The sequence below is a fragment of the Stomoxys calcitrans genome, chromosome 5, assembly GCF_963082655.1.
Source record: "Stomoxys calcitrans chromosome 5, idStoCalc2.1, whole genome shotgun sequence".
Classification (NCBI taxonomy): domain Eukaryota; kingdom Metazoa; phylum Arthropoda; class Insecta; order Diptera; family Muscidae; genus Stomoxys; species Stomoxys calcitrans.
In genome coordinates, this window is record NC_081556.1 from 34,244,036 (window position 1) to 34,316,124 (window position 72,089).

A 72,089-nucleotide genomic window follows, 5' to 3' on the forward strand; every position below is an offset into this window, starting at 1 on the left:
GTGTCATTCCTACGTGCTAGGGTTTGACAATGGCGGGGAAGAGGATACCGCAGAACCAATTCACCTGATGATGGTATAGAATGTATGCCTCCCCGTCAAAATGAGATGCAAGTAGCAGTGACTAAAGAACAACAAGGCGGTAGGAGTCGATGGGTTGCCCGCTGAACTATTTAAGACCGTGAGGGGCTGATAAGGCGTATGCATTAGCTAGTCTGCGCGATCTGGCTAGAAGAAAGCGTACCTAATGATTGGCGCCTCAGCTTACTATTTCCCAAATCAAGAAAGGGGAAAAGACGTTTTGTTCCAACTACAGAGGCATAAATCTATTCCATCGCGTCCAAATAATTTCGACCGTACTGTGTGAAAGATTAAAACCTAAAGTCAATTTGATAATTGGGTCCTATTAATGCGGCTTTAGATCCGACAAACCTTCCAGCAATATTAAAAAGACTCTCCAGGATGACACTTGCTGACACATGTTCCTTAGTAAGAATAGGAACGAATCTCTGCGAACCATTCAATACAAAACGAGGTTTCAGACATTGAGACAGCTTATCGTGTGATCTCTTTAATATCCTGTTGGAGAATATTATACGAGATGTATAAGTGAATAGATATGGCAAACTACTTACAGGAGAACACATGCTACTCCTCCATACTGACTACATCGATATCATGGGTCGATGACCGGAAGTAGTAACTGCAGCCTTAGAAAGAATCGCAAAATGAATCAGTAAAAATGGGTCTGACAGTGAATGGAGACAAAGCAAAATGGATAGTATCAACTCCCCAAACATCTTGCACAACCGAGCAGACAAAGAAAATGGAGAAAGTTGGGAACCACAACTTTGAGACAGTCAGTAACTTTTTCTACCTCGGCACCGCCGTAATCGAAACTAATGACACCAGTTTTGAGATTAAGCGAAAAATAATACTGGCAAACAGATGCTACTTTGGGCTAAGTAAGCAGTTTAGAAGCAAGGCCACCTCTCGACAGATGAAGCTTACACTCTACAAGACACTGATACTACCCGTGCTGTTATATGGTTCTGAAGCATGGGTATTTGTGAAAACAGATGAGGCAGTGCTTGGAGTATTTGATAGAAAGATTCTTCGCAAAATTTATGGACCAGTTTGCGTTTATGGAGAATATAGGCGACGTATGAATCACGAGCTGTATGAGCTGCATGACGACGATAGCATTGTTACACGCATCAAAATACAACGGCTGCGTTGACTAGGTCATGTTGTCAGAATGGATTAAGAAGCTCCAGCAATGAAGTCTTTTAAAGGCAAACACGGTGGTACACGCAAACCGGGAAGACAAAAAAATGGAATGGAAAGATCAAGTGGTGGGAGACACCTCGAAACTTGGTGTTCTACGTTTGGCTAGTGGAACAAATATTCTGTCATAGCCAATTAAAGAAAGAAAGAAAGTATTGGGTTGCCCAAAAAGTAATTGCGGATTTTTCATATAGTCGGCGTTGACAAATTTTTTCACCCTCTAGAGGCTCAAGAAGTCTAATCGGGAGATCTGTTTATATGGCGGCTATATCAGGGTATGGACTGATTTAGGTTATACTTGGCACAGTTGTTGGGAGTCACACTTGAACACTTCGTGCAAGATTTCAGCCACATCGGATACAAATTGCATCCTCATCATTCAGTGGTAGGTATAGGAATGGTAAAAAGCTATCCCATAATCAGAACTGGTGTCGATCAATACGAGAGGCATCATCGTGGATATAAGTACAATTGTGTTAGTAGCGATGGACCAAAACCTTTGGTATGATTCGAACTATCTTAACCACCAGGGAGCTTTAAAAAGGGAATTACCAATGCTGAAAAAGTTTCTTCTGATGTCCTGCCTTCACAAGCTTGGACTAGATTCGGCTTATCTTAGGCGAGTTTGATGTAGGATTTCATAGAGCTCTATATCTAAAACTGAGAGTTCGGTTTATCTGGACTTATATGGATAGTGGGTGATGGGTTTTCCAAATCAATGCCATTATTGATGTTAATTGCATGCACTTGCGAAATTTGAATAAATTCCAAATGTACACGTACTACAATCCGCTATCAATTTCTTCGATTTGATAAGGTGACAATAGTTACCTCACAAATATTTCTACCTGCGTTTTTTTTACAATTTCACCATAATGGATTGCAGGTACAAATAAAACTATAATATGACCAATGAGAATACCGGGGTTACTAACTAGGGAGGATTATTTTGTTGTCTCCTGGCATTTTCCTGTTAAACAATTTGAAATCACTGTAACAAGATTCAATTTCATAAGTCATATTTTTTATGTTTATATAAAGTTCTGTAGTGCTTATGAAATTGCCTTAACTTTTGCATTGATTATACTTATCACTCACGAAGAATACAAGTACAAATAAATGTGTCATTGTTGAAAATATGGAATACACATGATCCTCAGCTTTCGGGCAAATGGTTTCTGACTAACCAACAAATAGATAACAAAATGCAGATCATATTTAGCATGGCCGAAATAAAAGCCTATGAGTCTAATACAGCGCACTGTTCCACAACACTTGGTCTAAATCGGGCAAAAAGTAGTCCTTCATTAGCACAAGGCAATAAACTGGTGGATTTGTATAGACTGTGCAAAATTTTAGCAAAATATCCTTATTTTAAAAGTCTGTACCTTGACAGAGGTATAGACACAGGCGCCGGCACAAAAATATATGGCTACCAAGAATTTGTGGATGTCTAACAAAACGAATATAACTCCATTTTTTCGTTGAACCCCACATACATTGAAAGAACCAAATTTATGGGCAATGCTTATCTCTTTATGATAGGCTAGTGAAGTGCAGGAAATTTGCTACCGTATAGCGAGGTTTTGGTGTAAATATTTCACTAATCTGTTATCGACAAGTTCACATATGGTAGCAGCTTAAAATTATATATGTGACACCCTACAACATGCATGGACCCCAAAACGGCTTAGATCTAGTCTTGGTAATTACAGAACCAAAATAGTATCAATACAAGTGATCTTTCTCTACTTGAATATTCCATTACAGTTTTGGGCTTTCGATCAAGTTCATTGCTATCAGGTTGATTGCCATAAGATTCGTCTTCAAATGATTTTTGAACTCGATCTTCTTGGTACTTTAATAAGTTTCATAAGATATCGATATTCCCAATCAACACGAGTAAAATCAATGTCTCCACAATATCATTATTGCCGGTTGTAGGTATCGGATTGACCCGATGAGGTCCTTCATTGGGAAAGGGCTGCCGCCTCAGTGTACTACACACTGCTATAACAACAACGACACAAGTGTCTCCTACAGTGCCACTTTGGTCTGCCGAGATATGAATTTATTCCTAAACTGCCTACCAAATCGGCGATTTAGAGTTCTAAGCCCATAGCAGCTGCATTTATATCCCCATTTTGCTGTAACTTGGAACAGAGTGTTGCAAATGAGTCCCTCACGAGCAAACCAAATATGATGAAGATTGGATCATAAATAGATGTAGCTGCCTTATATTTAGAACAATCTACGGACTTAGGGTTGTCTTAAGCCCATAAGAAAAATCTTTAATTATGAAATTTCGCTGAGAATTGCAAGGAAGCCATTGGCAAAAGTTGGAGGTTTAGAACGCGTTTCATGTATTGGGTATATACAGCAGTTGTCAGACCTATAATGATATATGGTGTTGTGGTGTGGTGGACGGCACTTCAAAAGTCCAACTACTGCTAGATACTTAACCAGATTTGATCATCACAGCCGCACTGAGGACGACACCATCTGATGCACTGAATTTAATACTACATCTTATGCCTCTGGACATTGTGGCCAGCCAAACTGCAGCGACCATTGCCGTGAGGTTAAGGGAGCTTTCTCATTGGTCATGTGGCGGCTACGGACGCTGTGTTATCCTTGATACAATATCCGATATTCCAGGCAGTGTGGATTATACCCTACCTAAGCGGCTTTTTGATAAAAACTACTGTACCTCTATTCCTGGTTGAACCGATTGGACAAACGATATCCTTGGTAACAAAAGTTACATAGAGTTCTATACAGATGGTTCCAAGCTAAACGACCAGGTGGGTTTTGGGGTGTACTCTAAAGGTGTAGAACTGGTGATATCGAAAAGGTTATCCGCAATTAGGGAAGTGGTGGAATGGCTTAAATATAATGCCATTACGGCGATGGCATAAATATCTTCTCAGACAGCCATTAAATCACTGGAGAACGTATTTCTAAAACCGCCATTTGGTCGGATGATTGGAGGCTTCATCACCATGTCAAATTCTAGACAATTCGGATATATAGTCCGATCTTAACCATATTTGGATCAGATGGAGGGAGGCTTTAAATAACTCACTGAGTCAAATTTTAGCGAAATCGAATAATAAATCCATGCTTTATGGACTTCATACCCTAAATAGGCAGATCGGTCTATATGATAGCTATATCTAAATATAGTCCGATCTGAACCATATTTAGGTCGGGAATCAGGAGGCTAAAATTAACTCACTGTATGAAACTTTTGCGAAATCGGTTAAAAAATAAAGCTTTTATGCGCTTCAGACCCTATATCGGCAGATCGGTCTATATGATAGCTGTGTCTAAATATAGTTCGATCTGTACCTTATTTAGGTCGGATGTTGGGAGGCTTAAAACTGCGAACTATTCCAAATTTCAGCGAAATCGGGTAACAAATAAAGCATTTATGGGCTTTAGACACCCTTATCGAGAGATCGGTCTATATGGAAGCTATATCTAAATATAGTCGGATTTGAACCATTTTTACATTACACGGGAGGGGCGGGAGGCTTACAATAACCCACTGTTGCAAATTTCAGCGAGATCGGGTAATAAATAAAGCTTTTATGGGCTTCAGAGCCTTTATCGGGTGATCGGTCTATATGGAAGCTATATCTAAATATAGTTCGATCTGAACCATATTTACGTCACATGTCGGGAGGCTTAAAATAACCCACTGTTGCAAATCGGGAAATAAATAATTTTTTTATGGGATTCAGACCCTTTATCGGGAGATCGGTCTATATGGCAGCTATATATAAATATGGACTATATATAAAATATGGATCTAATTCATATTTAGGTCAGGCTTGAAATAAACCACTGTTGCAAATATCACCGAAATCGGGTAATAAATAAAGCTTTAATGGTCTTCAGACCCTTTATCGGGAGATCGGTCGACATGGAAACTATATCGAAATTTAGTCCGGTCTGAACCATATATGGGTCAGTTTTCGGGAAACCTTAAATTACTCACTGTTTCAAATTTCAGCAAAATCGGATGAAAAATAATGTTTTTATGGGCATTAGACCCTATATCGGAAAATCGGTATATATAGCAACTATATTCAAATATGGTCCGATTTGGCCCGTTCAAGAACTTAACCAGCGTACATCAAGAAGACGTATCTGTGCCAAATTTCAGCTAAATGTCTTAATTTTTGAAGACTCTAGAGTAATTACAACAGACGGACGGACAGAACGGATAGACGGACAGACACACGGACATCGTTAAATCGTCTTAAAATTTTACGACGATCCGAAATCTTATATATAACAAGTAAAAGCGTGCTAAGTTCGGCGGGGCCGAATCTTATATACCCTCCACCATGGATCGAATTTGTCGAGTTCTTTTCCCGGCATCTCTTCTTAGGCAAAAAAAAATAAAAGAAAAGATTTGCTCTGCTATTAGAGCGATATCAAGATATGGTCCGGTTTGGACCAAAATTAAATTATATGTTGGAGACCTGTGTAAAATGGGATCTTGACTCAAGAAGTCAAGATCCCAGATCGGTTTATATGGCAGCTATATCAGGTTATGAACCGACTTGTACTTTATTTGACATAGTTGTTGAAAGAAACAATAAAAAACACCTTGCAAAATTTCAGCCAAATTGGATAAGAATTGCGCCCTCTAGAGGCTCAAGAAGTCAAGATCCCAGATCGGTTTATATGACAGCTATATCAGGTTATGGACAGATTTGTACCATACTTGGCACAGTTGTTGGATATAATAACGAAACACGTTGTGCAAAATTTCATTCCAATCGGATAAGAATTGCGCACTCTAGAGGCTCAAGAAGTCAAGACCCAAGATCGGTTTATATGGCAGCTATAACAAAACATGGACCGATATGGCCCATTTACAATACCAACCGACCTACACTGATAAGAAGTATTAGTGCAAAATTTCAAGGGGCTAGCTTTACTCCTTCGGAAGTTAGCGTGCTTTCGACAGACAGAAGGACGGACGGACGGACAGACGGACGGACATGGCCAGATCGACATAAAATTTCACGACGATCAAGAATATATATACTTTATGGGGTCTCAGACGAATATTTCGAGTAGTTACAATCAGAATGACGAAATTAGTATACCCCCCATCTTATGGTGGAGGGTATACAAATCAATTTGTGTTTGTTTGTAGATTTGTTTGTTTGTATGTTTGTGTGTTCCTTATAGACTCAGAAACGGCTGAACCGATTTTCTTGAAATTTTCACAGATGGTACATATTGACCCCGTGGTGAAAATAGGGTACTACATTTTCTGATATCTGAAGGGGGGTCGGACCCTCCCCCTTACCATAATATTCAGAAACGACAGATCTCGGAGATGGGTGGTGCGAATTAAGCGAAATTTTGTGTGCTCTCATATAGTACCCTAAAAATAAAAATTTTGTATTCAAATTTCGGATGGGGTACCTAGGGGGACTGCCCCACCCTAAAACCTACCAAACGTATATTTACACCAATCACGACAATATAGTACTCAAATGAAAGGTATTTAGGATAAGAAAACGTATCTGATATCCAGTTGTCGGACCAAGTGCTAGGGGGACCACCCCAAGCTCCAAAACACCCCTAAATCGGACATATTTACCGACCATGGCAATATGGGACTCAAATGAAAGGTATTTGCGAGTAGAATACGAATCTGATATCCAAATGTGGGACCACGTTTCTGGGGGTCCACCCCTTTCCGAAAACACCCTCCAAACAGGACTTATTTACTGACCATGGCAATATGGGGCATAAATAAAAGGTATTTGAGTGTAGAATACGAATCTGATATCTAGATGTGGAACCAAGTGTTTTGGGGGCCGCCTCTCACCAAAAATATCTCCCAAAGGGGACAAATTTACGACCATAGCAATATGGGGCTCAAATGAAAGGTCTTTGGGGGTTAAGCACGAATTTGATAACAGTATTCGGGAAAAGTGTCTATGGGGCCACCCCACCCCCACAACACCACCCAACCCCCAAAACACCCCTAAATCGGACATATACCGATCATGGCAATATAGAACTCAAATGAAAGGTATTTGCGTGTACAATACGAATATGATATCCAAATGTGGGATCATGTTTCTGGGGGGTGGAACCCTTCCCCAAAACACCCCCCAAACAGGACTTATTTACTGACCATGGGAATATGGGTCTTAAATAAAAAGTATTTGAGTGTAGAATTAGAATATGATATCCAAATATGGGACCAAGTGTTTTGGGGGCCGCTTCTCACCAAAAACCTCCACCAAAGGGGACAAATTTACGACCATAGCAATATAGGGCTCAAATGAAAGGTCTTTGGGAGTAAAGCACGAATTTGATATCAATAATCCGGAATAGTGTCTATGGGGCCACCCCACCCCCACAACACCACCCAAATAGGTAGTATTTTCTGACTATTGCAATATGAGGCTCAAATAAGAGGGTTTATAAAGTGGAACACAAATCCGATATATATTTTCAAGGCCAACTCACTGAGTCCACCCATCCCTCAAAACACCCCCCAAGCTGGTCATGGGGCTCAAATTAAAGGTATGTGGGAGTAGACCACGTACCTGATATCAATATTAGGGGCCAACTGCCTAGCGGACGTCCCACCAACATAACAACCGCCAAATAGGACGTATTTGCTCACCAAGACAATTTGGGTCTTAAAGAGAGTGGAACTAAATATTCATAGTTTTTATGGCCAATACCCCTAAACCGGACATATTTGCTGACTTTTGCAATAAGGAGTTTAAATGAGATTAGAAAACGAATTTGCTATCCCATTTTGAGGCCAAATGGCAATATGGGGTTCAAATAAATGATATATACATATATGAGAATAAAGCACGTTGCTGATAAATTTTCAGGACTTAGAATTTGGGGGACCACCCTACACCCCAAAACACCCCTAAATCGGGCATAATTTCCGACCATGACAATGTGGGGCTTAAATGAAAGGTATTGGGGCGTAGAGCAAGAATTTATACCCATTTTCGGGACCAATTTTCTGCGGGGTCTACCCCTTTCCCAAAAAACCCCACAAACAGCAATTGTTTACTGACCATCGCAATATGGGGCTGAAATGAAGGTATTTGGGAGTAGAATACGAATTTGATATCCAAATGTAGGACCATGTATTTAGCGCATCAACCCTTTCCCAAAAGACCCCCAAAGGGAAAACATTTTTCGACCATGCCAATATGTGGCTCAACTGAAAGATATTTGAGATTAGAAAACAAATTTGATAACCTATTTTGGGGCTATGTGTTTGGGGGGACACCTCATCCTGTAAACTCCTCTGCAGCCAATGGCAATATGGGATTTAAATAAAGGGTATTTGAGACAAGAGCACGATGCTGATATTTTTTCAGGGCCAAGTATCTGGGCGACCACCTCTCCCCCGAAAACATCACTAAATCAGACATCATGAGAATATCGGTCTGAAATGAAGTATTTTAAGAATGGAGTACACCTTACATCCAAAATAAATTTTCCTAGGACACTTTTGTTCCATATAAAGTAAAAGAAGGCGCAGCGAAGCGGGCCCGGGTCAGCTAGTATATATATACTTTGTAGGGTCGGAAATGGATATTTCAATGTGTTGCAAACGGAAGGACTAAATGAATATACCCCTTATCCTACGGTGGTGGGTATAAAAGAGTGTACTCTTTTACTTCTCCTTCTTGATGTTGCAAAGAAATGCTCTAAATTATTTTATCCTTTGTCATATTAGCTTGGGTACATTTCTGCCTCCAATGGCAAGTAGGTTATTCGACTATTCGACCATGCTGAACAAATTTTGTACTTGTTTGTTGTTTAAAGACTATTAAAAGATTAGAGCCCTCAACGCTAATACTCCTGTAGATAACAACACCCCTATGTAGATATTGTAATGCATCCATGACATTGAATAAAAGCGTCCATTCTTATCAAACAAATTTTAGTATAGTCCAACCTGCCGCCCAGTAAGCTACATAATCTTCGGGAAAATAAAGAAAAGACCCTAAACAACACAATAAACAAAATGTGGGCACTTTGTGTGATAACCCTAACTTTGGGGATTTTGTATATCCTTAATAAGATACGTGTCCACTACAGGTATTGGCAAAATCTTGGCATACCTTGTGAGGATCCCGACTGGATATTCGGCAGCTTTGGAGGTGTTACCACGAAGCGCACCTTCTTTGATATGTGGCAAGACTACTATAGAAAATTCAAAGGCTCTGGTCCATTTGCTGGCTTATATTGGTTCTACAAACCAGCGGTGTTTGTTATGGATACGGCACTAATCAAACAGGTGCTGATTAAAGATTTTGACAAATTCTCCGATCGAGGCTTGTTCATCAATGAGGTCGATGATCCTTTATCGGCGCATTTGTTTTCAATGCAAGGCCAGAAATGGAAGAATCTTCGCAATAAACTTTCCGCCACCTTTACTTCGGGCAAAATGAAATTCATGTTCTCCACTGTGGTGAATGTGGCCCACGAGCTGTTGGCCGTCCTGGGCGATGACATTGAGAAGTCGCCGAAAATCGAGATGCGCAGTCTTTTGGGCCGCTACACTGCCGATGTCATTGGAAGCTGTGCCTTTGGCATTGAGTGCAATTGTCTGCGTGATCCCAAGCAGAAATTCTACATTATGAGCAAAAGGGCTTTGCTGGAGAACACCTTGGGCTCGTTGGGAGTCGCCTTCCGTTTCAGTTTTCCCGAGTTAGCTCGCCGCCTGCATATGCGAGACACCGTCAAGGATATCGAGCAATTCTTTATGGGCATAGTGCGTGAGACCATGCGATATCGCGAGGAGAACAATGTTAAGCGTAATGATTTCATGAATTTATTGTTGGAAATGAAAAATAATAAAATTGTCAAAAACGAAACGGGTGACGATTTCACCAATTTGACCTTTAATGAAATTGCGGCGCAGGCCTTTATATTTTTGGTTGCCGGCTCGGAGACCTCATCGAATACCATGGTATTTGCTTTGTATGAAATGGCCCTAAATCAAAGCATTCAAGATAAGGCTCGCGAAGAGGTGCTGCGTGTCTTGGGCCAATACAATCAGGAGACCACCTATGAGAGTATCAAAGAAATGAAGTACTTGAAGCAGGTTATCGATGGTAAGTATGAAAATAAAAAAAATAATAACTTAAGGCGCGTTACGTTGCAATACTGGTTACCCTCTACCATGGATTGTAAAGGGTGATTTTTTTGAGGTTAGGATTTTCATGCATTAGTATTTGACAGATCACGTGGGATTTCAGACATGGTGTCAAAGAGAAAGATGCTCAGTATGCTTTGACATTTCATCATGAATATACTTACTAACGAGCAACGCTTGCAAATCATTGAATTTTATTACCAAAATCAGTGTTCGGTTCGAAATGTGTTCAAATTTTGACAAATTTTGTTCAGCGATGAGGCTCATTTCTGGTTGAATGGCTACGTAAATAAGCAAAATTGCCGCATTTGGAGTGAAGAGCAACCAGAAGCCGTTCAAGAACTGCCCATGCATCCCGAAAAATGCACTGTTTGGTGTGGTTTGTACGCTGGTGGAATCATTGGACCGTATTTTTTCAAAGATGCTGTTGGACGCAACGTTACGGTGAATGAACACATTTCGAACCGAACACTGATTTTGGTAATAAAATTCAATGATTTGCAAGCGTTGCTCGTTAGTAAGTCTATTCATGATGAAATGTCAAAGCATACTGAGCATCTTTCTCTTTGACACCATGTCTGAAATCCCACGTGATCTGTCAAATACTAATGCATGAAAATCCTAACCTTTAGCATGACGTTTTTAAATATATAGGAGCTTAAGTTGATATTAGGTTGTGTTATATTATACACTGAGGCCTTTGCCGATGAAGGACTCCATCGGATAAATCCGGTGTATACAACCGTATGCTATGGGATTGAACTTGATGTTGTGGATTAATATGTTTAATAAGCCATACATACCACAGCTGTAAGAAGTCCTAAGAAAATATAAAAATTTTTGCAAATTTTGCTCGTGAACGTCCCACTTAGAAACAAGGGCAAACTTCTCACATAGCAATAAGTGCAGTCCGATTCAATTTTAAGCTCAATGATAAGGGGCCTCCTTTTTATAGCCGAGTTCAAACGGCGTGCCGCAGTGTGACACCTCTTTGGAGAGAAGTTTTATATGGCATAGTACCTCACAAATGGTGCCAGCATTAGAAGGAGAAAACCACCGCTGAAGGTTTTTTTTTTCTGATGGTCTCGCCAGGATTCGAACCCAAGCGTTTAGCGTCATAGGTGGACATGCTAACCTCTGAGCTACGGTGGCCTCCGTTCAAAATTTCTGTCAAATTGACAAATAATTGTTCGACTTTTATTTGGTTATGAACTTATTTGGACCACACTGGGCACAGAAGTTGAAACTCGTACCAAAACATTTCGTTCAAAATATCTGTCAAAATGGGTGTTAATGGCGTTTTCTAGATGCTCATGAAGTGAAATTGGGAGATCGGTTTATATGGGAGATTTGTCGGGTTTGACTGATTTGAACAGTACTTAGCAGATTTTTCGTCGCACAAAAATAACGGCTTCCAAGGGCTCAAGATATCAAAATCGGGAGATTGGTTTATATGTTAGCTATATCAGGTTAAAGACCGATTTGCACTATACTTCGCATAAATATTGGAATTCGAAACAGAACCATGCAAAATTTCAGCCAAATTGGTTACCAATTGCATGAGTTCTAAGGGCCATTTCATATGGGAGCTATATCGAAATCTGAACCGATATGGCCCATTTGCAATCTCCAACGACCTACATCAGTGAAGAGTATCTGTTGATAGTTTCCAACACATCCTATGGTGGGGGGTATAAAAAAAGTAGTGTGTCCTTAGATTAGACCCAAAGCCAAGATGGTAATGTTAGGTTTAAGTGGCAATCTGCCATCAGACTCACTTAGTTGTTTTCGTACATTGTGATGCCACAGGAACAGATGAAGGAAGATGCCTTCTAGTTCCTAACATTGAACCATCCTGATTGCTTTAAAAAGCCCAACAAGAATACAGACTCTATGTCTCCCATTTCCCGTTCCCTTGAGTAGTTTAAATCCTGGAATTCTTAGTCCACAAACCATTCCTACACACACCCATGGTTCCTGGAGATGAACCACGTCAAATCCCCCAGCCATCGGGAGGACCTTTAGTGCCGTCGAAGCGGCCTTATAATGGTAGAGATTTATTTGTGGAAACCGGACCATAGTGAGGATTCAGAACTTTCACCACTGTTGCTTTAGCCTCGTCTTTTGTTTCCGCCAGGAGTTCGTTCCCAAAAGATTCGTTAGATCTAGTCATGATGAGCTTCCAGGGGCAGGTGAGGAAGCAGTGGAACCACTGATCCTCAGGACACAAGACACTTGCAGTGTGGACGATTCCTCCTTAGATGTCTCACTCACTACGAGGGAGTTCGTGAAGGTTTAGCCTGCGTTGGGGTCACAGGAGCACTGAGATCCGTACCACAGGCAGGCCTGGAAGCGATGATGGATATGCAGCCCTTTGAGGCCTATATTCAAAACTGCGTCGTCAAGGTTGCGCCTAGGCTGAGGGAGATCGGTATGTTGAGAAGGACGGTTGCGGCCACAGTTCGATTCTGGGTGTTATGGATGCGGAGGGTAGACTGAGGAGGATATCCGACTACCTGGCACCAGTGCCGACTGTAGTAATGGCATTCGCGATTCGTTTTACCTATGAGGGATGAATGGAGAGCAAAAGCTGTAGTTGAGGAGGATGAGACCTCGATTTACCCCGATTGTTCCAAGATAGAGTCAGGGACTGGATGTGGTGTCTACTCTGATGCACTCAATATCGGTATTTCTCTGAGATTGCAGGACCAGTGTACGGTGTTTCAGGCAGAGGTTGTGTCATTACAGTAGCCGCAAGAAAAATTCTGGTAAGAGATTACAGTCCTCAAAACTTAGGATTTATGTGGAAAGTATGGAGGCGCTCAAGGACTTGGGGTCCAAAATGGCAAGGTCGAGATGCGTGGCAGATTGTCTGGAATCCCTGGATAGGCTTCGGATCCACGATGTGACGCTGACATGGGTTCGTGGACATGAGGGGATTTCAGAAAATAAAAGGGTGGACGAGTGCGCCGGGAGGGATTCGTCTGCATTAGGCGGTCTTGCCTAGGTGCCATTTGTCGATCTACTGAACACAGTTGAGGGGACGGCCAGAGCGGCATCGGTGGAAATATGGGACTCTGTGGATGGTTGCCGGACTGCAAAAGCGCTCTGGCCTGTCATCGAACGGAGGAGGACGAAGTATTTGCTGGCGTTCGATAAGCGGTTGATGAGTTCCTTTACAGGGGTCATAACCAGAAACTGTGCCACAGGGCGCATGGCGGCGCGTATGGGAATACCACATAATGACTACTGCAGGAGTTGCAGAGAGCAATTGCTGTGTTCATGACCGGATCTACAGGGACGTAGGTTCTTCTTTCTGGGGAGCTATTTCTTCTGTGATCTGGGTGAACTTGCGAACGTACCTCTGGTAGGTCTCCTGAGATTTGTCGACGGAACAGGATGGTGCCGACGGGGGTGCCATTAGCTTCGCCGTAGGTACATCCGTACCTGCGTGGGGATGGACGTTCTTCATCCCCTGGTCAGGTTCTCCATTTATCCTTATATTCTTTCTATTCGTGAATAACCTCTAGACCGAGGTCTTCTTTCTAGGGTACCACAATGGGCCAAACTGGCCTCCGAGTGAACTCACCTAAGGTGGGCAACCCTCTCAACCTAACCTCAACTTTTTATACCCACCACCGAAGGATGGGGGTATATTCATTTTGTCATTCCGTTTGCAACACATCGAAATATCCGTTTCCGACCCTATAAAGAATGCATATTCTTGATCAGCGTAAAAATCTAAGACGTCCTAGCCATGTCCGTCCGTCTGTCCATCTGTCTGTTGAAATCACGCTACTGTCTTTAAAAATAGAGATATTAAGCTGAAACTTTGCACAGATTCTTTTTTTTGTTCATAACAGGTTAAGTTCGAAGATGGGCTATATCGGACTATATCTTGTTATAGCCCCCATATAGACCGATCCGCCGATTTGGGGTCTTAGACCCATAAAAGCCACATTTATTATCCGATTTTGCTGAAATTTGGGACAGTGAGTTGCGTTAGGCCCTCTGACATCCTTCGCCAATTTGGCCCAGATTGGTCCAGATTTGGAAATAGCTGCCCTATAGACCGATCCTCCGATTTAGGGTCATAGGTCAATAAAAGCCACATTTATTATGCGTTTTTGCTGAAATTTGGGAGAGTGAGTTTTTTTGGGCCCTTCGACATCCTTCCCTAATTTGGCCCGGATCGGTCCAGATTTGGTTATAGCTGCCATATAGACCGATCCTCCGATTTAGGATCTTAGTCCCATAAAAGCCACATTTATTTACCGATTTTTCTGAAATTTGGGACAGTGAGTTGTGTTAGGCCTTACGTTATTCTTCGTTAATTTGGCCCGGATCGGTCAAGATTTGGTTATAGCTGCCATATAGACCGATCCTCCGATTAAGGATCTTAGGCCCATAAAAGCCACATTTATTATACAATTTTGCTGAAATTTGGGACAGTGAGTTATCTTAGGCCCTTCGACATCTTTCTTTAATTTGGCTTTAGTCGGATCAGATTTGGATATAGCTGTCATATAGACCGATCCCTTGATTTAAGGTTTTGGGCCCATAAAATGCGCATTTATTGTCCGATGTCGCCGAGATTTGGGACAGTGAGTTAAGTTAAGCCCCTTGACATACTTCTGCAATATGGCACAGATCGGTCCTGATTTGGATATAGCTGCCATATAGACCGATCTCTCGATTTAAGGTTTTAAGCCCACAAAAGGCGCATTTATTGTCCGATGTCGCCGAAATTTGGGACAGTAGATTGTGTTAGGCTCTTTGAAATTTTTCTGCAACTTGGCTTAAATCGGTCCAGATTTGGATATAGCTGCCATATAGACCGATCTCTCGGTTTTAGGTTTTGGGGCCATAAAAAGCGCATTTATTGTTTGATTTCGCCGAAATTTAAGACAGTGAGTTGTGTTAGCCCTTTCGAAATCCTTTGTCAATTTGACTCAGATCGGTTCAGATTTGGATATAGCTGCCATATAGACCGATTTCTCGATTTAAATTTTGGGCCCATAAAAGGAGCATTTATTGTCCGATGTTGCCGAAATTTAGGACATATTTGTGCAATTTGGTCTAAATCGATCAAGATTTGCATATAGCTGGGATATAGACCGATATCTCGATTTATGGTCTTGGCCCCAAAAAGGGGCATTTACAATCCGATTTCACTGAAATTTGACACAGTGACTTATGTTAGGCTTTTCGACATCCATGTTGTATATGGTTCAGATCGGTTTATTTTTAGATATAGCTGAACAATGACTTGTACTTATTAGTATTTGGTCCAAATCGGAACATATTTCAATATAGCTGCTATGGGGCATAAGGTATGCAATTTTCACCGGATTTTGATCCACCCCGAGGTGGTGGGTATCCAAAGTTCGGCCCGGCCGAACTTAACGCCTTTGTACTTGTTTTAACATAAAGTAAACATTTTAGTAAAATTTTTTTTCGAGTAAAATTTTCTCTAAAGACAAAATTGCAGCGAAATTTTCTCTAAAGACAAAATTTCATCGAAAGTTTCTCTAAGTGAAGTGAGATTTTCTAATTTTCTCTTAGAGACAAAATTTCGTCAAATTTTGTATAAGAACCAACTTCAGTATAATTTTCGCGGAAATTTTAGTTTTTCTAAGCAAACAGCTAATAATAATTTTTCATTTTTAATTACTCTCTTTCAGAAACCATGCGCCTGCATACACCCCTACCCGTGCTTAATCGTGTAGCCTTGGAAGACTACAGTGTTCCCGGACATCCACGTTATAACATTAAGAAAAATATGCCAGTTATTATTCCCTGCCTGTGTCTACATCGTGATGAAGAGTTTTATCCAAATCCAGATGTTTTTAATCCTGAAAATTTCGCCGCTGAGAAAGTTGCCTTAAGAGATTCCACATTGCATATGCCATTTGGTGATGGACCTCGCAATTGTATTGGTTTACGTTTTGCCAAAATGCAGATTATGGTTGGCTTAAGTCTTCTCTTGTCGCGTTACAAATTTTCACCATGTGCGGAAACTATGGTGCCAATGGTCTACGATAAAGAGAACTTTATGTTGACACCAGAGAAGGAGTTGTACTTGAAAGTTACGAAAATTTAGTTGTAAGAAATTTACCATGTATAAACAGAGAAATATATAAAAAAAAAATATTCAATGAAAAAAAAATGTTAATTATATTTTTTATGAAAAAAAAATTTCTATGAAATTTTTAATTCACGCAAAATGTTGACTTAATGAAACATGAAAAACAAAAAATATCAAGAAAATTTTTTAGAAACATAAGATTTTAAAAATATTGTAAAAAAATAAAATGTTGAAGAAATTTTGTATAAAAAATTAAATTTCGGCTCTTTGCCTATGTGCGTCAAATATCATTTGTTTAGGTGGCCAGTCACCGAAGGGAAACTTAACCCTTAAATAGATCCTAGTACCTGGTTGGGCCTTTTACATCTTACCGCGCACACATTTTCCTAGGTTATTGTTGCTTATTGAAGTCATCAAATGAAATGTTTTCCATCAAAAAGAGTTCAAATAATTCCATTTTTAGTTAAGAGAAGAGAAATTTGCTTCATATACAAATTTGACCCCAAGGCCTGACTAGGCCCCAATAATACGATTATATATGACAACTATAAAAAAATATTGTCCGATCTTGACCATACTTGGTAGGGATACCGCAGAGTCTAAAATAAGTCGCTAATTTAAACTTCAGTGTAATCAGATATGGGTGTCATGGGTTGTTGCGCTACTCGCTGTGTCAAATCTCATCGAAATCAGGTAATAAATGCAACGTTTATGTGCCATAGACCATAAATCGGAAGATCGGTATATATGGAAGATATATTCAAATAAAGTTCATTCCAGACCATACTCAATAAGGAGTCAAGGGGACTAATACAACTCTCTGTGTCAAATATCAACGAAATCAGGCAACCGGCTTGAACAAAAATTCGAATGATATTGTGATGCCCCCAATTGGAGGCCACCGTAGCGCAGAGGTTAGCATGTCCGTCTATGACGCTGAACGCCTGGGTTAAAATCCTGGCGAGACTATCAGAGAAAACATTTCAGTGTTGGTTTTCCCCTCCTAATGCTGCAACATTTGTGAGGTAATATGCAATGTAAAACTTCTCTCCAAAGAGGTGTCGCACTGCGGCACGCCGTTCGGACTCGGCTATAAAAAGGAGGTCCACTATGACCACTATGACGCAATGAGGTAGGCTTGAGATTTAGAAATTCGGCACGGACATTGAGTGGTCTAATAAATAAAAGTCACTGTTGAATTTTGTATTTGAAATTTCAACAAAATCGGGTAATAAATAAAGCTTTTATGGGCTTCAAACTCTCTAACAGGAGATCGGTCTGTATGGCAGCTATATCTAAAAATATTGTCAGATCAGCCATATTTGGGACGGATATCAGGAGGCCTAAAACTACCCACCGTTTCAAATTTCAGCGAAATCGGATAAAAGCTTTTATGCGCTTCAGACCCTTTATCGTCAGATCGGTCTATATGGCAGCTATATCTAAATATAGTCCGACCTCAACCATATTACAATAGGATATCAGGTGGCCGAAACCAACTCACTGTTTCAAATTTTAACGAAATCGAATAATTAATGAAGATTTTATAGGCTTCAGACCCTTTATCGCAGATCGGTCTATATGGCAGCTATATCTAAATATAGTCCGATCTGAAACATATTTGGGTCCTATGTTGAGAGGCCTTAAGCTACTCACTGTTCCAAATTTCAGCGAAATCGGTTAAAAAATAAATTTTTTATGAGCTTCAGACCCTTAATCGGAGGATCGGTCTATATGGTAGCTATATCTAGATATAGTGCGATCTGAAACATATTTGGGTCCTATGTTGAGAGGCCTAAAGCTACTCACTGTTCCAAATTTCAGTGATTTTGGGTAAAAAACTAATGCTTTTATGGGCTTCAGAATTTCTATTTTGAGATCGGTCTATATGGCAGCTATATCTAAATATAGCCCGATTTAATCCATATTTAGGTCAGATGTCGGGAGGTCTAAAACTACTTACTGTTCCAAGTTTCAGCGAAATCGGTTAAAAATTAAAGCTTTTATGAGCTTCAGACCCTTAATCGGAAGATCTGTCTATATGGTAGCTATATCTAGATATAGTCCTATCTGATCCATATTTCGATCAGATATCCGGAGGCTTTAATTAACCCTTTGCCTAAAATTTCAGCGAAATCGGGTAATAAATAAAGCTTTTATGCGCTTCAGACCCTTAATCGCCATATCGGTCTATATGACAGCTATATTCAAATCTGGACCGGTCTGAGCCAAATTTAAGAAAGATGTCGAAGGGCCTAACACAACTCACTGTCCAAAATTTCAACGAAATCGGATAATAAATGTGGCTTTATGGGCCTAAGACCGTAAATCGGAGGATCGGTCTATATAGCAGCTATATCTGAATCTGGACCGATCTGGGCCAAATTAAAGAAGGATGTCGAAGGGCGTAACGGAACTCATTGTCCCAAATGTCAGCAAAATCAGATAACAAATGTGGCTTTTATGGGCCTAAGACCCTCAATCGGCCGATCGGTCTATATGGGTGCTATATCAAGATATAGTCCGATATAGCTCATCTTCGAACTTATCCTGCTTATGGTCAAAAAAAAAAAAAATAGTCTGTGTAAAGGCTTAGCTCAATATCTCTATTTTTATACCCTCCACCATAGGATGGAGGTATACTAATTTCGTCATTCTGTTTGTAACTACTCGAAATATTCGTCTGAGACCCCATTAAGTATATATATTCTTGATCCGTCCGTCTGTCTGTCGAAAGCACGCTAATTTCCGAAGGAGTAAAGCTTCCCACTTGAAATTTTGCACAAATACTTTTTATTAGTGTAGATCGATTGGTATTGTAAATGGGCCTTATCGATCCATGTTTTGATATAGATGCCATATAAACCGATCTTGGGTCTTGACTTCTTGAGCCTCTAGAGGGCGCAATTCTAATCCGATGTGGCTGATATTTTGCACGACGTGTTTTAGTATCACTTCTAACAACTGTGCTAAGTATGGTTTAAATCGTATATAACCTGGTACAGCTGTCATATAAACCGATCTTGGGTCTTGACTTCTTGAGCCTCTAGAGGGTGCACTTCCTATCCGATTGGAATGAAATTTTGCACGACGTGTTTTGTTATGATATCCAACAACTGTGCCAAGTATGGTCTAAATCGGTCAATAACGTGATATAGCTGCCATCTAAACCGATTTTGGGTCTTGACTTCTTGTGCCCCTAGAGGGCACAATTCTTATCCGATTGCAATGAAATTTTGCATGACGTGTTTTGTTATGACATTCAACCACAGTGCCAAGTATGAATGAAATCGCTTCACAACCTAATATAGCTGCCATAGAAACCGATCTGGGGTCTTGATTTCTTGAGCCTCTAGAGGGCGCAATTCTTATCCGATTTGAGTGAAATTTTGCACGAGGTATTTTGTTATGATATCCAACAATTGTGCCAAGTTTGGATCACATCGGTCCATAGCCCAATATAGCTGTCATATAAACCGATCTGGGGACTTGATTCTTGAGCTTCTAGAGGGAGTAATTCATATCCGATTTGGCTGAAATTTTACATGACTTATTTTATTATGAATTTCAACAACTGTGCCAAATATGCTTCAATTCGGTCCATAACCTGATATAGCTGTCATATAAACCGTTCTGCTATCTTGACTTCTTGAGCCTCTAGAGGTCGCAATTATTATCCGACTTGCGTGAAATTTTGTACGACGGATCCTCTCATGACAATCAACATACGTGTTTATTATGGTCTGAATCGGTCTATAGCCTGCTACAGCTTCCATATAAATCGATCTCTCTATTTTACTTCTTGAGCCCCCAAAGGGCGCACTTCTTATTCGAATTGGCCGACATTTTAGACAGGTCTCCAACATATAATTTAATTGTGGTCCGAACTGGACCATATCTTGATATCGCTCTAATAGCATAGCAAATATTTTCTATTATCCTTTTTTTTTTTTTTGCCTAAGAAGAGATGCCGGGAAAAGAACTCGACAAATGCGATCCATGTTGGAGGGTATATAAGATTCGTCCCGACTGAACTTAGCACGCTCTTACTTGTTTTGAACCCTATATTGCCATGATTGGTAAACAAGTCCTTTGTGATAGTGATTTGGGGTTTGCACGACCATTCAGACGTTTCGCCTTTAAAGTGGATATTCAAATCATGCTCTACTCCAAAATACATTTCATTTGAGATCCTTATTGCCATGGTAGGAAAATATGTCCGGTTTGGAGATGTTTTGGGGTTGGATGGCAACCATGACATATGGTCGTGCAAATATTGGGTTGCCCAAAAAGTAATTGCGGATTTTTTAAAAGAAAGTAAATGCATTTTTAATAAAACTTAGAATGAACTTTAATCAAATATACTTTTTTTACACTTTTTTTCTAAAGCATGCTAAAAGTAACAGCTGGTAACTAACAGAAGAAAGATTGCAATTACAGAGTCACAAGCTGTGAAAAATTTGTCAACGCCGACTATATGAAAAATCCGCAATTACTTTTTGGGCAACCCAATATATAACAGATTAGTTTTCTACTACAAAATTTTCCCTGTACATTCCATTGAGGAACAGCGGATACTTCTTTCATGTCAATGAGTGCAGTCTGATTAAAGTTTCCGCCGAGTCTGAACGAAGACACCACTTGGCAGATTTTAACATGGCAGGATTTTTCTGATGAACCCAGACGTTCGTCGTCATAGGCGGATATGACAACTTCTGTACCACGAAGGCTTCCAAGATTCGTTTTCTACATTCAAAAAACTTCCATTTGAGATCCATATTGTCATGGTTGGCCCATATATCCCTTTTACAGGATTTGGGGTGCGGTGGTCCCCCAGATATCCCACCCCAAATTTGGATACCATATAAAATTTTTAAAACATTTATTTAACCATACTCATTATTCTATTCTTCTTTGTGTCGCAGCCTCTTAACGCTTAAATGTACACCATTTTTCACGATTGACATGAACCTTTTTTTCGGATCAAATATTAGCTTAGAAGGGGTCTTATCACAAATGGAAAACTGGAACTCGGACAAAAGCAATGCCAATGCCAGAGATAACTCCAGTCTGGCAAAGGGTTCACCAATGCAAACTTTCGGACCAATACCAAAAGCCATAAAGGAACAAGGGTCTATTTTGTTTGCTTTTTCCTCGCCTTCTAAGAAACGCTCAGGTAAAAATGTGTCGGGTTCGGCATACAAATCAGGATTATGAAGCACACCATGTATGGGTATCAGCACAGAGGTACCCTTTTGTATGGTTAACGGGGAATTGCATGAAGTGCGTACAGTGCAAGAACGGCGACAAACGCGAGGCATAAATCCCACAATGGTATTTTTGCGCAAAGTTTCTGTAATGAAGTAAAGAGTTCATATAAAAAAATTACTTTTTCATATCATTTTAAAATTGTGTATACCTTGTATAACAGCTTTTAAAAATTTCATATCCTTTAAGCTTTCGTAGGTCAAGTTTCGTTTATTCTTTGCCATTATCTGCAGAATTTCTCCACGGACTTTTTCTTGTATTGGCGGATTTGTGGCCAATTCATAGAGCGCATAAGTCATCACACAAGATGTGGTCTCAAAACCAGCTATAAAGAAAACAAAGAGTTGTCCCACCATCAAGTCAAAGGTTAGTTTAAAATCCTCTCCATTCGCTGGCTCTTTCTGCAATTCCAGTAGTAGGTCCATAAAGTCATTACGTCTTATATTGTTTTTCTGCCTATGCTCCATGGTGTCCCGGAAGACTTTTTTGAAAAATTCGTTGGCTTCCCTGCTAAACACATGAACATTGAAGAATGCCATCAACTTGGGGAATTTAGCTCCAATCATATCCCATAGGGGATTTAGAGTCTGATAGAAAGCACGATTGCCTTGAATACGAAATTCCGTGTTTGGCTCACGCAAGCTATTGCATTCAATGCCAAAGGCCACATTACCTATAATGTCGGTGGTAAATCGTGCACACAAATCAAACATTTGAACTGCACCTCCATGACCTTTGTCACATTGCTCGCCCAGCACCGCCACCAATTGCTTGGCTACCCCTAAAAGATTGGGAAACATATGCCGCAACTTGGCCGGCGAAAATGTGGGTGACATTTTCATTCGCAAAGGTTTCCACATGTCATAATCGAGACGCGACACATTGGCACTGAGGGCCTCACGATGGTTCACATATAACCCTCGATCGGGAAAACTTTCGAAATTAGTTATCATTATATCTTTGATGGCCTCCAGATCCTGCACCAGCAGTAGGGATTCAAACAAAAGTTCTATGACCTTAAATGGTTTCTTTTCGGCATACATTTGCTGATAGAATTTATTCAAGTTGATACCCCAGGGCTTCTTCTTCGATCGTTTGTATAGTTCCAAAAGGCTAATGCTTTCCACTCCATGACGTTTCCAAAATCGAATTTTTTGCGTATATTTTGCATAGAGTAAAATTAGCAAAATGACAACCAACAGCAGGAATGTTACAAACGAATTCATTTTATAAAACCACAATGCGAATAGAATGTTTCAGGCATTGGTTTTTATGTGTCATTGTTTTAATTTTTGATGGTCACAGACCTTCTGAAATTTAATTCATGTAAATCGCCAGATAAGAGTTGATTTGCTAGACATTTTATATATAATAATAATTATTATTTTCTTAATTGCTTTTGCATTTTTTTCAATATTCATAAATTTTTAAACCAGACTTGTCGGGAATCTGAATCTGCAAAAACCCACTTGGTCACCTACTTGGTTGGCTGTAACAATGGTAGAAACCTTTGCTAATTTAGCAGAGCAAAGAAAGTAGCTCCAAGCATGTATTTGAAAAGTCCTTCTCTTGCTTATCCTAAAGGGTCTTTGTAGTCGGTTGTGTAGCAGACCGGATTTGGTAAAGAGTTTTGCCTTCGGGACATGGTTAAGTTAGGATTAAGGTGCAGTTCATCAGACTCAAAAAATTGCAAGTTTTCCCCATGAACATTACACTAAGGAACAGCGGCAAACTTCTCACATATCAATGAGTGCAGTCCGATTCAAGTTTTTTAAGCTCAATGATAAGGGACCTCCTTTTTATAGCCGAGTCCGAACGGCGTGCCGAAGTGCGACATCTCTTTGGAGAGAAGTTTTACATGGCATAGTTGCTCACAAATTTTGCCAGCATTAAGAGGGGAAAACCACCGCTAAAAATTGTTTTCTGATGGTCTCGCCAGGATTCGAACCCAGGCATTCAGCGTCATAGGCGGACATGCTAACCTCAAAGCTACGGTGGCCTCCCCCTCATCACTTAGACGTTTTCGTCCATTGTGATACCACAGGAACAGAAGAAGGAAGATGTCTTCTAGTTCCTATCGTTGAACAGATCGCTTTAACGAGAACTTGCGAATGTTCACATCCGCTAAATCAGACAGGTTTTCAAAGAAATGAGAACCTAAAGTGGAACTCCTTCTGACTGCTGGTGCGGGACAGCACACACAGAAGATGTTCTATAGTCTATTCTTCTTCCTTGTCCTCACAGCTTCTGCAAAAGTCGTTGCTGATGGAGACAATGACTGAGACGTCTGTTCTAGCCAATGACAGCAAAGCGGTAGACCTCTTCATGTCTAAATTAGGCCACATAGTTTTGGGATGATCACAGCCCCCCTTCTTTTGAACCATCCAGATCGCGTTAACAAGCCCAACAACTTGCGAATGTTCACATCCGCTAAATCAGACAGGTTCTCAAAGAAATAAGAACTTAAAGTGGATCACCTTCTGACTGCTGGTGCGGGACACACACACACAGAAGGTGTTCTATAGTCTATTCTTTTTCGATGTCCTCACAGCTTCTGCAAAAGTCGTTGCTTGCAAACTTCAGTCTGTCTGTATGTTTTCCGATTAGACAGTGACCTGTCATGACTGTTCTAACCAATGACAGCAAAGCGGTCGACCTCTTCAAGTCTAAATTAGGCCTCATAGTTTTGGAATGCTCACAGCCCCCCTGGAATGGGTAGGGTAGTTCTTAGTCCCGCAAGCTCGTCCACTTTACAATTCCCTGGGATATCTCTGTGGCCCGACACCTAGAACAGGTGACATATTGGGTTGCCCAAAAAGTAATTGCGGATTTTTCATATAGTCGGCGTTGACAAATTTTTTCACAGCTTGTGACTCTGTAATTGCATTCTTTCTTCTGTCAGTTATTAGCTGTTAGTTTTAGCTTGCTTTAGAAAAAAATTTATATTTGATTAAAGTTCATTCTAAGTTTTATTAAAAATGCATTTATTTTCTTTTAAAAAATCCGCAATTACTTTTTGGGCAACTCAATATAATGAGGGCAAAGTGATCATCCTTTTTCAGAGTACCCAATGCAAGTTACACTGGGTGAACTATAGAACCTTGAATTTTATGTTAATTGGGTTTGATATAGCAAACATTGGCCTCTGCTGCCATCTCAAGCGTGAACGTTGATCTTCTCCCAGACATTACTTTGTATTAATCAAATTTTGTCAAAATCTGAGGAAAAAATTACCATATATGAACCCATGGCAGCTATGTTCATCGGAGTAGATTCCGTACCATACTCGACATGGTAGCCGAGAGCCCACCACAACTTAGTATTCTAAATTTAAGCGAAATGGGCTAAAACATAGGCCTCATATGTGTTCAAGACTTTAAATCAGGTGATATGTCTATATGCAAGCTAAATATATCCCAATATCATCCGATCTGCACTATATTTGGATATGTAAGGGTCTAATACCAAAAATTTTTTTCGAAATTTCATCAAAATCGGTTTAGGTTAGGCTAGTGTGGGGTTGAAAAAAGGGTGCAGATATTTAACCGCCCCATTCCACTATAGACATACACATAAGCCAATAATCGGCTTGTTTTGCGCTCAAAATACTAAAAAGTTACGTCGAAAAAGTTAAGAATTCCGTGCTACTTACAAAATCCTTAATTCTTTATATACCACTCTCCTAAGTTGGTTCAAGTCTGGTATCGTGTCCCCACCTTAGTACCGTTGTCTGTTAGCCTCGAAATCCGGGCAATGAATAGGAAATGCTCCAGTGTCTCATCATCTTTTCCACATGCCCTACACATGATATCACTTGCCGCATCGATTTCGCATAAATCAGCTCGTAGTCCTATGTGTCCCGTTATGACACCAAAAGTTAAACTGACCTCCTTCTTACTTCCTGTCAGTAATAACCTCGTCCTCTCACGATCCGGATCACCCCAGGACGGCGAAAATCCACGTCCTACCGACTTTTTCGCTGTTCCACAGTGTTATATGAGCGTTTTTCGCATACGCCCTTAAATCGGACAGCGTCGACCCCAAAAAGATTCGGGGTTATAAAATCGATAACCCGAAACCGATTTAAGGGCGTAGGCGACAAAGAGTTCTCTGGCCTCCACTGCCAAATCGTCAGCCCTTTCCTTCCCCTTTACTCCGTTATGGCCCGGCACTCAAACGATGCGGATTGTGCCAACTTCAGAGATGGGGTTAATCTCCTTCTTACAGTGCAAGACTGTTTGTGACCTTACTGTCCTATTTGTTATTGCCCTTATGGCCATTGTATTGTCGGTAAAGATGTTTACACTCAACGTCCCCGCGTTAGCACCACACCACCTCACGCATTCCGTGCTCGCCTGGATCTGGATATGGTCAGACAGTCGAAAATAGATGTCAGTCTTTGGGTTCTCAATGTAAACCCCCAGGCCCAATCTTTCCTCTAGTTTTGATCCATCCGTGTAATATTATCTTCTAAATGGCCATCCAAGGGTTTAGTATAAGACAGTGCCGCTGGCTGCAGTGGCTCGCACTCTATCTCAACTGTCGTCTCAGGCATCCAGTCGGAAACCTCTTCCCTTCCTTCCAGATTTCCTATCGTCGTTTCGATTGTACCGCTATGGTATGAGCTGCTCCCATCGCCTTAAGTCTCGTAGCCACAGTGGTTGCCTCACACTTAACTTGTATGTCAATGGGTCGGATATCTAGAATATTTCATTCAATATGTCATCATCGCTCCGTCTACCCTAAGACAACCTGTTGTATGGTCCTTACGTTGCACTTTTTCTCCATCAAACTACTGAGGTGTAAGAGTTGTCTATTCGCGCTCCTGTAGAGCCTGTGGACTATCCTAGGATTCAGGCCCCATTTCGATCCCAGTTCGCTCAGTCTACCCTAAGACAACCTGTTGTATGGTCCTTACGTTGCACTTTTTCTCCATCAGACCACTGAGGTGTAAGAATGTATTGGTCTAGTCACGCTCCTGTAGAGCCTGTGGACTATCCTCGGATTCAGGCCCCATTTCGAGCCTACGGCCCATCTACATAGTGCCCAACATCTGTGAGCCTTCTCAGTACGCTCCTGAATTTGACACTTCTAGTTCAGTTTCCTATCCAAGATCACTCCTAAGCATTTTACCTTGTCAGATATCGAAATCGTTTTATTGAGGAAACGTGGTGCATTAAATTGGCCAACCTTCGTCTTCTTCGTATACAGGCATATTTCCGTCTTCCCTGTGTTAACATGAAGACATATACCATATGGAAGACCCTTTCGGACCTGCTGCATAGTTGGTTCGGAACCTTACCCCTTAGAAGAATTGTAACATCGTCTACGTAGCCGACGGTTTCAAATCCCTCCTCAGTCAGTATCCGCAATATGTCATTATGGTCACCCATAGGAGTGGCGATAAAATGCCCCCCTGTGGCATGCCTTGTGCCACTTTCTCTCTTATATTTATGCCATGGGACACACAATTTATCCACCTGGATCATAGCATATATTTGTTTGCCCAAAAAGTAATTGCGGTTTTTATAAAAGAAAGTAAATGCATTTTTAATAAAACTTAGAATGAACTTTAATCAAATATACTTTTTTTACATTTTTTTTCTAAAGCAAGCTAAAAGTAACAGCTGATAACTGACAGAAGAAAGAATGCAATTACAGAGTCACAAGCTGTGAAAAAATTTGTCAACGCCGACTATATGAAAAATCCGCAATTACTTTTTGGGCAACCCAATAGTTTATCCAGTCTCTAAGGACCGGGTCCACAAGATACTGGTCTAACCATTGGATCAGTGTGTTGGTCCACACATTGTTAAAAGCCCTATCGATGTCAATGCGTACCGTTACGTTTCGACAACGAAGGATTCTTGTATTTTATGCACAACCTCGTGCAGGGCAGTCCCCTTCGACCTTCCCTTGACATACTCATGCTGTTTGTATTTGAACAGTTCGCTGAATGTCCTACTCTTTATCATGGTGTCCACAATACGTTCCTTGGTTTTAAGTAGAAAGGACGTAAGGCTTATTGGTCTGTAGGCCTTTGGTGTCGCATAACTTGCCTTGCCGGGCTTGGGTATAAATATCACCCTTTCCTCCTGCCAGGCTTTTGGAAAATATTGGCTAGATAAGGCGCCAGATATTCGGCCTCCTTTTGTAGTAACGCCCGAAATATTCCATCAGCTCCGGCTGACTTAAATGGTTTAAAGATCCTTAAGGCTTCCTTGAATATAAATTCCATTATGATAAGCCTTCCATCAACCTCATTATTCCAAGAATCCGATGTCTCCCATAAGTCCCGTCGTATCCTGTGGAGAATTCGTTTTCATCAAAAGCCTCAATGTGTCCTCCGTTTGCACTGCTCTCAATACCATGTCGTCTGCGTACGTTTCAGTTTGGACATGGATTTTTGAGAGAGACTTTTTCCATCTTGCCGGCGTCATTAATGCTATCGATCTGGTCGCAGAAAAGCTTACTGGAGGCAGGTTTTGCCGCTCTGAGCCATGCGTAATACTCTCCCCGGTCATCCCAAGAAAAACCCTGGATTCGCAACATTGGGAAAGAGCACGGGGTAGAAAGCGGCAAAACCTGCCTCCAGGAAGCTTTTCTGCGACCAGGTCGATAGCATTTATGACGCCGCCATGATGGAAAAAGTCTCTCTCAAAAATCCATGTCCAAACTGAAACGTGCGTAGACGACATGGTAGTGAGAGCAGAGAAAAGGGGGACACATTGAGGCTTTTGATGAAAACGCATTTTCCACAGGATACGAAGGGACCATGAAACGTGCTTAGACGACATGGGAGCGAGAGCAGAGAAAACGGAGGACATATTGAGGCTTTTGTAAAAATGTGGAATTGGGATGTGTATTACACGCATACACTCCTTTTAAGTCTTCGAAAACTCCTAGCCACATTGATGACAAAACCATTTCCTTCTGATTTTTCAACTCTTCTTTAATATCTCCACTTTCAAATGAATGCCGTCTTTAACATACAATATGAACATATTTTCCGGATCAAATGCTAACTCCTGAGGAGTTCTCTCACACATGGAAAATCGAAATTCAGAAAGCAACATTGCCAAGCCCAATGTTATTAGCATTCTTGCAAGCAGCTCACCAATGCAGATTTTAGGACCACCTCCAAAGGCCAAAAATGTGCAAGGATCACGGTTTGCATTTTCTTCTTCCGCAAAACGTTCAGGCAAAAATCTGTCAGGGTGGGGATAAAAATCAGGATTATGTTGAACTCCATAAATGGGTATGAGTACTGGAGTATCAGGTTTAATGGTTACGGCAGATTTGATAGTACATTTACGACGACATATGCGAGGCATCGTAGGTACAATGGGATATAGGCTCAGTGATTCTGAAAAATGAAGGGAAAAAATGATTCATTTTCAAATCTTAGACCAGAAAACTTACTTTGTATAATGGCTTTGAGGTATGTTAAATCCTTTAAAGACTCATAGTTAAATTGTTGTTGATTTTTTAGTAATACATGGAGGATCTCCTCACGAGCTTTGTCTTGTATTTGATGATTTTTAGCCAACTCATACAGAGCATAACTCATGGTACAAGAGGTTGTCTCAAATCCCCCTATAAAGAAAGCAAATACCTGACCAGCCAGCATTTCCAAAGAAAGAGGCATTTCCTCATCGTTTTCATGTTGCTTTTTCAAATCTATCAGGAGATCCATAAAGTCATTGCGTCTCAGATTGTTCTTTTCCCTATGCTCCAGGCTCTGCCTGAAGACGCGTATGAAGAATTCATTGCTCCGCTTGTCGAATACTCGAATATTAAACAAGTAAAAAGGCGTTAAGTTCGGCCGGGCCGAACTTTGGATACCCACCACCTCGGGTATATATGTAAACCACCTTTCATCAAAATTCGGTGAAAATTTCATACCTTATACTCATATACCTCATACCTATCAGAACTATATACGACACGGACGTCGAAAAGCCGAACATAAGTCACTGTGTCAAATTTCAGTGAAATCGGATTATAAATGCGCCTTTTATGGGGCCAAGATTTTAAATCGAAATATCGGTCTGCACAGCAGCTATATCCAAATCTGGACCGATTTGGGCCAAGTTGCACAAAAATGGCGAAGAGGCTAACACAAAGCACTGTCCCAAATTTCGGCGAAATCGGACAATAAATGCCTCTTTTATGGGCCCTAAACCTTAAATCCAGAGATCGGTCTATATAGCAGCTATATTCAAATCTGGACCGATCTGGAAAAAATTGAAGAAGGACGTCGAAGAGCCTAACTAAACTCACTGTCTCAAATTTCAGCGAGATCGGACAATAAATGCGTTTTTATGGCCCCAAAACCTAAAACCTAGATATCGGTCTATATGGCAGCTATATCCAAATCTGGACCGATCTGCGCGATATTGCAGAAGTATGTCAAGGGGCTTAACTTAACTCACTGTTCCAAATTTCGGCGACATCGGGCAATAAATGAGCATTTTATGGGCCCAAAACCATAAATCAAGAAATCGGTCTATATGGCAGCTATATCCAAATTTGAACCGATATGGACCAAATTGAAGAAATATGTCGAAGGGTCTAACACAACTCACTGTCCCAAATTTCAGCAAAATCGGATAATGAATGTGGCTATTATGGGCCTTACACCATAAATCGGAGGATCGATCTATATGACAGCTATATCCAAATCTGGATCGATCTGAGCTAAATTAACGAGGGATGTCGATGGGCCTTACACAATTCACTGTCCCGAATTTCATCAAAATCAGATAATAAATGTGGCTTTTGTGGTCCTAAGACCTTAAACCGGAGGATCGGTCTATATGGCAGCTATATCCAAATCTGAACCGATCTGGACCAAATTGACGGAGGATATTGAAGGGCCTAATACAACTCACTGTGCCAAATTTCAGCAAAATCTGTTAGTAAATGTGGCTTTTATGGGCCTTAGACCCTAAATCGGAGGATCGGTCTATATGGCAGCTATATCCAAATCTAGACCGATAGGAGCCACATTGATAAAAGATGTCGAAGGGCCTAACACAACTCACTGTCCCAAATTTCAACAAAATCGGATAATAAATGTGGCTTTTATGGGCCTAAAACCCTAAATCGGCGGATCGGTCTATATGGGGGCTATATCAAGATATAGTCCGATATAGCCCATCTTCGAACTTAACCTGCTTATGGACAAAAAAAGAATCTGTGCAAAATTTCAGCTCAATATCTCTATTTTTAAAGACTGTAGCGTGATTTCAACAGACAGACGGACGGACATGGCTAGATCTTCTTAGATTTTTACCCTGATCAAGAATATATATACTTTATAGGGTCGGAAATGGATATTTCGATGTGTTGCAAACGGAATGACAAAATGAATATACCCCCATCCTTCGGTGGTGGGTATAAAAACTGCATTATTCTCGAAAACTTTACCGCAAAAAAGTCTAAATGAGGTTTGCGCAGCTGATAAAAGGCCTTATCGCCTTCAATACGAAATTCTGATTTGGGCTCACTCAAACTGTTGCATTGAATGCCAAAAATAACATTGCCAATAAAATCGGTGGTAAAACGGGCACATAAGTCATAAATTTCCACTATATTGGCCTGTTGGTGGCATTCATCCCTAAAGACTGTCACAAACTCAGCGGCCACTTGTAAGAGTGTGGGAAACATATACCTTACCTTAGCAGGCGAAAAGCTGGGCGACATTCTCTGACGCAATGGCTTCCATAGCTTGTAATCCAAATGCGTTATATTAGCACTTAAGGCCTCTCGATGATTAACATAAAAGCCACGATCGGGAAAATTTTCAAACTGTGTTATTAGTATGTCTCTAATGGCATGCAGATCTTGAACGACCAACATTGAAGTAAACAATCCTGGAATCACCTTAAAAGCCTTTTGTTGGGCATACATTTGAGGATAGTATTCATTGATTGCTAATCCACATGGCATATGCTTCGATCCTTTGAAGATGTCTCTTAGGCTAATTGAGTCCACGCCCTGACGTTGCCAATAATGCAAATTTTGGGCATGTATTACATAGAGCAACACAATAACCACAATTAAAAAAATTAAAAAAACTAAAAATGTTCCCAAGAAATCCATATTCCTGCTCTTGCTTTAGCTACTGATTAGCTACTGATTAATGCCTTCTTTTCACAGCTGGTAGGGATTGTGGAATAATATTCACTTAAAAACAAGTAAAAGCGTGCTAAGTTCGGCCGGCCCGAATCTTATATACCCTCCACCATGGAGCGCATTTGTCGAGTTCTTTTCCCGACATCTCTTCTTAGGCAAAAAAAGGATATAAGAAAAGATTTGCTCTGCTATTAGAGCGATATCAAGATATGATCCGGTTTAGACCATAATTTAATTAAATGTTGGAGACCTGTGTAAAATGTCAGCCAATTCGAATAAGAATTACGCCCTTTGGGGGCTCAAGAAGTAAAATAGAAAGATAGATTTATATGGGAGCTGTATCGGGCTATAGACCGATTCAGATCATAATAAACACGTATGTTGATGGTCATGAGAGGATCCGTCGTACAAAATTTCACGCAAATCGGATAATAATTGCGACCTCTAGAGGCTCAAGAAGTCAAGATCCCAGATCTGTTTATATGGCAGCTATATCAGGTTATGATCCGATTTGAACCATACTTGGCACAGTTGTTGGATATCATAACAAAATATGTCGTGCAAAATTTCAGTCAAATCGGATAAGAATTGCGCACTCTAGAGGCTCAAGAAGTCAAGACCCAAGATCGGTTTACATGACAGCTATATCGGGTTATGAACCGATTTGAACCATACTTGACACCGTTGTTGGATATCATAATAAAATACTTCGTGCAAATTTTCATTTAAATCGGATAAGAATTTCGCCCTCTAGAGGCTCAAGAAGTCAAGACCCCAGATCGGTTTATATGACAGCTATATCGGGTTATGAACCGATTTCAACCATACTTGACACAGTTTTTGGATATCATAACAAAACACGTCGTGCAAAATTTCATTCCAATCGGATAAGAATTGCTCTCTCTAGAGGCCAAGAAGTCATGATCCAAGATCGGTTTATATGACAGCTATATAAGGCTATGGACCGATTTCAACCATACTCAGCACAGCTGTTGGATATCATAACAAAACACGTCGTGCAAAATTTCATTCCAATCGGATAAGAATTGCTCTTTCTAGAGGCCAAGAAGTCATGATCCAAGATCGGTTTATATGACAGCTATATCAGGTTATTGATCGACTTAAACTATACTTCGCACAGCTGTAAGATATCATAACAACATATGTCGTACAAAATGTCATTCTAATCGGATAAGAATTGCGCCCTCTAGTGGCTCAAGAAGTCAAGATTCAAGATCATCATTATCAAGGACGGACAGACGGACGGACATGACTAGATCGACATAATATGTCTCGACGATCAAGAATATAAATACTTTATGGGGTCTCAGACGAATATTTCGAGTAGTTACAAACAGAATGATGAAATTAGTATACCCCCCATCCTATGGTGGAGGGTATAATAAGCAAAATGAAAACCCAATTTAGATAAGGAACCCTGATACATAGCAAACCATTTTTATACCCACCATCATACACGGATTTGAGCTTATCATTGAAACTCAACTTGAAACAGATGGCAACCATTTATGTGTGAGAAGAACAGAGGGTTCCTAAATGCAATGTTCGTGGGAAATGTGTATTTGCAATGTCTGCATTGGGTACGGTACGGATCGACTCAGAATCGCTTGCTGTTTCAATTTATTGTAGCTATGCTAGTCGACTGGCTGCGACTGGCTATGCTAGTCGACTGGCTGTACAAAGTTTAGATAACATTTATCATCCTGTCTTGACCTCTTGAGCTTTCAGAGCTTTTAGAGTGCGCTGTTCTTATCCGATTTGGTTGAAATTTAGCATTTGGTTGAAATTTAGCATGCCATATAAACCGATCATGGGTCTTGACTTCTTCAGCCTCTAGAGGGCGCAATTCTTATCCGATTTGACTGAAATTTTGCACGACGTGTTTTGTTATGCTATCTAACAGATGTGCCAAGTATGGTCCAAATCGGTCAATAACCTGATATAGCTGTCATATAAACCGATCTTGGGTCTTGACTTCTTGAGCCTCTAGAGTGCGCAATTCTTATCCGATTGAAATGAAACTTTGCACGACGTGCTTTGTTATGATATCCAACGATAGTGTCAAGTAAGGTTCAAATCGGTCCATAGCCTGATATAGGTGCCATATAAACCGATCTGGGGTATTGACTTCTTGAGCCTATAGAGGACGCGATTGTTATCTGATTTGGCTGAAATGTTGCATGATAAGTTTTGTTATGAATTCCAACAACTGTATTAGGAATAGCTCAAATTGGTCCATATCCTGATATAGCTGCCATATAAACCGATCTGGGGTCTTGACTTCTTGAGCCTCTAGAGGACGCTGTTGTCATATGATTTGGCTGAAATTTTGTATGAGGTGTTTTATTATGACTTCCAACAACTGTGCTGAGTATGGTACACATCGGTTTATAAACTGATATAGCTGCCATATAAACCGATCTGGGGTCTTGACTTCTTGAGCTTCTAGAGGGCGCAATTCCTATCCGATTTGGCTGAAATTTTGCATGACGTATTTTATTCTTACTTATAACAACTGTGTCAAATAAGGTTCAAATCGGTTCATAACCTGCTATAGCTGCCATATAAACCGTTCTGGGATCTTGACTTCTTGAGCCTCTAGAGGTCGCAATTATTATTCGATTTGCCTGAAATTTTGTACGACGGATCCTCTCATGACCATCAACATACGTGTTTATTATGGTCTGAATCGGTCTATAGCCCGATACAGCTCCCATATAAATCGATCTCTCTATTTTACTTCTTGATCCCCCAAAGGGCGCAATTCTTATTCGAATTGGCTGACATTGTATACAGGTCTCCAACATATAATTTAGTTGTGGTCTAAACTGGACCATTTATATCGCTCTTATAGCAGAGTAAATGTTTTCTTATATCCTTTTTATGCCTAAAAAGAGATGCCGGGAAAGTAACTCTACGGTGGAGGGTATATAAGATTCGGCGCGGCCGAACTTAGCACGCTTTTACATGTTTATTTTGCAAACGCCGTGGTATTTTTGTTATAAGATTTAATTTTGTTAAAATAAAATGATTCCGAACATCGATTTGGCATGTTAGTTAATGGCATACCATCCCCTGGTCGCCTCGGTAGCTGAGTTGGTAGCGTGCTCGGATTACCCGTGGGGGGTTGTGGGTTCGATTCCCATCAGGGCCTGGTCTGTCGCTATTGTGGACTAAAATCGTCTAAGTGAGTCTGTTTGGAACTAGACTGCCTCTCTTACCTAACCTAACCTAATGGCATGCCACCTAACCCATATCATTGCTCTCACTCTATATTTGGTTTGCTCAATCTCTGCGATAGCATGAGAGCATCATGGTTAGGTTAGGTAATAGTGGCAGTCCTTTACAGACTCACTCAGACAACTTTAAGTCCATTGTGATACCAAAGTAGCGATAGACCAAGGCTTCTGGAGGGAATCGAACCAACGACCTTCACTGGTAATCCAAGCACGCTACCAACTCGGATACCGGGGCGCCATATACATATATACTATTGGGTTGCCCAAAAAGTAATTGCGGATTTTTTAAAAGAAAGTAAATTCATTTTTAATAAAACTTAGAATGAACTTTAATCAAATATACTTTTTTTACACTTTTTTTCTAAAGCAAGCTAAAAGTAACAGCTGATAACTGACAGAAGAAAGAATGCAATTACAGAGTTACAAGCTGCGAAAAAATTTGTCAACCCGACTATATGAAAAATCCGCAATTACTTTTTGGGCAACCCAATATTTACCGCCGCATTTGTCAAGTAATGGAGGGCAAAATTTCGACTTTGCATACAAATCCAGACTTTATTTATTACACATGCAGTTTATGTTACAAGCATTTAAGTCCAGAATTTCAATTCTATTCTCACTAATTCTTCTGTGACCTTTTCCACTTCACAAATTTTCTACCCTTAAATAAATTCCATTTTCCACACTGGCTAAATAACGAACATTCTTTTTAAATTCCACTTGTCGAGGTGTTTTGGGTGACACTGAAAATCGGAACTTGGATAGTAATGTAGCCAAACCAAACAATAATTCCATTTTTCCAAAACCCGAAGCAATGCAATTGCGAGGACCATCGCCAAAGGTAAGGAAAGTGTGTGGTGGACGTCCAGCTTCTTCGGCTTCATCAAAACGCTCGGGACAAAATTCTTGGGGATTTGGATAAAAGTCGGGATTATTGTGAATGCTGTAAACGGGAATCATCACAGTGGTATCCTTTGGCAATGTAATAGGGCCAGTGGAAGTATTTAGGATGGCGGTATGGCGGCAATAACGCATCAAGGCGGGCGCAATGGGATATTTGCGTAAAGTTTCTGCAATCAAGCCAAGAGAATTTTTGAATTGAATAGCAAAATATCGTTAACAGCAGAAAATTAAGAAATTTCGACTAACTACTTACCCAGCACAATTTGTTTGATATATTTTAAACTTTTCAAACTTTCATAGGTTATTTTATTGCCATGCTCGGATTTTACTTGCATAACTTCCTGCCGGGCCTTCTCTTGTATTTCTGTATTTCGTGACAACTCAAAAAGGGCTTGACTCAAAGCTGCTGCATTGGACTCATAGCCTCCTACGAAGAATATAAACACCTGACCCACCAACATTTCCAGGCTCATGAGGTGATTTTCATTTTTATTTTCTGCTTCGACATTTCTGCACTCTATTAGCAAATCCATAAAATCATTGCGTTTGATATTCTCTCTCTCACGATAGGCCAAAGTCTCTTGGACTATATGGGTAAAGAAACGAATGGAGTCTTGGGAGTGATATTTGAAATTAATGAAATGCATTAGCCAGCTATACTTTTCGGCAAATTGATCCACAAATGTGCGAAAATGTTGCAGCAAAGCCTTTTCACCTTGCAATTTAAACTCTGCCTGGGGATTTTTCAAGCTGTTGCATTCAATGCCAAAGGCCACTGTGCCTATGACGTCCATGGAGAAACGCTTGCATATGTCATGCATGTCCACTATGTCCTCTCCGCGAAATATTTGCTGCTGCAGCACCTGCACAAAGTGATCGCCCACCTCGGCCATGGTGGGGAAGATGTATTTCATTTTGGCTGGCGAGAAGGCAGGTGTCAATTTCAACCGCATGGCCTTCCAAATGTCATAGTGAAATCTAGATAGATTCACCAACAAGGGATCCCTATGATTCATATAGAAACCGCGATCGGGAAAATTTTCAAATTGTGAAGTCAAAACTTCCTTTATGGCATTGTGATCCCGAAGTATTACAGTTGTATTTAGCAAGGATTCGACCACTTTGCAGGGAATGTCCTCAGCGCGAAGTTCCTGGTATATCTTATCCACCACCAGAAACAAATGATCATTTTTGACTTTTTGTATAAATTCCAAAAGGCCTACGGTTTCCACATTTTGTCTGTTCCAAAACTTTTGCCTTTGGCTATACCTCAAATATATCCCAGCCAAAGTGCTTACCAATAGCAGAACAAAAGTTAAAATCCATACCATTATGGAAGGAATTAATGAAAATTGAACTCGCAGACTGATGTCGACGTATTGAATTAAAGACCACTACTAAAGATTCATTTGGAATTGATAAGACCATTTTAATTTTTACCCGCTTACAAAGTGTGCAAAATTAATAGCTTAAATAGCAAATATTAATCAGTATACAAGGTCGCAAAGTGTTTCAACAAGTTTGAATTATTGGCAATTGTTAGGTAAGGTTAGGTTTGAGCGGCAGTCTGCCATTAGATTCGCTTAGACGTTTATTTCCATTGTGATGCCACAGGATCAAGAGGAGGAATATGCCTTCTTTTTCCTACCGTTCAACCATCCAGATCGTCGTAAAAAGCCCAACAACATGCGAATGTTCACAACCGCTAAATCAAGTAAGTTCTCAAAGAAATGAGAACCTAAAGTGGAACTCCTTCTGACTGCCAGTGCGGAACCCACCCAGTAGCCGTTCTATAGTCTCCTCTTCCTCAAAGTCCTCATAGCTTTTGCAGAAGTCGTTACTGGTAACCTTCAGTCTGTCAACATGTTTTCCGATTTCATAGAGACCTGTCATGACGGACACAATGACTGAGAGGCCCATTCAAGCCTGCGACAGCAAAGCGATAGACCTTTTCAAATCTAGATTGGACTACATATTTTAGAAGATTCACAACTCCACACATTGTTACCATTTTCGTTGCCCTTCGGACCTGATCCCTAGGACTTAGGTAACATGTCGCTAGAAGCATACCCACAGATTCCAGTGCCCATGGAATCTGCAAGGTAGTTGCTAGTCTCGCAAGCTCGAGAACTGTTCAGCTTATTCGTTGAGAGATCTGCGACAGTCGAGAGCGAATTTTGAATTCAGAAATATGTTCCTTTCAGATTTAATAGGTGAATGGCTGTCTGAGAATATATGTATGCCAATCGTCGTTATGGCATTATATCTTACCCATTCCACTACCTCTTTAATTGCAAGGATCTCCTCGTGATAAACACTGCAGTGGTCGGGTAACCTTTTCAATATGACAAGTCCTACCTAGTTCTTCAGAGTAAACACCAAAGCCCGCATATGCGTTTAATTTGGAACCATCCGTATAGAAGGCTACGTAATTTCTAATATCAAGGATATTGTAGTTTCAATGGGTGCTATCAGGAATATTGGTACAGCACCTTTTATCAATGGTATGTAATCAGATAATGTGTAATCCCCACTACCTGGGATATCGGGTATTGTATCAACGATAACACAGTGTCTGTATGCGCCGCATGACCAAAGCAAAATCTCCCTTAACCTCACAGCAATGGTCGGAGTATTTTGTCTAGTTACAGTGTCCAGAGGCTTTAGGTTTGGCATCGGATCGTGTCGTCCTCAGTGCGGCTGTAATGCATAAACAAAACATCCTTTGCATTCGATTTAGTATTGAACAGTAGGTGGACTTTTGAAGCGCTGTCCACCAGACCACAGCACCATATAGCATTATAGGTCTGACAACTGCAGGCTATACCCTGTGCTTGAAACGCTCTTGTAGATGTATAGGACAAGAGTTGGCTTTCTGGCCCTTTCCAAAATGTTGGATTTCAAGTTCAATTTCTAATCCAGAGCTTCCTGAAGTATATCTCCAACAGTGCAGGGAAACTTTCTCCTAACTGCAATTGCCACGTCTTCAGAATAAGTGACCACTTTTACACCCTTTTCTTCCAGGGACAATAATATATTATTAATGATCATTTTCCAAAGTAGAGGAGACAGTCCACCTCCTTGAGGTGTTCTTCTGCTTATGCATATTTTTAGATCTACAAATCCCAAGCCTGCTGTAATGCATCTTTTTGAAAGTAAAGTATTAATAATGCTTTCCCTAAGATCTGTTTCTACCAACTTCTCTAGAATCTTTGGAATAAAGGATGACCGACTAATAGGACGAAAATCTTTCGCCTTCGTGTGGTAAGGTTTTCCTTCGTTTGAAAATGACCCTAGTGTCCCTCCATCCGACAGGTATATAAGACATGGTAGTAAGAGCAGAGTATAGCTCCCTAAGCCTAGGAGCCAGTCTATTGGACACAGCTTGTAATACAACCTCTGCTACATCTTCAGTGCCTAGCGATTTAGAGGAGTCAAAACTGATTGTCGCCTAAAGGCGATACTACACCACCACTGTGGTACAGGGTATTATAACTTAGTGCATTTGTTTGTAAGCACAGAAGGAAGAGAGATCGAACCAATGGTAAGTATAGCGATTGACTCAGAATAACTTTGTGATTGGATTTAGCTACGTCAGTCTGTCTGTCTGTCTGTCCATGTTAACTGATATACAAAGTACAGATAGCAATCTTCGTCCGGTCGTCTTAAAATTTGGTACAAGCATATTTTTTGACCTAGAGACGAATCTTATTGAAATTGGAAAGAGTCGGCTCAGAATTGGATATAGCTCCCATATATATGTTTGACCGATTTGGACTAATATTGCAATAAATTGCTCATTTGTGAACCGATTCTCTCGAAATTTGGCAAGAAGGGTTTTCTTATTACCCTTGATATACTAGTGAATTTCATAGAAATCGGTTTAAATATAGATAAAGCTGTCATATATATATATACTAGCCGAACGAAGCCCGCTCCGCTGCGCCTTCTTTAACTCTCTAATATCTTTTTAGGATGGGGACTCTTCGCCCTGAATGCGGATATCGATTTTGTGCCATTGTAGCCAATGACGCTGAACGCATTCGAATCCTGGCGAGAAAATCGGACAAAGTGGTGTTTATGCCCTTTTAATGTCGGCGAAATTTTGCGAGGTACAATGTCATACATGGACATTTAAAAAATTTTTCCCAAAGAGCCGAGTCCGACGACGTTCGGACCCTGGACCTGGGTACTTGGTCCCAGCCAAGTTCAGGTTCAGCCAAGTATCATATAGTCATAATGGATCTAATGGCGTTTTTGAGAGGTTGCGTGACCCCCTATACTTCGATCTGATCTTGAATACCAGATTCGAGATCTACTCCCGAATACCTTTCATTGGAGCCCCATATTGAAAGGAACGTCCACTATGTCAATTTAGGGGAGTTTTGGCGTTGGGGCGGGTACCGATGGGTACTTGACTCAAATTTTAATACCATATTCGTATTCTGCTCTCCAATACCTTTCATTTGATACCTATATTGTCCCGATCGGTCCACTTTCGATTTTGGGTTGTGTTTTTGGCATAAGGGGAAGGGTCCGTCCCCCTTCTATGCCGAAAAATTATATAGCCTATGTTTCCTTCCAGACCAACACAATATGCGAAAATTTCAAGAAAATCGGTTATGTCGTTTTACAATCTATACGGAAAAACAAACCGAGGCCCATATATTCTCATTTTGCCCGTTTTTGTGAGTGTGGGGTGTCCCCCTATACTTCGACATGAATTTGTATGCCCGATTCGTTATCTACTCCCGCATACTTTTCATTTGATACCCATATTGGCTTTATCGGTCCACTTTTGATTTTGGGTGGTGCTTTTGGGGTAACGGTGGAGGGTCCGCTACGCCTCCGTTATCAATGAATTATGAATCCTATTCCTACTTATTGACCATATTTGTAATCTACTCCCGAATGCCTTTGATTTGAGTCCTACCATATAGACCGATCTCTCGATTTAAAGTTTTGGGCCATACAGGACGCATTTATTGTCCGACGTCACCAAAATTTGGGACAGTGAGTTGTATTAGGCCCCTCGACATACTTCTGCCATATAGACCGATTCCTCGATTTAAGGGTTTGGGCCCATAGACAGCGCATTTATTGTCCGTTGTCGCCGAAATTTTGGACTGTGATTTAGATAAAGCCCTTCGATATATTTCTGTAATTTGGACTAGATCGATCAAGGTTTGCATATAGCTGCCATATAGACCGATCTCTCGATTTTAGGTTTTGGGCCCATAGAAGGCGCATTTATTGTCCGAAGTCGCAAAAATTTTGGACAGTGAGATGTGTTAGGCCCTTCGACAATCTTTTACAATTTGTCTCAGATCGGTCCAGATTTGGATATAGCTGCCATATAGACCGGTCATTTCGCCCCGACCGAACTTAACGCCTTTTTATTTCTTTTAATCATATTTGCTCGAAATGTGATGCGATTTGCTTAATAAACCATCTGAAAATATCCGGCAAGGTTCATCCAATTTGGGTCTGAATAAGATATTGCTCCCACTATGTACTTATAGGGTATTATACAGTCAGCACCGCCCGACTTTTGCCTTTCCTTGCTGTTTTTATACCCTCCACCATAGGATGGGGGGTATACTAATTTCGTCATTCTGTTTCTAACTACTCGAAATATTCGTCTGAGACCCCATAAAGTATATATATTCTTGATCGTCGCGAAATTTTATGTCGATCTAGCCATGTCCGTCCGTCTGTCCGTCCGTCGGTCCGTCCGTCCGTCTGTCTGTCGAAAGCACGCTAACTTCCGAAGGAGTAGAGCTAGCCGCTTGCAATTTTGCACAAATACTTCTTATTAGTGTAGGTCAGTTGGTATTGTAAATGGGCCATATCGGTCCATGTTTTGATATAGCTGCCATATAAACTGATCTTGGGTCTTGACTTCTTAAGCCTCTAGAGTGCGCAATTCTTATCCGATTTGAATGAAATTTTGCACGACGTATTTTGTTATGATATCCAACAATTGTGCCAAGTATGGTTTAAATCGGTCCATAACCTGATATAGCTGCCATATAAACCGATCTTGGGTCTTGACTTCTTGAGCCTCTAGAGAGCGCAATTCTTATCCGATTGGAATGAAATTTTGCACGACGTATTTTGTTATAATATCCAACAATTGTGCAAAGTATGGTTCTAATCGGTCCATAACCTGATATAGCTGCCATATAAACCGATCTTGGGTCTTGACTTCTTGAACCTCTAGAAGGCGCAAATCTTATTCAAATGGGATGAAATTTTGCACGACGTATTTTGTTATGATATCCAACAATTTTGCCAAGTATGGTTTAAATCGGTTCATAAACTGGTATAGCTGTCATATAAACCGATCTTGGGTCTTGACTTCTTGAGCCTCTGGAGGGCGCAATTATCGTCCGATTTAACTAAAATTTTGCACGTAGTGTTTTGGTATTACTTTCAACAACTATGCTAAGTATGATTCAAATCGGTTCATAATCTGGTATAGTTGTCATGTAAACCGATCTTGGATCTTGACTTCTTGAGCCAAGTGATGGCGCAATTCTCATCCGATTTGGCTTAAATTTTGCATGAGGTCTTTTGTTATGACTTCCAATAACTGTGCTAAGTATGGCCTAAATCGATATAGAACCTGATATAGCTGCCATATAAACCGATCTGGGATCTTGACTTCTCGAACCTCTAGAGGGCGCAATTCTCATCCGATTTGGCTGAAATTTTGTACTAGGCCTTCTCTCATGACCTTCAATATACGTGTCTAGTATGGTCTGAATCGATCAATAGCTTGATACAGCTCCCATATAAACCTATCTCCCGATTTTGCTTCCTGAGCCCTTACAAGGCGCAATTTTTATCCGAATGAACTGAAATATTACACAATGACTTCTACAATGTCAATCAGCATTCAATTATGGTCCAAATCGGACTATAACTTGATATAGCTCCAACAGGATAACAGTTCTTATTCTATTATTATTATTTGTGTAAAAAGAGATACCGCGCATAGAACTCGACAAATGCGATCAATGGTGGAGGGTATATAAGATTCGGCCCGGCCGAATTTAGCACGCTCTTACTTGTTTTTATCTAATACTTATTTTTATTGAAATAGATCTCAATGAATTCATGTTTATACCCACCTGCATGTGATGGGGGTATACTATCCTAGTCATTCCGTTTGTAACACGTGGAAAATTGTTGATCGTTTGGACATTTTGAGTCGATTTAGCCATGTCCGTCTGTCCGTTCATTTGTCCGTTCGTCCGTCTGTCGAAATCACGATAGTGGTCGAACGCATAAAGCTAGACCCGTGGAAGACTGCACAGATACATTTCATTTATATATGTCGTTGGAGATTGCAAATGGGCCATATCGGTTCAGATTTGGATAATGGTCCCATTTAAACCGATCTCCCGATTTGATATATTTAGCCCATAGAGGCCGCTATTGTTATCCTATTGGGTTGAAAGTGTAATATATTGATGTAGTGTCCAGTTGCAACTATTGTATGTAGTGTTTACAACTTGCAACAACTGGCCAAGTACGTTTAAAATCCGTCTATAACCTGACACAGCTCCTTTATACCCGAACTTTTGATTTGACATCTTAAGCCCCTGCAGTTCAATATTTTTATCCGATTTGGCTAAAATTTAGCACATAGTGTTTTTTGTACGACTTCCAACAACTGTGCCACGGTTGAAATCGGTCTATAACCTGTCCGATGTCGCCGAAATTCGGGACAGTGAGTTGTGTTAGGCTCTTCGACATTTTTCTGAAACTTGGCCCAAATTGGTCCAGATTTTGATATAGCTTTGATATAAGCCGATCTCTCGATTTCAAGTCTGGATCTCCTGGAAGCCACAATTTTTATCCGACGTGACTAAAATCGTGCATTTGGTGTTCTGTTACGACTTCCAACAACTGTGCCATGTACGATCCAAATCTGTCTTTTAAACTGCTGTAGCTCCCATATAAACCGATCTCTCGATTATCCTTGTTCGGTTTCTAGAAGCTCTTTTTATACCCTCCACCATAAGATGGGGGGTATACTAATTTCGTCATTCTGATTGTAACTACTCGAAATATTCGTCTGAGACCCCATAAAGTATATATATTCTTGATCGTCGTGAAATTTTATGTCGATCTAGCCATGTCCGTCCGTCTGTCCGTCCGTCCGTCCGTCTGTCTGTCGAAAGCACGCTAACTTCCGAAGGAGTAAAGCTAGCCGCTTGAAATTTTGCACAAATACTTCTTATTAGTGTAGGTCGGTTGGTATTGTAAATGGGCCATATCGGTCCATGTTTTGATATAGCTGCCATATAAACCGATCTTGGGTCTTGACTTCTTGAGCCTCTAGAGTGCGCAATTCTTATCCGATTTGAATAAATTTTGCACGACGTATTTTGTTATGATATCCAACAACTGTGCCAAGTATGGTTCAAATCGGTCCATAACCTGATATAGCTGCCATATAAACCGATCTGGGGTCTTGACTTCTTGAGTCTCTAGAGTGCGCAATTCTTATCCGATTGGAATGAAATTTTGCACGACGTGTTTTGTTATGATATCCAACAACTGTGCCAAGTATGGTTCAAATAGATTCATAACCTGATACAGCTGCCATATAAACCGATCTTGGGTCTTGACTTCTTGAGCCTCTAGAGTGCGCAATTCTTATCCGATTGGAATGAAATTTTGCACGACGTGTTTCGTTATTAAATCCAACAACTGCGCTAAGTATGGTTCAAATCGGTCCATAACCTGATATAGCTGCCATATAAACAGATCTTGGGTCTTGACTTCTTGAGCCTCTAGAGGGCGCAATTCCTATCCGATTTGAATGAATTTTGACACGTAGTATTTTGTTATGATATCCAACAACTGTGCCAAATATGGTTCAAATCGGTCTATAACCTGATATAGCTGCCATATAAACAGATCTTGGGTCTTGACTTCTTGAGCCTCTAGAGGGCGCAATTCCTATCCGATTGGAATGAAATTTTGCACGACGTGTTTTGTTACGATATCCAACAACTGTGCCAAGTATGGTTCAAATCGGTTCATAACCTTATATAGCTGTCATATAAACAGATCTTGGGTCTTGACTTCTTGGGCCTCTAGAGGGCGCAATTCCTATCCGATTTGAATGAAATTTTGCACGACGTGTTTTGTTACGATATCCAACAACTGTGCCAAGTATGGTTCAAATCGGTCCATAACCTTATATAGCTGTCATATAAACAGATGTGGGGACTTGACTTCTTGAGCCTCTAGAGGGCGCAATTCCTATCCGATTTGAATGAATTTTGACACGTAGTATTTTGTTATGATATCCAACAACTGTGCCAAATATGGTTCAAATCGGTCCATAACCTGATATAGCTGCCATATAAACAGATCTTGGGTCTTGACTTCTTGAGCCTCTAGAGGGCGCAATTCCTATCCGATTTGAATGAATTTTAACACGTAGTATTTTGTTATGATATCCAACAACTGTGCCAAATATGGTTCAAATCGGTCCATAACCTGATATAGCTGCCATATAAACAGATCTTGGGTCTTGACTTCTTGAGCCTCTAGAGGGCGCAATTCCTATCCGATTGGAATGAAATTTTGCACGACGTCTTTTGTTACGATATCCAACAACTGTGCCAAGTATGGTTCAAATCGGTTCATAACCTGATATAGCTGTCATATAAACAGATGTGGGGACTTGACTTCTTGAGCTTCTAGAGGGCGCAATTCCTATCCGATTTGGCTGAAATTTCGCAAGACATTTTTTATTGTTACTTTCAACAACTATGTCAAATAAAATACAAGTCGGTTCATAACCTGATATAGCTGCCATGTAAATCGATCTGGGATCTTGACTTCTTGAGCCTCTAGAGGTCGCAATTATTATCCGATTTGCCTGAAATGTTGTACGACGGATTCTTTCATGACTGTCAACATACGTGTTTATTATGGTCTGAATCGGTCCATAGCCCGATACAGCTCCCATATAAATCGATCTCTCTATTTTACTTCTTGAGCCCACAAAGAGCGCAATTCTTATTCGAATTGGCTGACATTTTACACAGGTCTCCAACATATAATTTAATTGTGGTCCAAACCGGACCATATCTTGATATCGCTCTAATAGCATAGCAAATCTTTTCTAATATCCTGTTTTGCCTAAGAAGAGATGCCGGGAAAAGAACTCGACAAATGCGATCCATGGTGGAGGGTATATAAGATTCGGCCCGGCCGAACTTAGCAAGCTTTTACTTGTTTTGCCTGATTTGGTAGAAATTTGGCGCATAGAGTAAAATAATGCCTTTCAACTAATTTTATTTTGTATCAATCCCATGCAAAATCCATGGTGGTGGGTTTCAAAGATACGGCCCGGTTTCCAGTGTTTCCTCACTAGACATTGATATGGATATTTGGGGTTTACATATGGGTCAGCTCCGCCTGACTTCATTATACCCTCCACCATAGGATGGGGGTATACTTATTTCGCCATTCCGTTTGCAAATCGTCGAAATATTCATCTAAGACCCAACAATATATATATATTCTTGATCGTCTTGACGATTTAAGTCGATTTAGCTATGTCCGTCCGTCTGTCCGTCCGTCTGTCGAAAGCACGCTAACTTTCGAAGGAGTAAAGCTAGGCGCTTGAAATTCTGCACAAATACTCCTTATTATTACAGTTACGTTGGTATTGTAAAGAGGCCAAATCGGTCCATGTTTTAGTATAGCAGCCATAAAAACTGATCTCGGGTCTTGACTTCTTGAGCCTTTACAGTGCACAATTCTCATCCGATGTGGATGAAGTTTTGCCCGAGGTGTTTTGTTATGACTTCCGACAACTGTCCCAACTTTGGTTCAATTTCGGATCATAATCTGATATAGCTGCCATATAAGCCGATCTGGGATATGACTTCTTGAACCACTAGAGTCCGCAAGTACTATCCGATTTAGATGAAATTTTGCAATGTTTTGTTTTGTCTTCCAACAACTATGCCAAGTACGGTCTAAATCGGTTAATAACCTGATATAACTCCCATATAAACCGATCTCCCACTTCTTATCCGATTTTGCTGAAATTTTGCTCAGTGTCTTCCACTTTGGTCTTCAACATCCAAACCAAGTATGGCCTTAATATATAGCATTAATAGCATGGTAATTTTTTCCGTTACCATTCGATTGTTAACAAAAGAGATATCGGGCAAAGAACTCGACAAATGCGATCCATAGTGGTGGGTATATAAGATTCGCCCCGGCCGAACTTAGCACGCTTTACTTGTTCCTCCTTTATTTTGTTTTATATAAAATACCGTTTTGTAATAGTGTTTTGACGTTTTTTTTTGCAGCCTAAGCAATATATCAAGCGATATAACGTCAGTGACGCGCTTTTAATATAATAGACCTTCAGTGTAATGATTAAAAATTATATTGACAGAGAAAATCAAAAATAATCTTTGTTACGTATTGTTAAATTATAAAAAAATATTTCGTAAAGAACAATATTTACAAAGATTTAGCAGCATTGAACTATTTATAAATACTTAGTTGCGTGTTACAGGCGATTTGGCTGAAAGTGTATTCAGTGCCCCGATCTTCTGTACTGCAAATGCAATTTTTCCCATGAAGATTCCATTAAGAAATTGAGGCGAACTTCTCACACATCAATGACTGCTGTCCGATCCAAATTAAACTTCAATGATAAGGGGGCTACTTTTTGGGCCGAACGGCGTGCAGCAGTGCGACTCCTCTTTTGGAAGATGTTTCTTTTGATGTTCTCAACAGGATTCGAAACAAGGCTTTCAGCGTCATAGGCGGATATGCTTAGCTCTGGGCTACGATGGCCTCCAATCTTCTGTACTTCTTCAATTGTTTCTGGATTACGAGCTCACTCGGTGCGACAAGTGGTATCATATGTAGGGCATGCTTGAAAGATGATCAGACGTTGGAGAATTTCCTATGTCATTGTTCGACCTTCGTATCTAACAGATATCGGCACTTAGGTGGGGCCACACTACCAGACATGGTCCAACTTAGGGACATGGCATGGAGAACAATTAAGGATTTTGTAAGTAGCACGGAATTCCTAACTTGGATTTTCATTTTCGAGGTTACTTTTTATACCCTCCACCATAAGATGGTGGGTATACTAATTTCGTCATTCTGTTTGTAACTACTCGAAATATTCGTCTGAGACCCCATAAAGTATATATATTCTTGATCGTCGTGACATTTTATGTCAATCTAGCCATGTCCGTCCGTCCGTCCGTCCGTCCGTCCGTCCGTCCGTCTGTCTGTCGAAAGCACGCTAACTTCCGAAGGAGTAAAGCTAGCCGCTTGAAATTTTGCACAAATACTTCTTATTAGTGTAGGTCGGTTGGTATTGTAAATGGGCCATATCGGTCCATATTTTGATATAGCTGCCATATAAACCGATCTAGGGTCTTGACTTCTTGAGCCTCTAGAGTGCGCAATTCTTATCCGATTGGAATGAAATTTTGCACGACTTGTTTTCTTATGATATCCAATAATTGTTCCAAGTATGGTTGAAATCGGTCCATAACCTGATATGCCTGCCATGTAAACCGATCAGAATGAAATTTTGCACGACGTGTTTTGTTACGATATCCAACAACTGTGCCAAGTATGGTTCAAATCGGTTCATAACCTGATATAGCTGCCATATAAACCGATCTTGGGTCTTGAATTCTTGAGCCTCTAGAGTGCGCAATTCTTATCCGATTGAAATGAAATTTTGCACGACGTGTTTTCTTATTATATCCAACAACTGTGCCAAGTATGGTTCAAATCGGTCCATAACCTGATATAGCTGCCATATAAACCGATCTTGGGTCTTGAATTCTTGAGCCTCTAGAGTGCGCAATTCTTATCCGATTGAAATGAAATTTTGCACGACGTGTTTTCTTATTATATCCAACAACAGTGCCAAGTATGGTTCAAATCGGTCCATAACCTGATATAGCTACCATATAAACCGATCTTGGGTCTTGACTTCCTGACCCTCTAGAGGGCACAATTCTTATCCGATTTGAATTAGTTTTTGCACGAATTATTTCGTTATGATATCCAACAACTGTGCCAAGTATGGTTCAAATCGGTTCATAACCTGATATAGCTGTCATATAAACAGATCTGGGGATTTGATTTCTTGAGCTTCTAGAGGGTGCAATTCCTATCCGATTTGGCTGAATTTTTGCATGACGTATTTTATTTTTACTTTCAACAACTGTGTCAAAAAAGGTTCAAATCGGTTTATAACCTGATATAGCTGCCATATAAACCGATCTGGGATCTTGACTTCTTGGCCCCTAGAGGTCGCAATTATTATCCGATATGCCTGAAATTTTGTACGATGGATCCTCTCATGACCATCGACAAACGTTGTTTATTATGGTCTGAATCGGTCTATAGCCCGATACAGATCCCATATAAATCGTTCTCTCTATTTTACTTTGTGAGCCTCAATGGGCGCAATTCTTATACAAATTGGCTGAAATTTTACACAGGTCTCCAACATATAATTTAATTGTGGTCCGAACCGGACCATATCTTGATATCGTTTTAATAGCAGAGCAACTCTTTTCTTATATCCTTTTTTGCCTAAGAAGAGATGCCGGGAAAAGAACTCGACAAATGCGATCCATGGTGGAGGGTATATAAGATTCGGCCCGGCCGAACTTAGCACGCTTTTACTTGTTTAGTATTAAGAGCGCACAAAAGCCGCTTACTGGCTTAGGTGTATGTCTATAGTTGAATGGGGCGTATTAATATCCGCATCCTCTTTTCAACCTAACTGGGAAAAAGAAAATCTAAATCCGTGATTCCGTTCTATTCATAAATTTCTTATTGTTTTCCCTACTACGCCTCAAAGGTGGTTCCTGTTTGGTATTGTATCCCCACTTAAGGGTAGATGTCTGTTAGCCGCGAAAGCCGGGCAATGACATAGGAAATGCTCCAACATCTCTTCACCCTTCCCACACTTGCCACACCAATTATGCATAAGTGAGCTTGTAGTCCTCCAGCCTCTGAACTCCTCAAAAGAAGACGTTAATCACCTTTTCACACTCCAAGACTGTTGGTGACCTTACCGTTCTGGTTGTTATTGCCATCAGTTTACTGGCCGTAAAGAAGTTCTCAAACGATGCCCGACTCTTCACCTGCAGGACCGTATTTTGGTCAGGCAGTCTAAAGTAGATCTTAGTTCCTGGGTTCTCAATGTAGACTTCCAGGCCCACCCCGTCCTCTAGCTTAGATCCATCAGTGTAGCATGATCGTCCATATGGTAATACCAAGGTTTCGTCAATACGAGACTGTGCCGCTGGCAGCAGTACCTCGCAACCGACCTCATCTATCGTCTCAGGTGTCCGATCGGAAACCTCTTCTATTCCTTCTAGGAATTCCATTGTTGCGTTGATTATGCCGCGATGGTATGGCCTGCTGCTATGGTCCCAAAGCTAATGCGACTAGATTCCTAGTTCGCATCCAAGTTGCGTAGGATCAGCGTTCCCATCCTTACGCTGATTCATTCGCCTCCCATCTCGACATCCATACTGTATTACACACCCCCTATTCCTTAACTCTGTTCTTGTCTTTCCAGACTCCAATCGAAGCAGCGGTGATACCCGCGCTGCTCGCATTAGCCAAACCTTAGGCCCCGAATAAGTCCAACGTCAGAAGACAAGCGAATACTCAGCAATCCAATTACCTACCGAATTAGTAACCGTGAGATAACGGTTACAAAATACATGGACTCATAGATGGCAAAAGGATGGACGGACATGGCTAAATCGAATCAGAAACTGATTCTAAGTCGATCAGTATACTTATCAATGGGTCTAGCTCTTCTTCTTCAAACTAATGCACAAATCTATAATACCCTGAACCACAGTGGTGTCAATCACTTACAACGAAAATTTGTGCGCATCATTTTAATAGCCACCACCGTAGGACAGGGGGTATATTCATTTAGTCATTCCATTTGCAACACATCGAAATATTAATTCCCGACCCTACAAAGTATATATATATTTCAGATCGTCGGAAAAATCTAAGACGATTTAACGATCTCCGTGTCTATCCGTCATTCTGTTGTAAGCACTCTGGAGCCTTTAAAAATTGAGATATTGAGCTGAATTTTGGCACAGATACATCTTTTTGATGCACGCTAGTTAAGTTCCTGAACGGGCCTAATCGGACCATATTTGGATATAGCTGTTATATAGACCCACTTTCCGATAAAGGTCTAACGTCCATAAAAAACATTATTTTTCATCCGATTTTGCTGAAATTTGAAATAGTGAATAGTTTAAGGCTTCCCGACAACTGGCCCAAAATTGGTTCAGATTGGACTATATTTAGATACAGCTACCATATAGACCGATATCCCGATAAAAGGTCGGAAGCACATAAAAGCTTTATTTATTTCCCGATTTCGCTGAAATTTAAAACTGTGAGTTATTTTAAGCCTCCTGACATCTGATGTAAATATGGTTTAGATCGGAATATATTTGGATATAGCTGCCATATAAACCGATCTCTCGATAAAGGGTCTGAAGGCCATAAAAGCTTTACTTATTACCCGATTTCGCTGAAATTTGCAACAGTGGGATATTTCAAGCCTTTCAACAACTAACGTAAATATGGTTCAGATCGAACAATATTTGGATATAGCTGTCATTTAGACCGATCTCCCGATAAAGGGTCTGAAGCCCATAAAAGCTTTATTTATTACCCGATTTCGCTGAAATTTAAACCATTTTGCTGTTTTAAGCCTCCCGCCATCCAACCTAAACATAGTTCATATCGGACTATATTTAGATATAGCTACCATATAGACCGATCTGCCGATAAAGGGTCTGAAGACCATAAAACTTTATTTATTACCCGATTAAGCTGAAATTTGCAACAATGAGTTATAGTAAGCCTCCTGACATCTGACCTAAATATGGTTCCGATCGGCTTATATTTAGATATAGCTGCCATATAAACCGATCTCTCGATAAAGGGTCTGAAGGCCATAAAAGCTTTACTTATTACCCGATTTCGCTTAAATTTAAAACATTTTGCTGTTTTAAGCCTCCCGACATCCAACCTAAACATAGTTCATATCGGACTATATTTAGATATAGCTACCATATAGACCGATCTCCCGATAAAGGGTCTGAAGCCCATAAAAGCTTTATTTATTACCCGATTTCGCTTAAATTTAAAACATTTTGCTGTTTTAAGCCTCCCGACATCCAACCTAAACATAGTTCATATCGGACTATATTTAGATATAGCTACCATATAGACCGATCTGCCGATAAAGGGTCTGAAGACCATAAAAACTTTATTTATTACCCGATTAAGCTGAAATTTGCAACAATGAGTTATTTTAAGCCTCCTGACATCTGACCTAAATATGGTTCCGATCGGCTTATATTTAGATATAGCTGCCATATAGACCGATCTCCCGATAAAGGGTCTGAAGGCCATAAAAGTTTTATTTACTACCCGATTTCACTGAAATTTGAAAAAGTGTGCATTTTTAGGCCCCCTAATATTCGACCCAAATATGGTACAGATCAGACTATATTTAGATATAGCTGTCATATAGACCGATCTGCCGATAAGGGATCTGAAGGCCATAAAAGCTTTGCTTTTTATCCGATTTCGCTAAAATTTGAAACCGTGAGGCTCTAGACACCCGATCCAAATATGGTTCTGATCGGACTATATTTAGATATAGCTGCCATATAGACCGATCTGCCGATAAGGGGTCTGAAGCCAATAAAAGCCGTATTTATTACCCGATTTCGCTGAAATTTGAAACAGTAAATAGGTTAAGACCTCCCAATATCCGACTTAAATATGGTTCAGATCGGACTATTTTTAGATATAGCTGTCATATAGACCGATCTGCCGATAAGGGGACTGAAGCCATTAAAAGCTTTATTTATTGCCCGATTTCGCTGAAATTCTAAGCAGTGAGTTTTTCTGAGTCTCACGATATCCGACCTTCAGATCGGTTTATAATTGAATATATTTGCCAAAAAGACCAATATTTTGTTCTACAAAATTGATTAGTGCCATTTATTTTAGACCACTCAATGTCCGTGCCAAATTTGGGTGCTTAAGTCATCCAATTTTCAGCGGATGATAAAGAAATAGTGTTTATATATATTCCCGAGGTGGTGGGTTTCCAAAGCCCGGCCGAACTTAATGCCTTTTTACTTGTTTTACGGCATATACTCACCTGCAAAAGCATTTTTATTCAATGTTCAAGCACATCCCAACTCAAATTCTCATATTAAAACACAATAGACTCATTTTTTTCTTTTATAACACTACTTCAGTTTTTCAACTTTCAATTGAATGCCATCTTTAACATACAATAGGAAGGTATTTTCCGGATCAAATGTTAACTCTTTGGGAGTCTTCTCACATACGGAAAATTTAAATTCGGACAACAGTAGAGCCAAACCTAAAAGCATTTGCATTCTACCAAGTAGCTCTCCAATACAAGTTTTTGGACCAGCTCCAAAGGTTAAAAATGTACAAGGATCTTGTCTGGCATTGTTTTCTTCATTAAAACGTTCCGGTACGAATTGTTCGGGATGGGGATAAATGTCAGGATTATGTTGAACTCCATAAATTGGTATGAGCATCATGGTGTCCTTCTTTATGGTAATGCGAGCATTGTTCGTAGTTTTTATTTTGCAAGTACGACGACAAATGCGAGTCATTAGAGGAACAATGGGATATTTCCGTAAAGTTTCTACAAAACAAAGATTTTTATTTCAAGCTCGGTTAACTTTCATTATACAAGTCATTACCCTGTAATACGGATTTCAGATACTGCATGTCCCTTAAAGCCTCATGGGTTATTTCATTATCATGTTTTACCATACATTGTTGTATTTCTTCACGAGCCTTCTCTTGTATGTGTGTATTTTTAGCCATCTCGTAAAGGGCATAGCTCATGGTACACGAACTGGTCTCAAATCCCCCTATGAAAAAAGCAAAAACTTGACCCACCAATATCTCCAAGGTTAAAGGCATTTCCTAATCATGTTCATGCTCTCGCTTCAAGTCGACAAGAAGATCCATTAGATCATTGCGTCGTTCATTGCTCTTTATCCTTAGCTCCATGCTCTCCTTGAACACTCGTGTAAAGAAATCATTGCTCTGCTTGTCGAAGGCCCGTACATTCAAAAATCTCATTAATTTGGAGAATTTAATTGCAAATAAATCCAAATAGGGTTTGCGTATCTGATAAAAAGCCTTATCACCTTCAATGCGAAATTCCGTATGTGGCTCATGCAAACTATTGCATTCCAAACCAAACACCACATTGCCAATGAAGTCAGTTGTGTAGCGGGCACATAAGTCATAGATTTCAATTTGATTTGCAAGCCTTTGGCATTCGTCTTTCAAGACCTCTACAAATTGCTTGGCCACCCTCTGCAGAGTGGGATACATGTATCGTATTTTGGCTGGTGTAAAACTTGGAGACATTTTCTGCCGCAATGGTTTCCAAAGGTCATAGTCTAGGCGGGCTAAATTAACACTCAGCGCATCACGAGGATTCACATAGAAACCTCGATCGGGAAAACTATCAAACTGGGTTATCATTATGTCCCTAATGGCTTCAAGATCTTGAACGACCACCACTGATACCAATAATCCTTCGATTACCTTGAACGCCTTGTTTTCGGCACACATTTGGCGATAGTATTTATTGATAACCAATCCCCATGGCTGCAGCTTCAAGTTCTGAGTCATGTCCCAAATGCTAATAGAGTCCACACCCTGACGTTGCCAATAATGCAATTTTTGAACATATTTCCAATACAGCAAAATGATTACGACTATGGCCAATACAATAAATGAGCCCAAAAAAACCATTTCTAAGGCCTTATCAGCAAAGTGACTATGCTGCGCGTACCGTTTATAAAAAACAACCCGCCTCTGTAGCTGAAGCGGTATAACTAATAGCAAACATTGTCAAAATTTTTCCAAATTTTATTATATCAACAAATAAGCAAATATCTAAGATAATACCTGTTTCTCTCCCATTGAGGGAATGAGAACATTTTTGCTTTTGATATACAGTGGCGAGCAGAACAGTGAAAATATTTCTATTCATGTATCCATATGAATGCTCAATCCTATATATAGCAAGTAAAAACGTGAAAAGTTCGGCCGAGCCGAATCTTACATACCCTCCACCAGGGATCGCATTTTTCGAGTTCTTTTCCCGGCATCTCTTCTTAGGCAAAATAAGAAATAAAATAGTGAGATCGATTTATATGGTAGCTGTATCAGGCTATAGACCGATTCAGACCATAATAAGACATATGTTGATGGTCATGAGAGGATCCGATGTACAAAATTTCAGGCAAATCGAATAACAATTGCGTCCTCTAGAGCCTCAGGAAGTCAAGACACAAAATTGGTTTATATGGCACCTACATCAGATTATGAACCGATTTGAACCATACTTGACACATTAGTTGGATATCATAAGAAAACACGTCGTGCAAAATTTCATTCCAATCGGATAACAATTGCGCCCCCTAGAGGTTCAAGAAGTCAAGACCCCAGATCGGTTTATATGGCAGCTATATCAGATTAGGAACCGATTTGAACCATACTTGACACATTAGTTGGATATGATAACAAAACACGTCGCGCAAAATTTTATTCCAATCGGATAACAATTGCGCCCTCTAGAGGCTCAAGAAGTCAAGATCCACGATCGGTTTATATTGCAGCTACATCAGGTTATTGACCGATTTGAACCTAATTTAGCACAGTTGTTGGAAGTCACAAGTGTGTGTGAAGTGTATACCCATGGGATGGGGGTATACAAATCTAGTCATTCTGTTTGTAACATAAAGTATATATATTCCGGATCGTCTCGACATTCTGAGTCTAACTAGAATGTCCGTCCATCCGTCGAAATCACGATAACTGTCGAACGCGTAAAGCTAGCCGCTTGAAATTTTGCACAGATATTTAATATTGATGTAGGTTGGTGGGAATTGCAAATAGGCCATATCGGTATAGAATTGGATATAGCTCTCATTAGAAAGATCTCCCTATTTGACTTCTAGTGGTCCTGGGAGCCGGAATTTTCATCCGATTTGGCTAAACTTTACACAAACTTTACACCTGATATGGCTTCCATATAAACCGATCACCCGATCAGACTTCTTGAGCACCTAGAAGCCGCAATTTTGTCCGATTTGACTTTAATTCTGTACAAAATGATCACGTATGGCTTCTAACAACTACGCCAAGTACGGTCCAAATCGGTCTACAGCCTGATATAGCTCTTATATAAACCGATCTCCCGATTTGACTTATTGAGCCCCTTGAATCCGCAATGTTTGTCCGAGTTAGCTAAAATTTGGCATGTAGTGTTCTGTTATGTATTTCAAAAACCGTGGCAAGTACTGTTAAAATAAAATACTAATAAAGCTTCCATATAAACCGATCTTCCGACTTGATTCCTTGAGCCCTTACAAGTCGCTATTTTGTCCCGATTTGGCTGGCATTTTACATGCATTGTTCTGTTTTGAGGAGGACACAACTTTTGCCTGGTTTGGTTGAAATTTTGCGTGCGGCATTCTGTTACAGCTTCCAACAACTGTGCCAAGTACGGTTAAAATCGGTCAATGACCTGATATAGCTGTCATATAAACCGATCTCCCGATTTGATTTCTTGAGCCCTTACAAGCTGCAATATTTCTGCGATTTGGCCGGACCACTTAGCACGCTTTTACTTGCTGTACTCAACACCACTACTATAACACGTTTTATTTTTATACATTTGTTTGAAACACTAAAAGGGAACAGAGCTAAGCCCATTGTTTGATATATCTATTGGCTTCTTTCTGATTAAAACGTGTCTGTCTTTCTACCTCTGCTTATATTTCTAGATCGGTTTCCCATCATGTTTGCACAACTGTATAATGTGCATCCTCACAAATGCCGTATCATGCGCGATAAAGGCGCTTCTTTGCGTTGAAGCAGAGTTTGGCATTCATGCGGCATCGCGCGAATCATAGCTGTGTTCATCCACTTTTTGGACGTAATATTGTAGTAAATGGGCAACGCTATAAAACCACGAGTAACAAGTAAAAATGCGTTAGGTTCGGCCGGGCCGAACTTGGGATACCCACCACCTCGGGTATATATGTAAACCACCTTTCGTCAAAATCCGGTGAAATATGTATACCTTATGCCACGTAGCAACTATATCGAAATATGTTCCGATTTGGACCAAATACTAATAAGTACAAGACATTGTTCAATTGTGTAAAACAATATATTGGTCTTTTTATACCCTCCACCATAGGATGGGGGTATACTAATTTCGTCATTCTGTTTGTAACTACTCGAAATATTCGTCTGAGACCCCATAAAGTATATTTATTCTGGATCTTTGTGACATTTTATATCGATCTAGCCATGTCCGTCCGTCCGTCCGTCTGTCAGTCTGTCCGTCCGTCCGTCTGTCAGTCTGTCCGTCCGTCCGTCTGTCCGTCTGTCCGTCCGTCTGTCCATCCGTCCTTCCGTCCGTCCGTCTGTCCGTCCGTCCGTCAGTGTGTCTGTCGAAAGCACGCTAACTTTCGAAGGAGTAAAGCTAGCCGCTTGAAATTTTGCACAAATACTTCTTATTAGTGTAGGTCGGTTGGGATTGTAAATGGGCCATATCGGCCCATGTTTCGATATAGCTGCCATATAAACTGAACTTGGGTTTTGACTTCTTGAGCCTCTCGAGGGCGCAATTATTCTACGAATGGAATGAAATTTTGCACGACGTGTTACGTTATGACTTCCAACAACTGTGCTTAGTTAGGTTCAAATCGGTCCATTATCTGATATAGCTGCCATATAAACCGATCTGGGGACTTGCCATATAAACCGATCTGGGGACCTCTAGGGGCTGAAGAACCCTAGAGGGCGCCATACTTATCCGATTGGAATGCAAATTTGCACTACGTGTTTCGCTATGACTTCCAACAACTGTTCTAAATTAGCTTCAAATCGGTCAATTACCTGACATAGCTGCCATATAAACCGATCTTGGGTCTTGACTTCTTAAGCCACTAGAGGACGCGTCTGTCTGTCCAAAGCACGTGAACTTTCAAAGGAGTAAAGCTAGCCGCTTAAAATTTTACACAAATACTTTTAATGAGTGTAGGTCGGTTGGGATTTTAAATGGGCCATATCGGTCCATGTTTTGATATAGCTGCCATATAAACCGATCTTAGGTCTTGACTTCTTGAGCGTCTAGAGAGCGCAATTCTTATCCGATTGAAATGAAAGTTTGCGCAACGTGTTTCGCTATGATTTCCAACAACTGTGCAAAGTAAGGTTCAAATCGGTTCATAACCTGATTTAGCTGCCATATAAACCGATCTTGGGATTTGACTTCTTGAGCTTCTACAGGGTGAAATTCTTATCCGATTTGAATAAAATTTTTGCACGAAGTATTTTCTTATGATATCCAACAACTGTGCCAAGTATGGTTCAAATCGGTATAAAAAATTATATAGCTGCCATATAAACCGATCGGGGATCTTGACTTCTTGAGCCTCTTGAGGTCGCAATTATTATCCGATTTGCCTGAAATTTTGTACGACGGATCCTCTCATGACCACCAACATACGTATTTATTATGGTCCGAATCGGTCTATAGCCCGATACAGCTCCCATATATGTCTCTCTATTTTACTTCTTGAGCCCCCAAAGGGCAAATTGGCTGCCATTTTACTCAGGTCTCCAATATATAATTTAATTGTGGTCCGAAGCGGACCATATCTTGTTATCGCTCTAATAGCAGAGCATATCTTTTCTTTTATCCTATTTTTTGCCTAAGAAGAGATGCCGGGAAAAGAACTTGACAAATGCGATCCACGGTGGAGGGTATATAAGATTCGGACTGGCCGAACTTAGCACGCTTTTACTTGTTAGTAGCTACATCTAAAAATTAACCGATCTGAACCATATACGACACGGATGTCAAAAAACCTAACAAAAGTCACTGTGTCAAATTTCAGTGAGATCGGATTATAAATGAGCCTTTTATGGGGCCAAGACTTAAAGTCGAGATGTCGTTCTGTATGACAGCTATATCCATATCTGGAACGATTTGGGCCAAGTTGCAGAAAAACGTCGAAGAGCCTAACACAACTCACTGTCCCAAATTTCGGCGACATTGGACAATAAATGCGCCCTTAATGGGCCCAAAACTTTAAAATGAGAGATCGGTCTGTATGGCAGCTATATTTAAATCTGGACCGATCTGTGCCATATTGCAGAAGTATGTCAAGGGGATTAACTCAACTCACTGTCCCAAATTTTAGCGACATCGGACAATAAATGCGCCTTTTATGGCCCTAAAACCTAAAACCGAGAGATCGGTCTATATGGCAGCTATATCTAAATCTGGACCGATCTGTGCCATATTGGAGAAGTATAACAAGGGGCTGAACTCAACCCACTATCCCAAATTCTGGCGACATCGGATAATAAATGCGCCTTTTATGGGCTTAAGACCCTTAATCAACGGATAGGTCTATATGGCAGCTATATCTAAATCTGAACCGATCTTGGCCAATTTGATGCGGGATATCTAAGGGCCAAACACAACTCACTGTCCCAAATTTCAGCAAAATCGGATAATAAATGTGGCTTTTATGGTCCTAAGACCCTAAATAGGAGGATCGGTCTATATGGCAGCTATATCCAAATCTTCATCGATCTGGGCCAAATTGACGAAGTATGTCTAAGGGCCAAACACAACTCACTATCCCAAATTTCACCAAAATCTGATAATAAATGCGGCTTTTATGGGCCTAAGACCAAATCTGGATCCAAATCTGAACCGATCTAGGCCAAATTGACGAAGGATGTTGAAGGGCCTAACACAACTCATTGTCCCAAATTTCAGCAAAATCGGATAATAAATGTGGCTTTTATGGGCCTAAGACCCTAAATCGGCGGATCGGTCTATATGGGGGCTATATAAATATATAGTCCGATATAGCCCATCTTCAAATTTAACCTGCTTATGGACAAAAAAAGAATCTGTGCAAAATTTCTGCTCGATATCTCTATTTTTATACCCTCCACCATAAGATGGGGGGTATACTAATTTCGTCATTCTGTTTGTAACTACTCGAAATATTCGTCTGAGACCCCATAAAGTATATATATTCTTGATCGTCGTGACATTTTATGTCGATCTAGCCATGTCCGTCCGTCTGTCCGTCCGTCCGTCCGTCCGTCCGTCCGTCCGTCCGTCCGTCCGTCTGTCTGTCGAAAGCACGCTAACTTCCGAAGGAGTAAAGCTAGCCGCTTGAAATTTTGCACAAATACTTCTTATTAGTGTAGGTCGGTTGGTATTGTAAATGGGCCATATCGGTCCATGTTTTGATATAGCTGCCATATAAACCGATCTTGGGTCTTGACTTCTTGAGCCTGTAGAGTGCGCAATTCTTATCCGATTGAAATGAAATTTTGCATGACGTGTTTTGCTATGATATCCAACAACTGTGCCAAGTATGGTTCAAATCGGTCTATAACCTGATATAGCTGCCATATAAACCGATCTTGGGTCTTGACTTCTTGAGCCTCTAGAGTGCGCAATTGTTATCCGATTGAAATGAAATTTTGCACAACGTATTTTGTTATGATATCCAAAACCTGTGCCAAGTATGGTTTAAATCGGTCCATCACCTTATATAGCTGTCATATAAACCGATCTTGGGTCTTGACTTCTTGAGCCTCTAGAGTGCGCAATTCTTATCCGATTGGAATGAAATTTTGCACAACGTATTTTGTTATGATATCCAACAACTGTGGAAAGTATGGTTTAAATCAGTCGATCACCTTATATAGCTGTCATATAAACCGATCTTGGGTCTTGACTTCTTGAGCCTCTAAAGTGCGCAATTCTTATCCGATTGGAATGAAATTTTGCACGACGTGTTTTGTTATGATATCCAACAACTGTGCCCAGTATGGTTCACATCGGTTTATAACCTAATATAGCTGCCATATAAACCGATCTTGGGTCTTGACTTCTTGAGCCTCTAGAGTGCGCAATTCTTATCCGATTGGAATGAAATTTTGCACAACGTATTTTGTTATGATATCCAACAACTGTGTCAAGTATGGTTCAAATCGGTCCATCACCTAATATAGCTGTCATATAAACCGATCTTGGGTCTTGACTTCTTGAGCCTCTAGAGTGCGCAATTCTTATCCGATTGGAATGAAATTTTGCACGACGTGTTTTGTTATGATATCCAACAACTGTGCCAAGTATGGTTCAAATCGGTCCATAACCTGATATAGCTGCCATATAAACCGATCTGGGATTTTGACTTCTTGAGCCTCCAGAGGTCGCAATTATTATCCGATTTGCCTGAAATTTTGTACGATGGATTCTCTCATGACCATTAACATACGTGTTTATTATGGTCTGAATCAGTCTCTAGCCCGATACAGCTCCCATATAAATCGATCTCTCTATTTTACTTTTTGAGCCCACAAAGGGCGTAATTCTTATTCGAATTGGCAGACATTTTACACAGGTCTCCAACATATAATTTAATTATGGTCCAAACCGGACCATATCTTGATATCGCTCTAATAACAGAACAAATCTCTTCTTATATCCTTTTTTTTGCCTAAAAAGAGATGCCGGGAAAAGAACTCGACAAATGCGATCCATGGTGGAGGGTATATAAGATTCGGCCCGGCCGAACTTAGCACGCTTTTACTTGTTAAAGACTGTAGCGTGATTTCAACAGACAGAGGGACAGACGGTCGGACATGTCTAAATCGTCTTAGATTTTGACGCTGATCAAGAATATATACTTTATAGGGTCGGAAATAGGTATTTCGATGTGTTGCAACTGGAATGACAAAATGAATATACCTCCATCCTTCGGTTGTGGGTATAAAATGAGTTAAAAAAAAACTAAATATAAATTTGTATACCCATCACCATAGGATGGGGTATACTAATCTAGTCATTCGGATTTTAACACCTCGAAATATTCCTCTAAGACCCCATTTCATATAAAGGGTGATTTTTTTGAGGTTAGGATTTTCATGCAATAGTATTTGACAGATCACGTGGGATTTCAGACATGGTGTCAAAGAGAAAGATGCTCAGTATGCTTTGACATTTCATCATGAATAGACTTACTAACGAGCATCGCTTGCAAATCATTGAATTTTATTACCAAAATCAGTGTTCGGTTCGAAATGTGTTCATTCACCGTAACGTTGCGTCCAACAGCATCTTTGAAAAAATACGGTCCAATGATTCCACCAGCGTACAAACCACACCAAACAGTGCATTTTTCGGGATGCATGGGCAGTTCTTGAACGGCTTCTGGTTGCTCTTCACTCCAAATGCGGCAATTTTGCTTATTTACGTAGCCATTCAACCAGAAATGAGCCTCATCGCTGAACAAAATTTGTCAAAATTTGAACACATTTCGAACCGAACACTGATTTTGGTAATAAAATTCAATGATTTGCAAGCGTTGCTCGTTAGTAAGTCTATTCATGATGAAATGTCAAAGCATACTGAGCATCTTTCTCTTTGACACCATGTCTGAAATCCCATGTGATCTGTCAAATACTAATGCATGAAAATCCTAACCTCAAAAAAATCACCCTTTATAACAAGTAAAAGCGTGCTAAGTTCGGCCGGGCCGAATCTTATATACCCTGCACCATGGATCGCATTTGTCGAGTTCTTTTCCCGGCATCTCTTCTTAGGCAAAACAGGATATAAGAAAAGATTTGCTCTGCTATTAGAGCGATATCGAGATATGCTCCGGTTTGGACCACAATTAAATTATATGTTGGAGACCTATGTAAAATGTCAGCCAATTCGAATAAGAATTGCGATCTTTGTGAGCTCAAAAACAAAATAGAGAGATCGATTTGTATGGGAGCTGTATCGGACTATGGACCGATTCAGACCATAATAAACACGTATGTTGATGGTCATGAAAGAATCCGTCGTACAAAATTTCAGGAAAATCGGATAATAATTGCGCCCTCTAGAAGCTCAAGAAGTCAAGTCCCCAGATCTGTTTATATGACAGCTATATCAGGTTATGAACCGATTTGAACCATACTTTGCACAGTTTTTGGATATCATAACGTGTCAAAATTCATTCAAATCGGATAGGAATTGCGCCCTCTAGAGGCTCAAGAAGTCAAGACCCAAGATCGGTTTATATGACAGCTATATAAGGTTATGCACCGATTTGAACCATACTTGGCACAGTTGCTGGATATCGTAACAAAACACGTCGTTCAAAATTTCATTCCAATCGGATAAGAATTGCGCACTCTAGACGCTCAAGAAGTCAAGACCCCAGATCGGTTTATATGGCAGCTATATCAGGTTATGGACCGATTTGAACCATACTTGACACAGTTGTTGGATATAATAACAAAACACGTCGTGCAAAATTTCATTCAAATCGGATAAGAATTGCGCCTTCTAGAGGCTCAAGAAGTCAAGATATCCAGACCCAATATCGGTTTATATGGCAGCTATATCAGGTTATGGACCGATTTGAACCATACTTAGCACAGTTGTTGGGTATCATAAGAAAACACGTCGTGCAAAATTTCATTCCAATCGGATATGAATTGCGCCCCCTAGAGGGTCAAGAAGTCAAGACCCAAGATCGGTTTATATGGCAGCTATATCAGGTTATGAACCGATTTGAACCATGGCACAGTTGTTGGATATCATAAGAAAACACGTCGTGCAAAATTTCATCCCAATCGGATCGGAATTGCGCACTCTAGAGGCTCAAGAAGTCATGACCCTATATCGGTTTATATGGCAGCTATATCAAGTAATAAGAAGTATTTGTGCAAAATTTCAAGCGGCTAGCTTTACTCCTTCGGAAGTTAGCGTGCTTTCGACAGACAGCCGGACGGACATGGCTAGATCGACATAAAATGTCGCGACGATCAAGAATATATTTAATTTATGGGGTCTTAGTCGAATATTTCGAGGAGTTACAAACAGAATGACCAAATTAGTATACCCCCATCCTATGGTGGAGGGTATGGAAATGAATTTGTGTTTTGTCTGTTCCGTACAGGCTCAAAAGCGGCTGAACCGATTTTTTTGCAATTTTCTCAGATGGTGAATAATGATCCCATGGTAAATGTAAGGTACTACGTTCTTTGATATCTGAAGGGGGGGCGGACCCTCCCCCTTACCCTAATTTTCAGAAACGCCAGATCTCAGAGATGGGTTGTGCGAAATTTTGTGTGCTCTCTTACAATAACCTACAAACAAAAATTTGGTATCCAAATTTCGAATGGGGTACCTAGGGGGGCCGCCCCACCCCCAAAACCAAACAAATATATATAGCCCAATCGCGACAATATGGGACTCAAATGAATGTTATTTAAGAGAATAAAAAGCATCTGATATCCAATTGTCGGACTAAGTGTTTGGGGGACCACCCTAACCCTCAAAACACCCCCAAATCGGACATATTTACCGACCATGGCAATATGGGACTCAAATGAAAGGTATTTACGAGTGGATTAGGAATTTGATACCCAAATGTGGGACCAAGTTTCTGGGATCCACCCCTTCCCCAAAACACCCCCCACACAGAACTTATTTACTGACCATGTCAATATGGGGCTTAAATAAAAGGTATTTGAGTGTAAAATACGAATCTGATATCCAGATGTGGGACCAAGTGTTTGGGGGGCCGCCCATACAAGAAGAAGAAGACAAATTTACGACCATACCAATATGGGGCTCAAATGAAAAGTCTTTGGGAGTAAAGCACGAATCTGATATCAATATTCGGGAAAAAAGTGTTTATGGGCCACCCCACCCCCATAAAACCACCCAAAAAGGACGTATTTGCTGACCTATGGGGCTCAAATATGAGGTATTTTAGAGTAGAAAACGAATCTGATATATATTATCAAGGCCAAGTCACTGAGTGGCCACCCTATCCCTAAAGACAGCCCCCAAATTGATCATGTTTGTCGACTATGGAAATATGGGACTTAAATGAAAGGCGATTGGGTGTAGACTACGAATGTGATATGAACATTCGGGACCAATGTTGCACCCGAAAATACGACGTATTTGCTCACCATGATAGTTTTTAGGGCCCGGACATATTTGCTGACATCAGCAGTAAGGGGTTTAAATAAAAGGTGTTTGAGATTAGCAAACATATTTGGTATCCAATTTTGAGGCCAATGCGGTTAAATAAATGATATTTGAGAGTAAAGCAATATGCTGATATTTTTTCAGAGCAAAGTGTTTGGGCTACCACCTCACTCCCCAGAACACACCTAAATCGGACATATTCACCGACCATGTCAATGGTCAATGAAAGGTATTCGGGAGTAGAGCACGAAATTGATACCCACTTTCGGGAACAATTTTCTGGGTGTCTACCCTTTCCCCAAAAACACTCCTTAAACAGCAATTATTTACTGGCAATCGAAATATATGGGGCTCAAATAAAGGTATTTGGGAGTATAATACGAATCTAATATCCAAAAGTGACCATGTATTCGGGGCACCGCCCCTTCCCACAAAACACCCCTCAACTAGTAAAAATTTACCGATCATGGTAATATGTGGCTCAAATGAAAGGTATTTGAGATTTGAATACGAATTTGATGAACAATTTTGAGGGCAAGTGTTTGGTGGACGCCTGATGCCGTTAACTCCCCTTAGACCAATGGCAAAATGGGGTTTAAAAAAATGGTTTTTGAGGGTAGAGCATGATGCTAATATTTTTCAGTGCTAAGTGTCTGGGGGACCACCTCACCCCAGAAAACATTCCTAAATTGGACATATAAACAAATTTGAGTCTAAGTACCCATCGGGTCGCCCCAACTCCAAAACTCCCCCAATCACACATATTAGACGTTCATTTCAATACAGGGCTCAAATGAAAAGTATTCGGGAGAATCTGGTATACAAAATCAGATCGAAGTATAGGGGGTCACGCTACCCCTCAAAAATGCCATTAGGCCCATTATGACTATGTGATACTTGTCATAGATTGTGTACGTTTGTCTAGAAGGAAACATGACAGGTATTGGAGACCGGAAAACCAATATGATATTAAAATTTGGGTCTAAGTACCAGGGTCCGAACGGCGTCGGACTCGGCTCTTTGGGGAAAATTTTTTAAATGACCATGCATGGCATTGTAACTCGCAAATGTCGCCGACATTAAGAGGGGACAAACACCACTTTGTCCGATGTTCTCGCCAGGATTCGAACGCGTTCAGCGTCATTGGCTACAATGGCACGAAATCGATATCCGCATTCAGAGCGAAGTATTCCCACCTTAAAAAGATATTGGAGAGTTAAAGAAGGGGCAACGGAGCGGAACCCGTTCAACTACTCATATATATAAGTATATCTCTGTTGTATGTGTCAAAGAAAACAAGTAAATTGGCCTTAATTTCGACCACGTCTAATATTTTATACCCTCCACCATGAATCACAACTTTTTCTACACTGAAAATTTGTATACCCATGGGATGGAGGTATACAAATCTAGTCATTCTGTTTGTAACACCTCGAAATATTTGTCTAAGACCCCATAAAGTATATATATTCCGGATCGTCTCGACATTCTGAGTCTAACTAGAATGTCCGTCCATCCGTCGAAATCACGATAACCGTCGAACACGTAAAGCTAGCCGCTTAAAATTTTGCACAGATACTTAATATTGATGTAGGTTGGTGGGAATTGCAAATAGGCCATATCGGTATAGAATTGGATATAACTCTCATTAGAAAGATCTCCCTATTTGACTTCTAGTGGTCCTGGGAGCCGGAATTTTCATCCGATTTGGCTAAACTTTACACAAACTTTACACCTGATATGGCTTCCATATAAACCGATCACCCGATCAAACTTCTTGAGCACCTAGAAGCCGCAATTTTGTCCGATTTGACTTTAATTCTGTACAAAATGATAACGTATGGCTTCTAACAACTACGCCAAGTACGGTCCAAATCGGTCTATAACCTGATATAAACCGATCTCCCGATTTGACTTATTGAGCCCCTTGAAGCCGCAATTTTCGTCCGAGTTAGCTAAAATTTGGCATGTAGTGTTCTGTTATGTATTTCAAAAACCGTGGCAAGTACTGTTAAAATAAAATACTAATAAAGCTTCCATATAAACCGATCTTCCGATTTGATTCCTTGAGCCCTTACAAGTCGCTATTTTGTCCCGATTTGGCTGGCATTTTACATGTATTGTTCTGTTTTGAGGAGGACACAACTTTTGTCTGGTTTGGTTGAAATTTTGCGTGCGGCATTCTGTTACAGCTTCCAACAACTGTGCCAAGTACGGTTAAAATCGGTCAATGACCTGATATAGCTGTCATATAAACCGATCTCCCGATTTGATTTCTTGAGCCCTTACAAGCTGCAATATTTCTGCGATTTGGCCGGACCACTTAGCACGCTTTTACTTGCTGTACTTAACACCACTACTATAACACGTTTTATTTTTATACATTTGTTTGAAACACTAAAAGGGAACAGAGCTAAGCCCATTGTTTGATATATCTATTGGCTTCTTTCTGATTAAAACGTGTCTGTCTTTCTACCTCTGCTTATATTTCTAGATCGGTTTCCCATCATGTTTGCATAACTGTATAATGTGCATCCTCACAAATGCCGTATCATGCGCGATAAAGGCGCTTCTTTGCGTTGAAGCAGAGTTTGGCATTCATGCGGCATCGCGCGAATCATAGCTGTGTTCATCCACTTTTTGGACGTAATATTGTAGTAAATGGGCAACGCTATAAAACCACGAGTAACAAGTAAAAATGCGTTAGGTTCGGCCGGGCCGAACTTGGCATACCCACCACCTCGGGTATATATGTAAACCACCTTTCGTCAAAATCCGGTGAAATATGTATACCTTATGCCACGTAGCAACTATATCGAAATATGTTCCGATTTGGACCAAATACTAATAAGTACAAGACATTGTTCAATTGTGTAAAACAATATATTGGTCTTTTTATACCCTCCACCATAGGATGGGGGTATACTAATTTCGTCATTCTGTTTGTAACTACTCGAAATATTCGTCTGAGACCCCATAAAGTATATTTATTCTGGATCTTTGTGACATTTTATATCGATCTAGCCATGTCCGTCCGTCCGTCCGTCTGTCAGTCTGTCCGTCCGTCCGTCTGTCAGTCTGTCCGTCCGTCCGTCTGTCCGTCTGTCCGTCCGTCTGTCCATCCGTCCTTCCGTCCGTCCGTCTGTCCGTCCGTCCGTCAGTGTGTCTGTCGAAAGCACGCTAACTTTCGAAGGAGTAAAGCTAGCCGCTTGAAATTTTGCACAAATACTTCTTATTAGTGTAGGTCGGTTGGGATTGTAAATGGGCCATATCGGCCCATGTTTCGATATAGCTGCCATATAAACTGAACTTGGGTTTTGACTTCTTGAGCCTCTCGAGGGCGCAATTATTCTACGAATGGAATGAAATTTTGCACGACGTGTTACGTTATGACTTCCAACAACTGTGCTTAGTTAGGTTCAAATCGGTCCATTATCTGATATAGCTGCCATATAAACCGATCTGGGGACTTGCCATATAAACCGATCTGGGGACCTCTAGGGGCTGAAGAACCCTAGAGGGCGCCATACTTATCCGATTGGAATGCAAATTTGCACTACGTGTTTCGCTATGACTTCCAACAACTGTTCTAAATTAGCTTCAAATCGGTCAATTACCTGACATAGCTGCCATATAAACCGATCTTGGGTCTTGACTTCTTAAGCCACTAGAGGACGCGTCTGTCTGTCCAAAGCACGTGAACTTTCAAAGGAGTAAAGCTAGCCGCTTAAAATTTTACACAAATACTTTTAATGAGTGTAGGTCGGTTGGGATTTTAAATGGGCCATATCGGTCCATGTTTTGATATAGCTGCCATATAAACCGATCTTAGGTCTTGACTTCTTGAGCGTCTAGAGAGCGCAATTCTTATCCGATTGAAATGAAAGTTTGCGCAACGTGTTTCGCTATGATTTCCAACAACTGTGCAAAGTAAGGTTCAAATCGGTCCATTATCTGATATAGCTGCCATATAAACCGATCTGGGGACTTGACTTCTTCAGCCCCTAGTGGGCGCCATACTTATCCGATTGGAATGCAATTTTGCACTACGTGTTTCGCTATGACTTCCAACAACTGTTCTAAATTAGCTTCAAATCGGTCAATTACCTGACATAGCTGCCATATAAACCGATCTTGAATCTTGACTTCTTGAGCCACTAGAGGACGCGTCTGTCTGTCCAAAGCACGTGAACTTTCGAAGGAGTAAAGCTAGCCGCTTGAAATTTTACACAAATACTTTTAATGAGTGTAGGTCGGTTGGGATTTTAAATGGGCCATATCGGTCCATGTTTTGATATAGCTGCCATATAAACCGATCTTAGGTCTTGACTTCTTGAGCGTCTAGAGAGCGCAATTCTTATCCGATTGAAATGAAAGTTTGCGCAACGTGTTTCGCTATGATTTCCAACAACTGTGCAAAGTAAGGTTCAAATCGGTTCATAACCTGATTTAGCTGCCATATAAACCGATCTTGGGATTTGACTTCTTGAGCTTCTACAGGGTGAAATTCTTATCCGATTTGAATAAAATTTTTGCACGAAGTATTTTCTTATGATATCCAACAACTGTGCCAAGTATGGTTCAAATCGGTATAAAAAATTATATAGCTGCCATATAAACCGATCGGGGATCTTGACTTCTTGAGCCTCTTGAGGTCGCAATTATTATCCGATTTGCCTGAAATTTTGTACGACGGATCCTCTCATGACCAACAACATACGTGTTTATTATGGTCCGAATCGGTCTATAGCCCGATACAGCTCCCATATATGTCTCTCTATTTTACTTCTTGAGCCCCCAAAGGGCAAATTGGCTGCCATTTTACACAGGTCTCCAATATATAATTTAATTGTGGTCCGAACCGGACCATATCTTGTTATCGCTCTAATAGCAGAGCATATTTTTTCTTTTATCCTACTCTTTGCCTAAGAAGAGATGCCGGGAAAAGAACTTGACAAATGCGATCCACGGTTGAGGGTATATAAGATATATAAGCTACATCTAAAAATTAACCGATCTGAACCATATACGACACGGATGTCAAAAAACCTAACAAAAGTCACTGTGTCAAATTTCAGTGAAATCGGATTATAAATGAGCCTTTTATGGGGCCAAGACTTAAAGTCGAGATGTCGTTCTATATGACAGCTATATCCATATTTGGAACGATTTGGGCCAAGTTGCAGAAAAACGTCGAAGAGCCTAACACAACTCACTGTCCCAAATTTCGGCGACATTGGACAATAAATGCGCCCTTAATGGGCCCAAAACTTTAAAATGAGAGATCGGTCTGTATGGCAGCTATATTTAAATCTGGACCGATCTGTGCCATATTGCAGAAGTATGTCAAGGGGATTAACTCAACTCACTGTCCCAAATTTTAGCGACATCGGACAATAAATGCGCCTTTTATGGCCCTAAAACCTAAAACCGAGAGATCGGTCTATATGGCAGCTATATCTAAATCTGGACCGATCTCTGCCATATTGGAGAAGTATAACAAGGGGCTGAACTCAACCCACTATCCCAAATTCTGGCGACATCGGATAATAAATGCGCCTTTTATGGGCTTAAGACCCTTAATCAACGGATAGGTCTATATGGCAGCTATATCTAAATCTGAACCGATCTTGGCCAATTTGATGCGGGATATCTAAGGGCCAAACACAACTCACTGTCCCAAATTTCAGCAAAATCGGATAATAAATGTGGCTTTTATGGTCCTAAGACCCTAAATAGGAGGATCGGTCTATATGGCAGCTATATCCAAATCTTGATCGATCTGGGGAAAATTGACGAGATATGTCGAAGTGCCTAAGACAACTCCCTGTCCCAAATTTCAGCAAAATCTGATAATAAATGTTGCTTTTATGGGCCTAAGACCCTAAATCGGCGTCTATATGGGGGCTATATCATGATACAATACATTCCGATATAGTCCATCTTCGAACTTAACCTGCTTATGGACAAAAAAAGAATCTGTGCAAAGTTTCAGCTCAATATCTCTATTTTTAAAGACTGTATCATGATTTCAACAGACAGGCGGACAGACGGACGGACATGGCTAGATCGTCTTAGATTTTTACGCTGATCAAGAATATATATACTTTATAGGGTCGAAAATGGATATTTCGATGTGTTGCAAACGGAATGACAAAATGAATATACTTCCATCCTTCGGTTGTGGGAATACAAATGAGTTTAAACAAAATTAAATTAAATTAAAATTGTTATACCCATCACCATAGGATGGGGTATACTAATCAAGTCATTCCGTTTGTAACACCTCGACATATTAGTCTGAGACCCCATCTTCTCAAATTCAGAAATAAGTTTTGTGTTTGTTTGTTCCTTATAGACTCAGACTGAACCGATTTTCTTGAAATTTTCACTGATGGTACATAATGAACCCTTGGTGAAAATAGGGTACTACATTTTTTGATATCTGAAGAGAGAGAATTAGGGTAAAGGGGAGCCCTTAACCTAATTCTCAGAAACGGCGGATCTCGGAGATGGGTGCAGCTATTTAAGCGAAATTTTGTGTGCTCACATATAGTACCCTAAAAATAAAAATTTTGTATCCAAATTTCGGATGGGGTACCTAGGGGAGCCGCCCCACCCCAAAACCTACCAAATATATATATACAACAATCACGACAATATGGGACTCTAATGAAAGGTATTTAAGATTAGAAAACGTACCTAATATCCAATTGCCGGACCAAGTGTTTGGGGGACCACCCCAAC

At 40.4% G+C, this 72,089-nt stretch overlaps 6 protein-coding genes across 6 annotated transcripts; 1 reads left to right on the forward strand and 5 right to left on the reverse strand.

Moving 5' to 3' along the window:
• Positions 1–9,299: 9,299 nt before the first annotated feature.
• Positions 9,300–16,568, forward strand: LOC106090399 (cytochrome P450 6a9). Its single transcript, XM_013256565.2, has 2 exons — positions 9,300–10,424; positions 16,150–16,568. Exons 1-2 carry the CDS (start codon positions 9,332–9,334, stop codon positions 16,566–16,568), a joined length of 1,512 nt encoding a protein of 503 aa, XP_013112019.2. The 5' UTR covers positions 9,300–9,331.
• Positions 16,569–21,457: 4,889 nt separating this feature from the next.
• On the reverse strand, positions 21,458–31,556 carry LOC106090391 (cytochrome P450 6a8-like). The gene is made up of 3 exons (XM_013256559.2): positions 31,503–31,556; positions 21,973–22,146; positions 21,458–21,906 (listed from the first exon to the last, which is right to left on the reverse strand). Exons 2-3 carry the CDS (start codon positions 22,118–22,120, stop codon positions 21,458–21,460), a joined length of 597 nt encoding a protein of 198 aa, XP_013112013.2. The 5' UTR covers positions 22,121–22,146; positions 31,503–31,556.
• Positions 22,130–23,142, reverse strand: LOC106090390 (cytochrome P450 6a22-like; the record flags this gene model as incomplete). The annotated part of the gene is made up of 1 exon (XM_059369720.1): positions 22,130–23,142. A coding segment is annotated over exon 1 (918 nt), but the record flags the coding sequence as incomplete, so codon positions are not given.
• Positions 28,763–31,928, reverse strand: LOC106090401 (cytochrome P450 6a8). The gene is made up of 3 exons (XM_059369721.1): positions 31,158–31,928; positions 29,244–29,658; positions 28,763–29,187 (listed from the first exon to the last, which is right to left on the reverse strand). Exons 1-3 carry the CDS (start codon positions 31,926–31,928, stop codon positions 28,763–28,765), a joined length of 1,611 nt encoding a protein of 536 aa, XP_059225704.1.
• A 3,821-nt stretch (positions 31,929–35,749) lies between these two features.
• On the reverse strand, positions 35,750–54,994 carry LOC106090389 (cytochrome P450 6a22-like). The gene is made up of 5 exons (XM_059369722.1): positions 53,968–54,994; positions 53,483–53,909; positions 50,239–50,590; positions 36,378–37,518; positions 35,750–36,291 (listed from the first exon to the last, which is right to left on the reverse strand). Exons 1-5 carry the CDS (start codon positions 54,191–54,193, stop codon positions 35,867–35,869), a joined length of 2,571 nt encoding a protein of 856 aa, XP_059225705.1. The 5' UTR covers positions 54,194–54,994; the 3' UTR covers positions 35,750–35,866.
• On the reverse strand, positions 54,197–55,039 carry LOC106090388 (cytochrome P450 6a22-like). Its single transcript, XM_013256556.2, has one exon. The coding sequence runs from the start codon at positions 55,037–55,039 to the stop codon at positions 54,197–54,199; it is 843 nt and encodes a 280-aa protein (XP_013112010.2).
• Between the last annotated feature and the right edge of the window lie 17,050 nt (positions 55,040–72,089).

Bases quoted from the DNA above. Each gene is read 5' to 3' on its own strand.
- LOC106090391 (XM_013256559.2), bottom strand. From the start codon at position 22,120: ATGACTTATGCGCTCTATGAATTGGCCACAAATCCGCCAATACAAGAA. The intron at 21,907-21,972 runs GTATACACAATT...ACTTCATTACAG, and splicing joins TTTAAAAGCTGTTATACAAG to AAACTTTGCGCAAAAATACC.
- LOC106090399 (XM_013256565.2), top strand. From the start codon at position 9,332: ATGTGGGCACTTTGTGTGATAACCCTAACTTTGGGGATTTTGTATATC. The intron at 10,425-16,149 runs GTAAGTATGAAA...ACTCTCTTTCAG, and splicing joins CTTGAAGCAGGTTATCGATG to AAACCATGCGCCTGCATACA.
- LOC106090389 (XM_059369722.1), bottom strand. From the start codon at position 54,193: ATGCCTTTAACCTTGGAGATATTGGTGGGTCAAGTTTTTGCTTTTTTC. The intron at 50,591-53,482 runs GTAGTGTTATAA...TTGGGACCATAG, and splicing joins TTGAAAGTTGAAAAACTGAA to CAGCAGGCCATACCATCGCG. The intron at 36,292-36,377 runs GTAAGTAGTTAG...GCTTGATTGCAG, and splicing joins TATCAAACAAATTGTGCTGG to AAACTTTACGCAAATATCCC.
- LOC106090388 (XM_013256556.2), bottom strand. From the start codon at position 55,039: ATGGTTTTTTTGGGCTCATTTATTGTATTGGCCATAGTCGTAATCATT.
- LOC106090401 (XM_059369721.1), bottom strand. From the start codon at position 31,928: ATGGATTTCTTGGGAACATTTTTAGTTTTTTTAATTTTTTTAATTGTG. The intron at 29,659-31,157 runs ATTTCCGACCCT...GTGGGTATCCAA, and splicing joins TGCAACACATCGAAATATCC to AGTTCGGCCCGGCCGAACTT. The intron at 29,188-29,243 runs GTAAGTTTTCTG...TTCATTTTTCAG, and splicing joins CCTCAAAGCCATTATACAAA to AATCACTGAGCCTATATCCC.